Genomic DNA, 72,089 nt, shown 5'->3' with positions numbered 1-72,089 from the left:
CTTCTGTATGCGTTTCCAGTATGATTGAGGATGGAATCTCATGTTCATGTGCCATGTTTCTGCTGCAGTTTATATATGTATGTGTTAGGGCAATTACTGGCCCTGCCATAGGTTTAGGCACCTATATGTGCTCTTAATAGCAAGCAACTTCGAGAAGCTCGCCATTACAATGCTAATGATGATGATTCAGATAGATCTGCACTTCTGTGCATGGTAGAACTAAGTGTAGCCCTCAGCTGGAGGTGTGGCATGAACATATGAGCCCCAACACTGGAACATGTCAGAAATCAAATATCTAATATTAACTAGGCCACACCTGAGCACTGAGTATCAGTGCAAATGATATCTGGGGAAACCAAAATCTCACTCCCCTATTTTGCCTTTTATTGTTGTAGCTGTATTGCTGGATAGCTCAGTTGGTTAGTTCATGGCGCTGATAATGCCAAGGTTTGATCCCCCGTAAGGGGCAGCTGTATATTCCTACATTGCAGCGGGTTAGACTAGATCAGGGGTTTCCCAAACTTGGGTCTTTGGCTGCTTTTGGACTACAACTCCCATCATCCCTAGCCAGTGGGACCAGTGGTCTGGGATGATGGGAAGTGTAGTCCGAAAACAGCTGGAGACCCTGGTTTGGGAAACCCTGGACTTGATGATCATTATGGTCCCTTCCAACTCTCTTGATTCTGAATTGGCCACTTGGTCATTCATTTAGCAGTGTTTACACTGACTGGCTCAGGCTCTCCAGGGTTTTGGGCAGGCATTGTCCTAGCTGGGACCATCTGCATGAAAAAGATGGGCTCTGCACTGAGTTTTGGAGCATGTTCACTTTGTTCCTACATGATGAAGGTCCTTGGTTTCAAGTTTCCTGTATTTTGGAATGGGCCTGGGCCTTGGGAAACCTGAGGGCAGCTATATGGGAGTGCATTCCCGGCATGCATAACCTGTGCCTCATGGAGGCTGGAAGAGATCCCAGAGACCCAGAGTAGAAACTCATCTCAGCTGTACATTTGCTTCCGTGCGGGAGGTTTTCTCAAGGGGCCATCTTTCAGATATCGGAGCTCCTTTGAAGCGTCTGGCTGGCATTAAAGGAGCGTAGAGTAGTGGAAAATCTATTCCTTATTGGTGACTAAGCCAACAAGCACGTTCGTTTGTCTTGTTTATTAAGTAAGCAGTAAGCAGGTTGTGGAGATTTTAACCAAATCTAATGGAGTTTCCCTGTTGAGTTCGAAAGCACGTCAAAGTGCAAGTAGATAAATAGGTACCGCTCCGGCGGGAAGGTAAACAGCGTTTCCGTGCACTGCTTAGCGGCTTAGTCATGCTGGCCACATGACCCGGAAGCTGTACACTGGCTCCCTCGGCCGATAAAGCGAGATGAGCGCCGCAACCCCAGAGTCGGTCACGACTGGACCTAATGGTCAGGGGTCCCTTTACCCCTTTACCTTAAGCAGGTTGTGGAAATTTTAACCAAATCTAATGGAATTTCCCTGTTGAGTTCGGTAGAAGTTCAGCAAACTCACCATGTATGGGTCCTTATGCAAACATCCCTGTAGAGAAGAAACTTGGGGGAAGCCTGAGGTTTACAGAAGTACTAAAATCTTTATGAAAAAAACCAACAGTGGGAGGGGAAACACAGACCACTGACAACTGAGCATCCTCTGTGAGCATAAAATGCTGACCACTAGTTGGTTTTTAAAACAAAAACAAATCAAAGTGTGGGGTGAAGCAGAATTGAATGGAATAGATCATATCATAGAAGAGGACCTGGCTGCCTGGTGTCCTGACCTGGAGCAATCCACAGTGGAACATATTTTGTTGCAGGTTTCACCAGGGGACACGGGTGGCGCTGTGGGTAAAAGCCTCAGCGCCTAGGGCTTGCCGATTGAAAGGTCGGCGGTTTGAATCCCCGTGGCGGGGTGTGCTCCTGTTGTTCAGTCCCAGCGCCTGCCAACCTAGCAGTTCGAAAGCACTCCCGGGTGCAAGTAGATAAATAGGGACCGCTTACTAGCGGGAAGGTAAACGGCGTTTCCGTGTGCGGCTCTGGCTCGCCAGAGCAGCGATGTCACTCTGGCCACGTGACCCGGAAGTGTCTCCGGACAGCGCTGGCCCCCGGCCTCTTGAGTGAGATGGGCGCACAACCCTAGAGTCTGTCAAGACTGGCCCGTACGGGCAGGGGTACCTTTACCTTTACCTCACCAGTACACCCCAAGTATGCAAAAAATATAATAAGATGTCCATATGGTGATGTGATTACAAAAGGTTTTCTGCTTTAAGTGTTGGCTGTTGGGTATTTTTAAAAGCACGCTTGCCTATCCAAACTCTTGAAAGAGGGTTGTCACGTTAGCAGGGAAGTTGTACTGTTGTAAGATCCAAACACACCTGCACACTGTGCTGTGACTGTTGGCTGGATGATTGCTTACTGTGGGTCTGCATGACCACAACACCAATCCTTGTGCCATTCCGTGCAACGCTATGCTGTGTTTGGGGAAGTTCGGTGTCCTTGCAGCCTTTTTTGTTTTACTCCCCTTGTTATCAGAGCCTCAGAACATAGAAGGGCTGCCAGGACCAAAGGAGTAAACCAGGGCTGGTGCTGTAAATAAGAACATGCGGGTTACATTCCTGTATCATGTAGTCCAGAATTTTGTTCCCTTCAGCCTAATGCCTCTGGAAGCTAAAACTCATAAGCATGGCATGAAGGTCATAGTTATCATCCCCTGTTGTTGTCTCCAGCACTTGGTACTCAAAAAGGAGTATATTGCTTCTGGGTGCAGTCCTTTCAATTAATAGCTCTCAACAAAATTGCACTTCTGTACTTTAAAAATAAAGATTGGTGCCATGACAGAGACCCTGGGGAAAATTAAGAAGGCGGGGGACCACAGTTTGGTTTCCCATGCCAACTAAGCTCACATGGTCTTGTAGACCTTTACAAAGATGTCTTTGGAAACTCCTAAATGCCAGGGTTCATCGCGAAATGGTGTGTTTGCATGCCATGCAAAAGGGAGGGAAAGTCACCTCAGGGTGATTTTTACTATGCAAAATATAAATTTTGCATTGTAAAATGTATATTTCTTAAGTAGGAGTCTCTAGAAGTTTGTGCATGATTTCTGTGTGGTTTCTTTCTTAGGGAATAATTTCTTCTACCTGGTTAAGAGGAAAGAGTTAACTGAGTAGCACAATTTCTAGGGCTTACAGAATATGGGGGAGGCATTGCGTCCCCCCCCCCCCACTGTGATGTGTAAATGGGGAAAGCAAGAGCAAAAACTTTACTGAACAACTTGATTATAAAGTTGCAATCCTAGGCACACTTACCCGAGAGTAAGTCCCATTACTCAACGGGACATGCTTCTGAGTTGACATGTATAGGATCGTGCTGTAAAAGGCTCAAAAATGTACTTGCATATGTTACATCAGTTGCAACCCAGCATCTATTGGAACAGTCATCACGATTTATTTACACAAATTTAACAGGGAGGTTGTATAACATTGGCTGTTTCCGGAGCATTCTGTTTTGGGGTTTTTTTGGTGGGGCGCTCGTTTATATGACATTGTGACAAGCAATTGTTATCCCATACTTCTCAGGGCATTGCTTTCCTTACTGCAAAAGATCTGATTTGGGGAAGGGATTGGGTTTGTTGTGCAAAAGTGCCAAATCACTTTTTATTGTGCCACCTGAATTTGCTAGTATACCACTGAATTGCACCAACAAAATAGTGACAGCCTGGAAAGAAAAAGAACAAGGTGATTTGTGCAAATGTCTTCTGTTTGGGTGGCCACTGCTGTTTTTACAAATTAATTTTCCTGATACATGCTGAGCTGTATTTTATTTTATATAGGGCAGCAAAGGTGCATCAAGGAAAAGCACGGAAGACAAATATTTTCTGAGAAACAGGCATCTAAAGCAGTGCTAAAAAAATCCCATTGCAGTGTACGCGCTGCTAAATGCCTCTATTAGGGGCCGAACCTCTGCCAAGTGGTGGCATATGTCACCCTAGTGTTAGTGGAGGCTTCAGACTGCATTAACACTGCCAGAATATGCTAAGCCAAGATTCTGTTTAAAGGTTAGGTCAGGTATTTTGCACTGGCTAAGGGGAGAGTGACACAAGAAATGTGGCTTAAGTCTGCAGGGAGAAGAATTTGCTCATGCAAAGTCCCATAATTAAGGCCTCTAATATGCAAGTCATACTATCAGTTCCTATACTGCCAGTGCCTCTGGAGAAGTACATATCAGTAAATCGTTCTCATTAAGCCTTCCGTGTAACATTACAGACCATGTGGATAGGGATTGGCGAGTGATCATTTTCATTAGATGCGCAAAATAGATTTTGTTGAAGTGTTACTGTGATATCCAAACATTAGTCACCGTTTCCATCTTTTGTGGGTGCCAGAGCATCACACTCCCCCTTTCCCTTCTGCTAAAATGCTTCTCCTCCCCAATTTCCAAATCAGCTGCATTCGCCCCATCTGAAAAGTTGAGACATCAAATCTGAATTCTGCATGAATTGGCCTTGCAGCTTTTACTTCCATCGTGCAAAGCAAAGGCAGTTTTGTCATCTTTTGCATACAGTTCTCAGGGCAGTCAATATACAGTATTGGACTTGCATTGTCTTCTCTACCCATGTTAAGATTCGGGTTTCATTGGTGATTTGTCATGTTTAAAAGCACTTTTAAAAAAAGATGCTGTATTTACAATATCTGTTCAGCAACTGAATGTCTTTTAGCACACAATATGTTTGAGATTCGGTTTTGGGAATTATATATACAGAAATTATTGTTGGATCGGATCCAGCATACTAGATCATACTTAAAATAGACCCTTTCAGTGGATCTACTCTTAACTATGACTAAATCTGGATCCAAGTAACTTGAGAAGAAAGAATTGTTAATACCTATAATACTGTACAAGAATAAACTTAATTGCAGGTTTAAACTTAAATGCACTATCTTTTTAAAAGAAAATCTTGTAGTATTCTTTCATGGCTATTACATATCATGTGTTACGTTTGACCACTTTTGCAAAACATGCTTGTATTCGATTAAATGCATTTTTCAGAGTGGCATGTAATTCTTTGTGTTGCTTTCACTTAGCATACATGCTCATTATTGCTTTCATAGAGCGGAAATGCAGAATGCCTTAACGCAGGACAGTCGCAGGTGAATTTTGAGGTATAAAATTTGAAAATCTACAACCAGGGGCTGTTGCTGCTGCTGGTTTTGCGTGACAGCCCTGCCAAACCCTGCCCCCCTCCCTTGACCCCTCACCAACCCCTTCTCTTCACCAGTCCCCACCCTTTCCCCTTGTCCCTTTCCTTTCAGGTCAACCAACTGCAACCCCGGCCCCACCTTAAAGCTCATTCAGTCGTTGCCCAGGTGAGCCACAGAGCAACAGGCAGCTCACCAGCAAACACCTGAGGTACCTGAGGGTACCTGGGGAGCTGCCTGTTCCTCTGTGCCTCACCTGGGTCGCTCATCTACCTGGGCTGCCCACCCTCTGTTCTGTTGTCACCTTACAGCAGTGGTGTCCAAACTTTTTTCAAAGAGGGCCAAATTTTATGAAATGAGGGGTTGTGAGGGCCAACCAAAGTTGTTAACCTTTTTTTAGGATTTATGAGCTTTTTTAAGGATTTTACCCTGAAGAAGCTGTTGAGCTTTTCTTAGCATTGAAGTTGTTGAGCTTTCTTTAGGGTTGAAGTTGTTGAGCTTTTTTTAGGATTGAAGTTATTGAGGGTTTTTTTTAGGATTTTACCCCAAGAAATAAACTGCTTCAGGGACCGGATTAAAATGACTGGTGGGCCACCTTTTCCTTCAAGCTGCAGCATGGCAACATTATTGCATGAAGTTCATCTTTTCAAGCAGCCACTTGGAGCACGGCTATATTTTAATCGAAGCAGCCCAACTGTAGAATGGGAAAAGAATAATGAGTTATGTAGCACATCAATGTGCCGGGTGCCTATCTTGTCTATGCCACATGCTGAAATCATAAAGAGTCCCTGAAGTGGTCGAAGACATCATGTGAATCCTAAACTGACACGAGGGGTGTGTGTGTGTCCAAAATCTGCAAACGTTTTTGCACCCAATGAGAAAAGCTCTGGATTTCTAGCCATTTTTGGGCACACAAAAGTGTTTACAGGACGCTGTTGCCGAGGTAACCAGACCAATGCTAACTGTCTTCCTTTGTGGAACTGGCTAGCAGTGAAACCACCAGTGCAGCATGGGAAAAAGAAGAAGTGTTGCTGTGGCGATTCTTTCCCTTCCCCCACAAGGGAAATAGAATCTTTTTTTGTTTGCTTTGGGTGACATTACCATACTAGATAACTAGTCAGATTTGGCTAGCCACTGTGGGAACAAAATGCTGGGCTACATAGGCTTTTGGTCTGCTCCAGCAGAGCTCTTGTGTTTTTGGACTTAGAATCAGACAGTTGGAAGGGACTATTAAGGATCATCTAGTCCAACCCAGTGCAATGCAGGGATATGCAACCTCACAGGGGTGTTGTGCGAACAAAATGAGAGAACCATGTATGCCACCTTGAGGTGTGTTTTTTTTAAAAAAATAATCTTGAATTAAAGCTTTTTAAATCGGCCTGGTAAACTGGGTGCACCATTTTAGTCAATTACAGGGGGTCAGAAAACTTTTTCAGCAGGGGGCCAGTTCACTGTCCCTCAGACCTTGTGGGGGGCCAGACTATATTTTGGAGAAAAAAATGAACGAATTCCTATGCCCCACAAATAACCCGGAGATGCATTTGAGATAAAAGGACACAGTCTACTCATGTAAAAACACGCCGATTCCTGGACCATCGGTGGGCCAGATTTAGAAGGCGATTGGGCCGAATCCAGCCCCCGGGCCTTAGTTTGCCTCCCCATGGTCAAGTACATATTTAAATCAAGTTAACTGAAGGGCAGAGCAACAAACAAAATAAAATACCCTTATGCTGGGCTGAGGAGGTTTTGGGTTCAGTGGAAGCATCCCTCCACTTAGCTCCCCCAGGTGAGCTAGCCTCCCACCTGCCCCTTCCTCCTGCTGGACATGTGGCCAAGTGAAAGGCTCTCTGGTGCTTTTCTTGACAAGGGGAAACCCCAAAGTAGTGGGGCCCAAAGTGGAAACAACTCGAGAGGTCCGGAGGGTGACAACATGAAAACAGGGTCTTCTCTGCAGTGGCTCCCCGTGTGTGGAATGTTCTCCCCAGCGAAGTTCGGCTGGTACCTTTAGGCGCCAGGCAAAAATGTTCCTTTTAAACCAGGCCTTTGGCTGATCTGTTTGACATCCTATACCCCTTTTAGAATGTGGCTCTTTTTATGGGTGTGCATGTGTTATTGGGTTGTTGTTTATATTCTGATTATATATATTGTGATCTTTTCTGTGAACCGCCCTGAGACCTCCAGGTATAGGGCGGTATATAAAGTCAATGAAGAAGAAGAAGAAGACGACGAAGAAGAAGAAGCTGGTCTCACAGCCACCAGCAATGGGCATTGAGCTCAGTTCAGATCAGTCTGCTACCCTGGAGCTGATGCAGGGATGTGGCCTGATCATTGTGTCCCTTATTTGTTTATTTGTACGTACAGTGGTACCTCGGGTTACATACGCTTCAGGTTACAGACTCCACTAACCCAAAAATAGTGCTTCAGGTTAAGAACTTTGCTTCAGGATCAGAACAGAAATTGTGCTCCAGCGGCACGGCGGCAGCAGGAGGCCCCATTAGCTAAAGTGGTGCTTCAGGTTAAGAACAGTTTCAAGTTAAGAACGGACCTCCGGAACGAATTAAGTACTTAACCCGAGGTACCACTCTACGTACGTACGTACATACATACATACATACATACCCAGCCCTTTTCCCTGAGAGGGCTCAAGTCAGCTCACAGAACAGCTAAAAACACACGCAGGGGGGGGGGGGGACCTTTAAAAACAATTAAACATTGAGTGTCCATGCTGCAGATGTGGCAATGGCTCTGCCACTCCACAAAGCTCCTTATGTAAGGGGGAAGCTGAGGATGCGGGGTTAGAACTGCAGATTTAATTCATACAATGAATTTTCCTGAAAGCGTTTTTGCCCCTTGCATGTTCATGCCCTGCACAGTTGCCGATGCAAAGTGCTTTTTTTCTTTCCCTACACAATCTGGCAAGGGACTTAACCTGCCTTGTAAAGGTAAAGGTACCCCTGACTGTTAGGTCCAGTTGCAGATGACTTGGGGGTTGCACGCTCATCTCGCTCTATAGGCTGAGGGAGCCGGTGTTTGTCCGCAGACAGCTTCCGGGTCATGTGGCCAGCATGACTAAGCCGCTTCTGGCAAACCAGAGCAGCGCATGGAAACACCATTTACCTTCCCGACAGAGTGGTACCTATTTATCTACTTGCACTTGATGTGCTTTCTAACTGCTAGGTGGGCAGGAGCTGGGACCGAGCAACTGGAGCTCACCCTGTTGCAGGGATTCAAACTGCCGACCTTCTGATCGGCAAGCCCTAGGCTCTGTGGTTTAGACCACAGCGCCACCTGCGTTCCTTAACCTGCCTTAAGAGTACACTATATCTTTAAAGCACATTCAAATCCCATTCTTGCCCTCAAAGAATTCTGGGCACTGTAGTTTACCCCTCACAGAGTTATTCCCAGCAACCCTTAACAAACTACAGCGCCCAGGATTCTTTGATGGGCGAAATATTCTCCGAATGTGCTTAAAGGCTGTGCTGTACTGTATAGGCAGCCAAATGTGTATAGTTAATTACCTTCCTTTTCTTATTATTTATTATTTATTCCTTTTCTTATGTTACAGTGACATCTGGTGGTGCTTGTAAAATTTCCTCACAATGCTAATACTTCCTATTTCTTTTTTAAAAGCATGTTAGTACAAGCGGAACAGTGATTGAAATGGCATATTTAGAAAGTCATCATACTGATTTGAATAAAGTGACACCAGGGTTCTCACTACTGGAGAATTTCCTTTTTCAGTCTGTAGGGACAATTTTTACCTCAACACTTAAAATTCTGCATCCCTTTATATATGTGCAAGCTGTATCTCAGTAAACCGCACATCCTTACCCCCTAATGAGTTCCTGTTTCTCACCTGCACTCGTCTTTTTAAAAAGAATGTTATAATTTGGGAAGCATTTCATAGAATCATAGAACAGTTGGGGCCATATATATTCTATTTCATAGAATCATAGACCCATGGGGCCATATATTCCAACCCCCTACAATGCAAGAAGCTCCACTAGATAATCCATGACAAATGGCCATCCAACCTCTGCTTAAAAACATCTGAGGAAGGAGAATCCACCACCTCTCACACTCCCTGTTGAACAGCTCTTCCTGTCAGAAAGGTCTTCTTGAGTTTTAGTCTGAATCTCCTTTCTTGGAACTTGAAGCCATTAGTTTGAGTCCTACTCTCTGGAGCAGGGGAAAACAAGCGTACTCCATCCACCGTGTGACAGCCCTTGAGATATTTGAAGATGGCTTTGATGAAGCCTGCAAAAATTAGTCGATCAAGATATCAGCTTTAGAAGACCAGTTACAAAGGCATTCACTGGGCAGAACGGCTAAAAAAAGGAAAGGGTTTTTTATGGAGGAGACTGTTGGTCTATCCTGTTAAGAACTTGAAGGCTGCTGGGGATCCAGGAAATTCCCGATAAGCGATTATATGCTATCCAATGGTGGGAACTAAGTGGGAAGAATATTCTGAGGCCCAGCATGCAACAACGTATGCTGCCATCACTAATTTAGATGCTGAGAAATGTAGCTTGGTGAGTGACAGACAGCTGTTAATTCCACCGCTTGCTGGATTAAGGGCTGGCTCTACTCTTAGGCAAATGAGCCAACTGGGTCAAGAAACAGATGCCTCCTCATTGGCACTGAAGGACAGAGCTATGTTTGCCATGGGGCCTGCCCTGCACCATCTAAAGTGTATTAAAGTGGAACAGAGAATGCCGTCCCAACACCAATGTTCTACTCAAACCGTGTCCATACCTTACATTTAAAGTGTTGGAATACCACTTTAAACAATCAGGACTCCCCCCCCCCCCGCAAAGAATCTTGGGAGATGTAGTTTTTTTTAAGGATGCTGTGAGTTGTAAGGAGGCCCCTATTCCCATCATAGAGCTACCACTGCCAGAGTTCTCTGTGAAGAAATCTTTTTTTAAATATATATATTTTCCTCAGGTTTTCAACATTATTTCCATCCATTTCACATATTTCCATTTATACAATACTGAGTTATTCCCACCCCACAGACTTCCCCCTGCCCCATTCTGGCTTCCAAAATTAATTTTAATTCCATGCACCTAATTATATTTTCCTAACTCTTTACTTCCTCAGTTATTATATCTTAATATTTTCTCTGCATCACAAATGTTATAATAGTCCTGCTAATGTTTCTATATTAATTACAATGGGTTTTAAGGTATTCTATAAATTTTATTTAAAAAAATTATCATCTTGATTTTGGCATAGTCCATCATTTAAAAAACCCAATCTTCCTTTGTTGGTGTTTTCTGCTCTTTCCACAGCTGGGCCAGTAGCATTCTTGCAGCTGTTGTCGCATACATAAAAAGTATTTTGATGTCTCTTGGTATTTCACCTCCTGTTGCACCTAATAAGAAAGCTTCTTCTTTTTTTTGATAAAAGTTATCCTAAACATTTTTTTCAATTCATTACATATCATTTCCCAGAAGTCATTTACCACTTTGCATGACCACCACATATGTAAAAATATTCCCTCTTTTTCCTTGTATTTCCAACATACATTCGATACACTTTTATACATTTTTCCCAACTTCAGGGGGGTCAACTACCATCGATACATCATTTTCATATGATTTCCCTTTAGCGTGCAACATGCCCCCTGTGAAGAAATCGTGATGGTTAAACTACTCTGGGAATTGACCTCACCCCTCCATCCCTATGCTGTTGTTTGCAAAGGTCACTATCCCCACTTTTAGCTAGGAGAGTGTTTACTTGTTGCAGAGCTTGAACAAAACCTTTCTCCTGACGTCTGCTACACATGAACATGCACCCTATGCTACCACCTGCTATGTACATGCAAATAAATGTATGGGTGGTGCTGTGGTCTAAACCATTGAGCCTCTTGGGCTTGCCGACTGGAAGGTCAATGGTTCGAATCCCTGTGATGGGGTGAGCTCCCATTGTTCTGTCCCAGCTCCTGCCAACCTAGTAGTTCGAAAGCATGCCAGTGCAAGTAGATAAATAGGTACCGCTGCGACGGAAAGGTAAATGACATTTCCATGTGCTCTGGTTAGGGTCACGGTGTCCCATCGCACCAGAAGCAGTTTAGTCATGCTGGCCACATGACCCAGAAAGCTGTCTGTGGACAAGCGCCGGCTCCCTTGGCCTGAAAATGAGATGAGCAACACAACCCCATAGTCTCCTTTGACTGGACTTAACAGTCTGAAGCTCAACATCAAAGATACTAAGATCACAGCCACTGGTCCCATCACCTCCTGGCAAATAGAAGGGGAAGAAAAGGAGGCAGTGAGAGATTTTACTTTCTTGGGTTCCATGATCACTGCAGATGGTGACAGCAGTCAGGAAATTAAAAGACGCCTGCTTCTTGGGAGAAAAGCAGTGACAAACCTAGACAGCATCTTAAAAAGCAGCGACATCACCTTGCCAACAAAGGTCCGTATAGTTAAAGCTATGGTTTTCCCAGTAGTGATGTGTGGAAGTGAGAGCTGGACCATAAAGAAGGCTGATCGCCGAAGAATTGATGCTTTTGAATTATGGTGCTGCAGGAGACTCTTGAGAGTCCCATGGACTGCAAGAAGATCAAACCAATCCATTCTTAAGGAAATCACTGGAAGGACAGATCCTGAATCTGAGACTCCAAAACTTTGGCCACCTCATGAGAAGAGAAGACTCCCTGGAAAAGACCCTGATGTTGGGAAAGATGGAGGGCACAAGGAGAAGGGGACGACAGAGGACGAGATGGTTGGACAGTGTTCTCGAAGCTACCAGCATGAGTTTGACTAAACTGCGGGAGGCAGTGGAAGACAGGAGTGCCTGGCGTGCTCTGGTCCATGGGGTCACGAAGAATTGGACACAACTAAACAACAACCATCCAGGGGTCCTTTACCTTTTTTTACACACAAATGATGATGCATTGGGAAAGAAAGATCACTTTTAGCACGAACAAAGGTACTGGGAAAAGAAATGCTCTGATGATGCAGCAGCCCCTCCCCCCCCCCCCAATTCACGGAAGTACAAATTCAGAACAACAGGTAACATCACCCAAATATATTTGGTTTTTCCAGGGAACTTGTGGAGTATGTAATCAGAAGGTGTGGGGATCAGATTCTCGGGTGTGAGAACACAGAACGCCTCTGTCTTTAGTTCTCAAGAAGCAAATGCATGCAGTCTCAAAGCTGAACTATGTATGATGTTTGAATAACCTATAGTTTGTTTTACATTTAGTGTACATAATGTTCAAGCCTTCCCATAAGACAGCTTGTATGCGGCAGAAGCTGAACCAGTTAAGCAAGACACACAAGACAAAGGATTTGCTTACTGCACACCACAAAGAATAACACTCCTTAAATAATTGTGTGATTTCACCTTGCAAAGGCACAACATTTAGCCCTTCTTGGAAGCGGTTATACATGGTTGGGGAATGTGCGGCCCTTCAGATATTGTTAGACTACAACACCCATCATCAGTGTCCAACAACATCTGGGTTTGGGCTAGCTGACAATTTAATAGGTCCCATATTCAGATTGTTAGGACCTTGGAAAATTGCTTCAAGCCCATCATCATCAACAGTGCAGTAATTCTCTAGGAAGGCACTCAGAACAGGGAGAGAACTTTATGAAAGGCGATGCTTCTAAGGTCTGCCTGGGCGCAAATATATATAAGAAAAAGTAAAGTTAACGCGCGGTTGTGGATTCTAAAGATACACTACTGGTTAAAACTTATGCTTTTCCCGCCGGTTTGGCTCCTTTAACACTCTTAGACACCTTTCATTCTACCTGGAAAGCTTCCCTGTTTGAAAAGATAAGAAGCTTGGGATTCTCCCCGCAGATCTTGATAGCGGCAGGATATGAGAGAGCCAGAAGTCAAGTGCTCCAACGCATTAGGGACATAGAGCTGCAATGTCATATGGGCAGAATGGATAAACATGCCACAATTAGAGACTTTGGGAGAGGGTTCTCACCCGCAAATTATTTGGCTGATTTACAAATACCTAAGTACAGACACTCCTTTACCCTGGCCAGATTTAACGTTCTGCCCTCTGCCCTGCTGCTAGGCAGATATGAGGGCAAACCATATGAGTCACGTGTTTGCCCATGTGGCTCATCGGAAGTGGAAACAAGTCTGCATGTATTGCTGCACTGTAGTTACTACGAGGATCTACGTCTGACCTTTATCGCCCCAGTTCTACAAAAGCTTAAAAATGAATCAGAACTCCAACGTATGAGAGCCTTGGTAGAAGATAAGGTTCCTGAAATTACGACCAATGTTGCTAAATTCTGCGTAGCCGCTATTAGGCACAGGAAACAAAAGCTTTCCAATGTTAATATGCAGGCAAATACTTAATTCTACTCATGCTGCCTAATTTTAAATTGCTGCTTTGGCCTAATTTGTATTGAAATTGTCCTTTGTTTTCCCTGGTGTTATGTTTCGCTGACTAGCTGTACGAGTTAATCTGGTCTGTGACCATTTAATAAAATTTGATTTGAAAGTAAAGTGAAACTAAGCTGGTGTAACTGCTTTCCCCCTACCTCAAATTTATATTGAGAGCTTTCTGGATCTATTTTATTTTATTTTAAAGTTAAGAGCATCAGATTCAGTACAAGCCAGGATACTTCTTTAGTTATTTGTGCAGAAGGGAGAACTGTAAGATGTACAGATTCTCTTTTTGCTATCCCAGTAGGATAAGGAAATTGCACCCGATGACTTTACTGCAACTATTAATGACACAAGTAAGGTAAAGGTAAAGAGACCCCTGACCATTAGGTCCAGTTGTGGCCGACTCTGGGGTTGCGGCGCTCATCTCGCTTTATTGGCCGAGGGAGCCGGCGTACAGCTTCCGGGTCATGTGGCCAGCATGACTAAGCCGCTTCTGGTGAACCAGAGCAGCGCACGGAAACGCCGTTTACCTTTCCGCCGGAGCGGTACCTATTTATCTACTTGCATTTTGATGTGCTTTCGAACTGCTAGGTGGGCAGGAGCAGGGACCGAGCAACGGGAGCTCACCCTGTCGCGGGGATTCAAACCTCCGACCTTCTGATCGGCAAGTCCTAGGCTCTGTGGTTTAACCCACAGTGCCACCTGCGTCCCAATGACACAAGTACTTTGCCCCATATTTAATCTAGTGATTTAAAAGACATATTTGGATACAGTTTCAGTGAAAGAGTTGCATCTCTCAGCAGGAATTATACACTGATGTTCCTTAGTGCACTGAAAATCTAGAGGTCTGTTTCAAGGCACGTTTTCCTACTCTCTTGATAAGGAATTTGTTTGAGGCACACACAGCATTCTGATCTTGGGTAATCTACGGGTCACTGTGTTTCTCCCAGTCTGTGGACTCTACTTGCCAGATGACCATTTATAACAGGATGGCAGATTAGGGAGTCAAGAGAGCCCTTGGGCTTTTAAGTGGGTCGTTGTCCAGCTCCCTCCAACCTCTGATTAACATCTTGAACACGTGAACAAATCAAAGGTTAAAGTTAATTCATTCCTGAAGCAGTTGACAGTCTATATAAACAGAAACAAATCCCACAATCCAAGCAATTGTAACTCTGGGATAGAAGCATCTGAAATAGCAAACAGTGATATAGTGGAGGTGCTTTCCCCCTTTCCTGACACAGGTCAAGGAAACTTTTTAAACAAAAACACCTCACAGTTCTCCATTCAACACAACACTTCCAACAGCCTGTTAATCGTCAGCTGCAAAAAGAAATTGGCTCACTGGAGAAAGCTGTGACTGGCTAGCCCACACACTGAACAGTAATTGTTTTATTAAGTAGCAAGGATACATGGCAAAATTTTGCTGCATGTTCCACTTGCCCCCCCCTTTTTTTACTGTAAGTTTAGCACATCCCGTCTTCTATCTTTCACTTTTTGCTATGTTGCACAAGTTCATCTCCTGGCTTCTTTGTTCCTTGAGCTGCGTTATGTCTGTAACATTATGTTCCAGTACAACTGAGGAGCAGCAAAACACTGGGCACTGGGCAGTTAAAGCAATTCTCAATCAAAACAGGTTGTTATTGTTAAGTTGTGGGCGACCGAACCACCAACCTTCTGATCGGCAAGCCCTAGGCTCTGTGGTTTAACCCACAGTGCCACCCGTGTCCCACACACTTCCAGAGGTAACACTAAATAAGTTACTTCTGGTAAATGAGCCACCATAGCCGTTTAGTGGACCATAAAAATTTGTGTCCCAGGCTTTTTAGACTCATCTACCCATCTGAAACCAAAGGGGCACGTTGGTGGCCAGATGTGAAATATATTGGCATTGTTTTCAACTCTCCTTCTCCACTAAATAGTAGAGTCGACCTTGTTCCTGGTTCACAATTCCAGTTTGCACATGTGAGGGCTCACAATCCACTCCATAAAGAAAACTCAGGGCCTAAAACCATTCTCCCTGGTATTACGCCAAATGTCTGTGAAATAGCTGCCCTATCTCTTCTCAAAGACAGATTCATTGCTCATGTTTGTACATTATCTCACTAATGCCAGGGCAGCAGTTTACTGAATCTGGCAGCAACATGCTGTACCGTCCTGCCAGGGTGTCCTTAAGACTCTGTCTCAAGCTCATTGCTCACCTTCCCATAAGACAACCACAGCTGTACAAGCACAACTTACCAGGCGATTGATTTTGAAAAGGAAGGAAGGAGGAAACATTAGCTAACTCCAATTTCTAGATAATTTGCTGTTGCAAGTTAGGACAAGCACTTGAAGTTTCTTTGGGGGAAAAACGCTAGGGGGTGAAAGGCATATTTGGAGAGAGGCTAAACAAATGTGGTTTGCTGCCAGAAAGCCCTTCCCTGAGGCCTGGGGCACAACTTGAGGTGTTTTGGCTCACTAGCAATACATGCGAGTAAAAAGGTCTTGACTTTCAGGGTGTGTGTCACTGCTCTGTCCAGCTGCTGAGTAGATTGTTCCTCAGGCACCGGGAGCAGATCCTGCAAGAGATTTATCTCAGGGTTCTTCCTAAAGGGATATACTGTCCAAACTTCCAGCCTGACGCCTTCTAGGAAATCTGCACATGCCCAGGTACATTAATCCCTGGTATTTGTCAAAGCAACTGCAGAACAACTTTGAACAGTTCTGCTCACAGACTTGTCATCATGATGGCAAAAGACTTCGAGAATTCCGCCCTTCCTAGGCACAGAAAGCCTGAACTACGTGCTGATTTTTAATGTTTTCCTCACCAACTTGAATCTCCTAAGGATTTCTACAGGACATCATGAAATCATTGATAATGTCAACAGCAGTTTACGATACCACTTTCTCCTCAGATGTGTGGCAACACAGGAGCAAAATGGAAAAGTTTGCCACAGGAGTGGATGATAGTGTAGCCATTATAAAAAAGTAATTAATTAATTAATTAATTAGGTCTTTATTAAGGGCCCCTGAGGGACGCGGGTGGCGCTGTGGGTTAAAGCCTCAGCACCTAGGGCTTGCCGATCGAAAGGTCGGCGGTTCGAATCCCCGCGGCGGGGTGCGCTCCCGTTGTTCGGTCCCAGCGTCTGCCAACCTAGCAGTTCGAAAGCACACCTGGGTGCAAGTAGATAAATAGGGACCGCTTACTAGCAGGAAGGTAAACGGCGTTTCCGTGTGCGGCTCTGGCTCGCCAGAGCAGTGTTGTCACGCTGGCCACATAACCCGGAAGTGTCTTCGGACAGCACTGGCCCCCGGCCTCTTTGAGTGAGATGGGCGCACAACCCTAGAGTCTGTCAAGACTGGCCCGTACGGGCAGGGGTACCTTTACCTTTACCTTTAAGGGCCTCTGAAGGGACTTATAGCGAAGGACTTCTATATAGATAAAAGAACATACAACTGTCAAACTTCAAACATAAATCAGGATGGAAGATAAGAGATATAATTTACCCTAAGTGCTATAAAACTACTAAAACAAAGCACTATCCTCTCAAAGTTATTCCTTTCAGATTAAGAGAAATGCAAATTTAGGAGGACAGCCATGCTGCAGTTCTTTTACATTGTTTCAGAAAGTGTGCATTGGGTAGATTTGCCTTTAAATGGAAACTGAATCAAATTTCACCCTAATCACGATGCACATGATGAGTACAGTTCAAGACAATAATAAACAAATCCACATGGCCACCTAAAGGCCTTTCTTCTCAGTGTCTGCCTACAACCCAGATGAGCAGCATGTTTCCTATTTGTGGCTTGGATCCTCCCTGTCCACTTTCATTCAAGGTCAAATCTTCTGTAGGGACCGCAATTAATGCTTCTTCCAACCAGAAACATGTGTCTTTCTAATCCTGATAGAGCCAAAATCTCAACCAAGCAATTTTGAGTGGTTTGACAGTACCATAAAGATTAGGGAACGTAAGTATTAATAGCGGTGATCCCCAAGAACCAGGACAGTTTCAAAACAGTCCCATCTTTCCAAATTATGTTTGATCTTTTCAATTGCTCTGCTCCAGCTTAAGTTAAACAATGCTGATAGGTCTCATTTCTGCTTCATGCCTCTGCATCTATTGGAGTTGTCTGAGCAGTCAAAGCCCAGTTTGCTACAGACTCCAGAATGAGCTTCAGCTGAAAGATTTATTACTGACCATGCTGACTTTTCCTGACCCAGCTATTGGGCTGTAGCAATCCATTACATGGTAAAGATTAAGTTAAGGGGAGTAAGGGCTGCTCTAATGACAGCCTTGCACCATCTGCAAACAAAGATAGGCTAGCTTGGCTTTGACCTACCCTAATTCCCCTAAAGTTTATTGTTTCTGAAAGAAATGGTTAAGACAAAAGAATGATTTAGGCCTGTTTGGTGTAGGAGTTTGTGCGGTGGTCTTGCACCTGGGAGACAAAGGTTCAAATCCCCACTTGGCCACACAGCTTGGACCACTCACTGTCTCTCGACCTAACCTACCTCAGAGGGTTGTTAGGAGGAGGAAAGGGGGATCTATAAAAGTAATGGTAAATAAATTAAAAGAACAGAGACGACAGTGGACAATCACGCATTGCCCACCTGGTCAGTGAAATTGTTCAGCTTACTTATGAGCTGAACGATGCCCTTTCTGTAGGAGTCCAATGTCCTTAAATTAGTCCAGTTTCTAAACTGTGTGCCAACACTGAATGCTTCTGAACATTGAACCAGACAGCACACAGGAGATTCTGATTGTCTTAGTCCCCTCCTCTTGTTATAGTTTAATGTAGCTGGACTGGAGAGGGGGTCCAGCTTTGGGGGAAAGCTCCCCCTTCTGCCTGCGTCATTTCCTCAATAAAGATACCTGTCTGTTTTCCATCACGAGACAGATACCAGCTTGGGAGGGCGACTTGGATCTGAGAAACAGAGTTGTGCTGGAGGGGAAAGGGTTAAACCTTCTCCCTGTGCCATGGCCCCAAGCTGACTCAGCCTCCTTTTAAACTCCACCTGCTTTTAACTTGAAGAGGGGGAAACAAACAGGAAATTAGGAGCAAAGTGTGATTTGAAACACTGTGTATGTTGGGGAGCTGCTCTGGCTGCATTTTAAGCCTCTAATGTGTACCCCAAGTTCTCTTCCTCTAAATGTCAAAGCAACTTTTAAGAGCTCAGAGAAACCGCTGTGAAGGTAGGCGATCTTTGCCTACTCTTTGATTAATTCCTCTAAAAATAATTCACCTTCCTTAGGTACTATAAGATTTAGTAAGTGGTGTTTAGAACGGGCATTGAAGCATCATGAAACCTTCCCTGCTTCTCTTGCTTGGAAGATGGATGAGCCAGTCTCTTCATCTCTCTTAAGCTTCTAATTTTGTACTGCAAAGGAACATTTGGATCTTGAAATGCAGGTGGCCAGTGGAGCTCATTTTTGGTACGCACATGGCTGGCGATGAGAACTGGGTGCAGTCCCAGGAGAAGTACAGCGCTCATTGTTCAGGCTTAAAAGCTATGGTTTTCCCAGTAGTGATGTATGGAAGTGAGAGCTGGACCATAAAGAAGGCTGATCGCCAAAGAATTGATGCTTTTGAATTATAGTGCTGGAGGAGACTCCTGAGAGTCCCATGGACTGCAAGAAAATCAAACCTATCCATTCTTAAGGAAATCAGCCCTGAGGTCTCACTGGAAGGACAGGTCCTGAAGCTGAGGCTCCAATACTTTGGCCACCTCATGAGAAGAGAAGACTCCCTGGAAAAGACCCTGATGTTGGGAAAGATGGAGGGCACAAGGAGAAGGGGATGACAGAGGACAAGATGGTTGCACAGTGTTATCGAAGCTACCAGCATGAGTTTGACCAAACTGCGAGAGGCAGTAGAAGACAGGAGTGCCTGGCGTGCTCTGGTCCATGGGGTCACGAAGAGTCGGACACGACTAAACGACTAAACAACAACAACAAATGTGAGAGTGGCTCAGTGGTGAAGGAAAAAAAGGCAATCTGAGCGTCCTCAGAGATTCTCTGGCTTGGTAAAGATTCCCCTCGCAGCCCTTTTGTTTACTAGATTTTAATCTCCTAGGGGTTTATCAAGTTACTGTGATAGTTAAGTATTGATAATTAGCTGACTATTGGTTATTAGCTGATAATTTGAGGAAGATGGCATTTTTATTACTGTACCAGTCGTCTCTTGCTGTTTGTTTGTGTCAGTGAATTGAATAAGGTGCCCGGAAGATAAATATTCAAGTGTCTCTCTCTCCCCCCCCCCTTTAAGTGGGTGTAGCTGGTGTTCAAATGAGCCTGGAGGAGGTGGGGCCAGGCAAGATCAACAATACCTGTGAAAGGCATATATTCTCTCCCTCGGCCGGTTTGTGGAATTCCTGGTCGAAGACCTTGAGAGTCTTCTCTCGGGCTGCTATAGGAGCACTTCGGGGCTCGGGAGGCGCATCTTCCTGCGGCCAACAGGCGGGTGCAGAGAAGCCCAGAGGATCGCCCCCTTTGCGAGGAGCATCAGCGGCGCCTCCCCAGCCACGAGCGCCGCGACAATGCCGCTGAGACGCGCCTTTTTCTCCGGCGCTGCGCTTTTCCTCCTGACGGTAGGGCTGGAGAGGGGTCATGGGTGGTGGGGGTTTGTCTGGCGAAGGGGAGATCGGAGGCTCCACGCTTTGCCTTGTCCAGCCCAAGGAGGAGATCATGCAGCAGCGTCCTGGTATTCAAATATCCCCGTCTCCTTGGAAACCGCCAGGTAGCATCACCTGCTTCTTAAAAATAGTCCCTAGTGCGTTGGGGCGCGCACGGTACTGAACTCCAGGACGCGCTCTGCCCCTGTGCCTTTTTCTCCTCCGGGTCAAGTGAAAGCCACAATCATACAAACGTATAAACAATTTTATTTCCCCAGGTTTTTTCGGGTGCTTTTAAGCTCTTTTGGACTGCTGTTGGTCCCCATGGCATATTCAAATTAACTTAATTTGCTCATTTATTCGTCTGTTTTAAAAAATACACCCATAAGGTTATTACAATAATCCTGCCAATGTCAATGTTCTTCTCTGTTTAGTTTGTAAATATTCAACAAATCATTTCCATTCTTTTATAATAAGTTTCTTATCTTGATTTCTTATTTTTCCGATAAGTTTCACCATTTCTGCATATTCCATAAGTTTTTGTATCCATTCTTCTTTCCATTTAACGTTCTTGCCACTGTAGTTGCATACATGAATACATTTCTATACAGTTTGGGTAGTTCCATCCCTATAATTCCCCAAAGGAAAGTTTTTGGGTTTGTTTGTTTTTTACAAACATTATTTCAAAAATATTTTCAATTCATTATATATCATTTCCCAGTAAGCTTTTTAAAACCTTACTACTGGTTAATATCATCAGTTGTTTTTCCTTTAGATAAGTGCAATTCAAGTTCTCTCCAGGTCTGATAGTTTCCTAAACAGTCAGTATTCCTCTCATGTAAAGACAAAATTGTTCCAATATCCTTCTAGTGTTTTGAACCTGTTCTACCCCCTTGTTAAATGAATGGGGGGGGGAATAGATCCCTTTTTAAAAGACATCTAATTTTTTCCAAAATACAAGTTGAATTGGAAAGATACCAAATGAGTCTAGAACATAGCAGCTGCTTCCTAAAGCTACAAATCTAGATAAGTCAAATGTTTTTGCCTTGTGCACATTCTCCCATCCCACTGCCCCAAGTACTAAAGCTTAGCACATTGTCTCAGTGTTACAAGAAGAATAATGCTGATGGGGGGGGGGGCGGCTATTGTTTTTATTTTTATTATGTATTTTGTGGTTTTATATCTTGATCTTATTCTGTGACCCGCCCTGAGACTCCCGGATATAGAGCAGTATATAAGTTCAATCAATCAATCAATCTAGGCACACATTCTGGGGAATGTGTCCTCCTGAACTCAATGAGACTAGCTACTGTCAACAGGATTGCACAGTAACAGACCCTTCTTTGGGACCAAGAACTTTTAAGCTATTGGAAAGCGAAGTAGCCAGCAAGCTAAAAGCGATTCTGCATTCTTTTGTGGGGTAGGACAGATCCTCGCGGGACTTTGGTGTTCCGTCATGCTGTTGTTTGCTCTGTTTCCAGCTTGGCACCAGGCATTAATTATGAAAACTTAAATTCCTGAGGTTTCAGTGACGTAACAGCATCAACATTCTGTAAAACAAACTATTCCTTTAAAAATGTCTTGAGAGAAGGCGATTGTAGAACTTTGCAGTGCAACATGTTCCACTGTCTTATCAGAATGGAAATTCCCCCACTGTGGTACAGTTCAGTCATAAGCTGCTAGAGCCTAATGAATTGCCTTTATTTTTATGTAGCTGACTGCCCATTTTTCTTCTTCTTCTTCTGATATTAGTTTATCCCACACTCCTTGCAAAGAGATCAGGACTGCATGCATAGTTCCCCTCAAATTTACAACAAGATAGGTTGGGCTAAGTTGGAGATAGCAAGCATTCCAAGGAGAAATCAACCAGTTCGTTTCATAGCTGAGCAGAAATGCGAATATAGGACTTCCTGACCCACGTCTGACATTTTGTCTACAGTTATTCGCAGCTGAAAGGGAACTGGCTAGAATAGAGTCAAGCAGGTGGATTTCAATCTCTCTTCCAACCTTTTATGTTTTATTTACAAATAATTCTACCTGAAGGAAACGTCATTTTGTCCCAAATCCCGCTTTAAGAAGAATTCTCCAACACCCCGCCTCAGAACACATGTAAAGCTCTCATTAACTTCTAGAGCCATTTTCTTAAGTATTATTAGTTTTGGTTTCTTTTGAAACCCTGCTGATAATTTATCGATGCCATCTCATGTTTCCAGCACTGAGCAGCCCCTCCAAGCTTTTGTGGCAAAAGGATTGCTACTGAGCAGAGGGCTTTGTTTTTGTTACAAGAGATTAAGTGCATGCCTGCTGCAAAAAGGAAAACTGAAGAACTGTTCCAGAACATGCCCCAATAGTCAACAGAAAGTTATTATAACTGAAGTGTGACATGCCCCAGTTAATGTGAATAGCACATGTCTTATTTCACAATTCCTAGGCTAATCTTTCTTGGTTGAGGGAAGAAAAGGATACAGGCATCACTGAGAATAGAACTTGGTTTAAACACTTCTTATCCTTGCATATAAATTCTTCCCCCCGTTGTTCTTTCATGTTTACTCTTTCTTCGTTTTCATCACTCTGACATTATTTCAGTTTGAATGAACTCTGTATTCTAGCTGCTATGTAGGTATGTGAAGGCAGATGACTTCAAGGATTTGTTTTTTCATAAATGTTTGGATTGATAAATTGAAAATATCCTTTGGCTACAGTTCCCAAAGATGGTTGGGTTTATATTTCTCCTTAACAACAAACTTGGTAGCTGACCTTAAGCAAGTCACTGACTGCATTCAGACATTGTGCTAAACGATGGCTTGGTGTGTCCTGTATGGAACATTAGATGAAAGAAGCATGTGTATATTTACCAAGCTAGGCATTACTTTTAATTTCTGATGTCTTATCACTGAAAATGTTAAGGAGTTTTTGCATATTTCAGTCATTACCAGGAACACCTGTATCAAAACCTCCCTGGCTACCTTTTCTCTAAGCTGAAAATATCCTGTGTTTTGCTTATCTTATCAGTTTGTTTGGGAAGTAATCATCTCAGTCGTCCAAGAACCGCTGCACTAGTATATCATAGTATTTGCATATGTTTGTTCAAGTATTGGCTCATCTGCCTTGAGTTAGCATTGCCTTCTCCAAGGACTACAACGTGCAGCATAAGTAACCAGCACAAACATCTGGGAGGGTTACCGGGTTGGGCAAGGCTGGGTTGGAACATCCTTGGATTGTAGAATCTGAACAAGAGAAATGTTGGGGGCGGGGTTAGCCTGAAGGTACATTGTGTTTGGAACTGCTACATTTGCTGGTACATTGGGATAAAATTACAGATGTTGGTTAATGAAACCAAAATTTGATTGAGTCTAGACTTCACGAGTCAGTTGAGTATTTCCATTACTTATAAGTGCTGGTTGTGATCCAGCTAAAGTTGGATTTCCTGCTGAAATCATAGGCGTACTTACCATTGTCTGAACTGTATCCATTCTTACAGATGGTGGAAAAACCTTGTTGATACTGAATTTTCTTATGCATCAATATCTAGGAATAATACTTTTTATATTGCTGTTCAATATAGAGTTATCAGGGTAGTTTACGGCTGTTAAAAATAAAATAAGAATGCACCAGAACACTAGCAAAATCGTAAAAGTGTAGGGTAAAAGCAGTAGTAAACATTGATGATTCAAATTCCTGCACATGGCAAAAGTCTGGGGAAATAAAAAGGTTTTCATATGGCGCTGAAAAGTGATTAAGGGTGGCAATCCTATACCCACTTACATGGAAGTAAGTCCCATCAAATTCAGTAGGGTTTACTTCTGGATACCATGTATAGGATTATTCTGTGACGTAGGGGGCAGGCGAGCCTATCTGGGGTGAGACTTCTGTAAGTGGGGTTTCACAAAAGAGCAGGTCTTCTCCCTGTTGTCCATTTGACTCATCTGAAATAGCAGGGAAAGACAAGCAGCTGCAGCTCTGAATACTGCCTCAGTGCCCAGGAAAGTTGGTGTGGAATTAGACATTTCTTCAGGTCCCAAGCTGTGTAGGGCTTTAAAAGTAAATCCTGGCACTCAGAAGCATTCCAGCTCCTTAAGCACAGGTAAGATATAATCCGATGCATGGCCCCAGTTAGTTGCTTTGTGCTTGCTTTCCTTACTAACCTTTTGCAATCTGATGCCCTTCAGATATTCTTGGACTACGATTCCCATCAGTCACAGCCAACATGGCCTTGCTAGCTGGGGATGATGGGAGCTGTAGTCCAAAACTAAAAAAGCTAATGCAATTCTGGGCTGCATCAATAGGAGTATAGCATCTAGATCAAGGGAAGTAATAGTGCCACTGTATTCTGCTCTGGTCAGACCTCACCTGGAGTACTGTGTCCAGTTCTGGGCACCACAGTTCAAGAAGCACACTGACAAACTGGAACGTGTCCAGAGGAGGGCAACCCAAATGGTCAAAGACCTGGAAACGATGCTTTATGAGGAACGGCTAAGGGAGCTGGGCATGTTTAGCCTGGAGAAGAGGAGGTTAAGGGGTGATATGATAGCCATGTTCAAATATATAAAAGGATGTCACATAGAGGAGGGAGAAAGGTTGTTTTCTGCTGCTCCAGAGAAGCGGACACGGAGCAATGGATCCAAACTACAAGAAAGAAGATTCCACCTAAACATTAGGAAGAACTTCCTGACAGTAAGAGCTGTTTGACAGTGGAATTTGCTGCCAAGGAGTGTGGTGGAGTCTCCTTCTTTGGAGGTCTTTAAGCAGAGGCTTGACAACCATATGTCAGGAGTGCTCTGATGGTGTTTCCCGCTTGGCAGGGGGTTGGACTCGATGGCCCTTGTGGTCTCTTCCAACTCTATGATTCTAAAACATCTGGAGGGCACCAGGTCAGGAAAGGCTGTTCTATATTAAATGCATTTTCTGGACAGTCCTTAAACAGGGAAGTCATAGAGGAAGCCTTATTGAGTAATTAACTGTTGAGTAGAGCAGCCCAGAGAAATTTGACGCAGACACCTTGGAGATCAACCATGATATAACAGGTTCAGCAACGTTTCTGTGCTTGGCCAGATACAGTTGATTGCAAATGACAGTTACGTTATAGTTGGGTATAATCCTTAGGAAAACAGCTACAGTTCTGAGTAAGTTTGTTGCATCAAGGCAGATGACACAGAACAGGGAAAGCTGGTGACCTCTACAGAGTTGACTCATTTTTTGTTCAGTTTTTCAGGTGAATGGAAGGGCAACATTTGGCATAAATGTTCAGGGCTGGGGTGAATAAAATAGGTTGGTGCTTGTTGGCATTTATTGCATGGTTGAGGAACATGGGAAGTCACTGCCAGGGTGTGGAAAGAGATTATGGGACATTATAATATTATAAGCACCCTTGAATTTTGAAGCCTCTGTGGCCACAACAGCCTCAATCACCCAGTGAAAACATCACATTCCTAACAAAGCCAGATTTTTAATTGAAAAATGCATTCATTACAGACGTCAAAGTTGCCTGGCTTTTCAGGGTGTGATACTGTGGGTAGCATGACTTGGCCAATGCAACATCCTTCTTACTCTTGCCCTTTTCTCCATCTATTAAGGTTCTTACCATCAACAGCTTCTGCCATGCCCTGGGAGATGACAGCAGTCTAAGGAAGACCATCTACAAGAGAAGCAACCAGGTGGGGACTCAGGTTAAGTTCTCCAGTAGATAACATTACTTTAAAAACCAGATAGACATTATCTGCAAATCTTTTTTTGTTTTTACAATGGCTTGTGTGTCTGTTGATGGGGGGAGGATAATTGAATCTGGGTCTATATTTTGATGAGGCTGGACAGATTTTAGATTCTGAGTCCTTAAGAAGTTATGTACGTACATATTCATCTACTTATGGCATGTGTGAGGGACGCGGGTGGCGCTGTGGGTTAAACCACAGAGCCTAGGACTTGCCGATCAGAAGGTCGGCGGTTCAAATCCCCGCGACGGGGTGAGCTCCCGTTGCACGGTCCCTGCTCCTGCCAACCTAGCAGTTTAAAAGCACGTCAAAGTGCAAGTAGATAAATAGGAACCACTTCGGCGGGAAGGTAAACGGTGTTTCCGTGCACTGCTCTGGTTCGCTAGAAGCGGCTTAGTCATGCTGGCTATACGCCGGCTCCCTCCGCCAATAAAGCGAGATGAGCGCCGCAACCCCAGAGTCGGCCACGACTGGACCTAATGGTCAGGGGCCCTTTGCCTTTACTTACGGCATGTGTATGAAAGTCCCACTACAGGTCAATGAACAAAGGAGGAAACTTATCTTCTGTTACTGAACTTACCAGTGTGGGGCCAAAGGATATATTTGGAACATATATTTTAAACTCCCTATATTTTAATGTTTGTTTTGAAAAAGAGGCACCTGCTACAGTGATACACATAGGTGGTTGTAACATAAGTGCGCTCTTTTCACTCCCAGGATCTGAAGCTGCTCGACAGTCTTCGTCCTTTGCGTCGCACCAAAAGGAGATGGGTAATTACCACCCTAGAACTTGAGGAGGAAGACAAAGGGCCGTTCCCAAAACGTGTCGGAGAGGTAAAAGCCAATGTGTAACGTGTTGGAAAGCCTTGTATATTTATAGTCTAGTTTTTTGTGTTTCTGGCTGTGTTCCCCAAGGGCAATTTGCATCTGAATCAAGCCTTCAACAGCTTGTGCCATGATACAGACAAGAACAGCCAATAACATTGTGTGTGCACCTTAAAGTAGAAGAAGAGGAGTTTGGATTTGATATCCCGCTTTATCACTAACCTAAGGAGTCTTAAAGTGGCTAACATTCTCCTTTCCCTTCCTCCCCCACAACAAATACTCTGTGAGGTGAGTGGGGCTGAGAGACTTCAGAGAAGTGTGACTGGCCCAAGGTTACCCAGCAGCTGCAGGTGGAGGAGCGGAGACGCAAACCCGGTTCCCCAGATTATGAATCTACCGCTCTTAACCACGACACCACACTGGCTCTTGTGCATGTTGGAAGTTTCTTCTGCCTGAGGGCCATATTTGCCTTTTGTCAACCCTTCAGGGGCCTCATGCAGGTGGGGGCATGGTCTAAAGTGGATATAGACACCTTCTCTGACCACATCTGCACCCTACATTTGAAGCATTCTGATCACATAGGATCACAGGAACCTATGGAAACCTATGGTTTAAGGGTGCCGAAAGCTGTTAGGAGACCCCTGTGCTCTGAGTTACAATTTCCAGAGTACCCTGGGAAGAGGAATTGACTGTTAAACCACTCAGGAAATTGCAGCCCAGTGAGGGGGAAGCCATGACTGCTACATGCAAGGTGCAGATGTGGCCATTCTCAGATGCACACCACATGCCCAGAGGTTCACAGCTTCCCCACATCTGATCCTTGTAGATAAGCTGAGAAGACGGCTAGTACCCCCTCCCAAATCATTAGATCAATCATCTGAACTGTGGGGAGGGAGTGACCCTCATCTCCTAGGCCGGGCAGAGAGGTTTAAGTTTTTCTGCCAAGGGCACAGTGTGGAAGAAAAGCATAGTGGCTCTCCTGGACTCTTCATGCCCCCCCATGCTTCCCCCCCCCTGCCAGCCCCCGATATTTAAAATATCAAGTGCCTTAGAATTGCTTTTAAATAAATGGAAATTGGGTCAGGGACTGGCGAATCACCACCTTAAAGATGACCAAGAGTATCTGCACCCCCCCCCCCGGAAGAATGTCAGTTGGAGTTACTAGGAAGTCTCCAAACCAAGGAAGACTCGGTTTGGCAAGTCTCTAAGTCCTCACTTTCATGCTTGTCACATGGATGACAGGCCCTATTGACGCTCAATGCAGGAGGAAGCTACAATTGGAAATTTCAAGCTCGTGCATGTTTATAATCTTCATCTTTAAATAAAAGTGCCACTGGCAATGTTTACTTATCTTCTGGCACAATTTTTTTGTCTCCTCCCCACAAAACACACACACACAGTCTCTGGCACTTTCTTTAAAATATATTTTAGGAGGCAATTTTTAAAAGCACTTTAGAAAATTCAGAGTTGTAACGGAGCAATGAAGTAGCATATATAATTGCATCTCTTAGTCTGTGCCACTTAAAAATTGCACGTACTCTCATTTTTTAAAAAATAGTTTCTATTAAGTTTTCAAGTTATACATCTCAAAATATGCATTTTACACAATATTATATATCCTTCGACTGCCCTCCTTCTCCTTCCCATGGTTCATTTCACTTGTCTATCATTCCTGCATATTTTACTGTAACTATTTTAGTTAGTTCCCCAATTTAAATCATTCAAATATTAATCACACTGTTGAATTCATCTTAATGCTGCCAGAGTCTTCAGCTGTGCAGTTGTTTGACAAATACTCAGCAAATATTTTCCACTCCTCTTTAAATAGATACTCTTTTTGCTCTCTTTTTCATGTGTTAAACCTGCTGGTTCTGCAAATTCTATCATCTTAAGTTGCTAGTGCTCCTTACTTGGGACCTCCCTTGCTTTCCATCTTTGGGCTAACAAAACTCTAGCTGCCGTTGTTGCATACATAAATATTTTTTTTAATTTGTAAGTTCTATGCCTGACTTCTATACTTTTAAAGGCAAAATAAATAACAGCAGAGATAAAGGGCAGCCTTGTCTATTCCCTTTTATTATTTGGCATTTGTCTGAGAGATTATTATTTACTAAAATACTTGCAGATTGGTCATTATAATTGCTTGTACTCTCTTACAATAAAAGGACTGACTGTTCTGTGTCACCAAACTGTACCTCTTGGGATATTTTTTTTTTGTTAAAAAAGCCTTGAGGATTTCATTGCAATGGCATTGGCATCACTAAAACATCTGTGAGATGGCACAAGAATTAAGGCTGGGAAACTTTTCCTTAAGAATCATGCTGCTGAAGGTGATAAATACTACTACTACTACTATTATTATTATTATTATTATTTATTAAATCTTTTTTTAAAAAAACCAAAAAATCTACATTAGGGGTGGATCTACACACAGGATCCCCCTCCCTCGCTATAAACAAGTCAGAAATTAAATTGTTATAACAAAAGAAGAAGAAAAATGCTCTGGAAAAGTGCTTCAAAATTTCTTCTTTCTCTCTGGGGCCATCTGGTGTTGCATGTTCATAATACATTCGAAAAGGTGTTTCTTGACTAATGTAGCTGAGTCCCTAGGATTATCAGAATAGTAAAATGTAGAAGAATCTTGCCATTAAAATATTACTCTGCTGATAAGATTAACCTTTAAACAACAGCCTGTTTTGCTTTGTAGCTCTTTAATGATGTATCACGCAAGCGTGATATAAATGTGAAATATTTAATCAGTGGACCTGGTGTGGATGAATATCCAGAGCCTGGACTGTTTTCTATCGAGGATGATGTGAATGGACATGTATCTGTGCACCGTTCCATTGATCGAGAGAGAAACCCTTCTTTCACGGTAATTACTTTCCTTTTAACTTTTTTTTTTTTTTTAGAAGTCCATAGAACACATGAGCCAGTCGCTAATTTAATTTTCTTGCTGATTGTCCATCGTTCAGATACGTTTTGATGTTGCGGATAGGACGACGAATGAAATAGTGGATAGATCTTTACTCTTCAATGTTAAAATTAAGGATATTAATGATAATGCGCCTGAGTTTTCTAAAAAGGAATTTAACATCACCATGAAAGAAAACCACGACAGAAGTGAGTATCTTGGACACTGTTGATAGCTTCACTGTATATGGTCCTTGTCAAGGACAGGGTTGCTCAAACTTTCTACTCCCAGAGCCCACTAGAGATAGCTGCAGATTACTGAAGCCAACCTGTCACAAAATGACAGAGCAGTGGCAGAGCCAGTCACAAAATGGTAGCCAGTGCAGACGGACTTTGGCATAATCAGCTGGCAATTACTGAGATCATTTTCTATTGCTATTTAGTCCATCTTTGGAAACTGCCAAGTTCTTTGGCACAGACAGCATTTTCTTTATGGCTCAGCTTTCCTTAAGCTAAGTACAGAAATCTGATCTGGAGTGATTTTGACTCGGTCTTCCCATTTTAGGAAGAATTTCGTGATCCAGAGGAACTAAGTGAAGAAGGCTTTTTATTTTATATTGTTCGTTTTCCCACCCCATGTGCCTCAAGCAATTTTACTCATCTATAATTTCTTCTCCCATTTGCCTTTCATCCCTTCTCTGGTCTTTTTACATTCACGTCTTCCTCCTATAGCAGCTTTCATCTTTCTTATCCTCTATCTATCTATCTCATTTACCACCGTCATCACATCCTTTGTCCTACCGTCTAATTTTGTTCAAGACCTCCTCTGCCTCTTTCTTCTCAGAAGTGGAAGACTTTCCTTTCTTCTCCACTCCACTTTTGCACCTCTCTGCTTCCCAGCCACCTTTACTCAGGATGGAGTTGCTGGCATTGGTGGAGCCTAAAGTCTATGGCATGGCTAGGGGTTGCAGCAGGCAAACGAGGCACTGAGCAGGCTGTAGCAAAAGCTGTTGGCTTTGCTCTGATTCTGGTAACAAATTTGCCCACGTGGGGAGATTGCCAAGAGGTGGGCTCTTCTATACAAGTGTCAAGAATGGAAATGCAGTCGTACCTTGGAAGTTGAACAAAATCCGTCCCAGAAGTCTGTTTGACTTACAAAACATTCAGAATTCAAGACGCGGCTTCTGATTGGCTGCAGGAAGCTCCTACAGCCAATTGGAACCAGCAGAACCCGCATCGGATGTTCGGGTTACAAAGAACGTTCGCAAACTGGAACACTCACTTCTGGGTTTGCGGCTTTTGGGAGTCAAAACGTTCGAGTTGCAAAGCGTTCGACTTCCGAGGTACGACTGTATAGTAAAGACACACTATAAAGGTAAGGGGACCCCTGACCATTAGGTCCAGTCATGGCCAACTTTGGGGTTACGGTGCTCATCTCAGTTTATTGGCCGAGGGAGCTGGCGTACAGCTTCTAGGTCATGTGGCCAGCATGACTAAGCCGCTTCTGGCAAACCAGAGTAGTGCACAGAAATGCCGTTTACCTTCCCGCCCGAGCGGTACCTATTTATCTACTTGCACTTTGATGTGCTTTTGAACTGCTAGGTTGGCAGCAGCAGGGACCGAGCAATGGGGGCTCACCCCATTGCAGGGATTCGAACCACCGACCTTCTGATCGCCAAGTCCTAGGCTCTGTATTATTCCCTTGCTATAAACACTGCACCTTCCCCAATCATAGATGAACCAGTGTTCAATGCCACGGCCTATGACAAGGATGAAGAAGGCACTCCGAATTCTCTAGTGGAGCATTCTCTGGTTTTGCAGACCCCTCGTACAAAAGAACCTATCTTCACCATTGATCCTTCAAGTGGCCTGATTCGTGTCACGGGATGCTCAGATTATCAGGTATAGAACTTGTAAATAAAGCCTGTCTTCTTAAGCTCTGCCCCACCCTTTTTGGGCATGTATACACTCGTGAAAATTATTTTGCCTTCAGTATGTCACTCTTTAAATCCACTGCCCTAGTATTTCCTCTACAAATTGCCTTTCAGCAGCCTAATCTTTGTAAAAAAATATCCCATGCAAGGCAAACAAATGCAGTGTAAACAAATGGGCCATCAATGTTGGCAGTGGGTCAGGGAGAACTGGCTCAGCCTGATCCACTTAGCAATGAGTCACTGAGTGACCTTTTGCCTTCACTTTGCTCCAGTAGCAGATGGGTGGTGGTGGTGCAGTGGAGCTTACCTGACCACCTGATACTGAGCTGCTGCTTATTGGGAGAAAAATGGAGGTGATGGGGAGGTCAGCATGGTGCATATGCATCAGCAGGTTCTTGTTGCTGCATTTGCAATGTTGGGGCTTCCCCAGAGCTCTGCTCTTCCCAGTAAGCAGCAGTGACTCAACAGTTGGGAGGTCAGGGAAGTGCCACCTCCTCAACATACCATCCGTTACTGCTCTGTCCTACATCACTGGTGCTGAGAGAATGAAGAAGAGTTTGGATTTGATATCCCACTTTATCACTATCCGAAGGAGTCTCAAAGCGGCTAACATTCTCCTTTCCCTTCCTCCCCCACAACAAACACTCTGTGAGGTGAGTGGGGCTGAGAGACTTCAGAGAAGTGTGACTGGCCCAAGGTCACCCAGCAGCTGCATGTGGAGGAGCGGGGAAGTGAACCCGGTTCACCAGATTACGAGACTACCGCTCTTAACCACTACACCACGAATGAGATGAGGGATGGGGAACACCACCACCACCATAGGGTCTAAATGCCATATTTATACAGAATTACGGTCCTGTGCAAATTACAACATGGAGCAAAAACATTTGAATTTACCCAAGGCCATGGACCTCAAAACTCATCTTTGAAGGCGGTCTCAGTTGTGGCCACACAACATGCATGGGGGAAAAAATTGAATAAAGCTAATAGGTATCTTAGCAGCAGAATCAATCCAAAGTTTCTGGTGGCTAATTGTGGCCATTTCAGGAAAGCTGGATTCTAAGCTGGTCAGTCAGACCACGAGCCTTACGTTTTGCAAATGCATCTTTCTTTGGAAAGTTTGCGTGTCTTTGGAGTTATTGAATTCACACCAATATCATCTCGGACATATAGAGAGTGACGATGTTTTCATATTTTAACGTTTTCAAGGCGACCTCGGCTTTCAGACTTCTGGTCAAAGCTACAGACCATGGGAATCCACGGCTGTCATCAACAGCAACCATTAATATTGCTGTGGAAGATTCAAACAACAACGCACCATTGCTTGCTAAAGGAACTGTAAGGACATATTGCTTGAGGGCTATTGTCAGGGTGGGAGAGAGTTTTCCAGGTCCCAGTTATGAAGTCAAAAGGTTTGCCTTTTTAAGCGTCCACTTTAAGGCATTATTTGCTATCAGTGCTGACAGCTCTGCAGGTATACAGCCTTATCAGAATGCTATTGCAAATTCCTCAAAAATGTAATTATTTGGACTCTCTTTTATTGTTTGAATCAGATTCACTCTGGTTCTTGGATATGCTTAAGTCATGCCCAGCTTTTCCCTGACCTCTAGGATAGGGCTCTCTCGTTACTGAGTCTATTTTGGTTTGCCGCTTGGAGAATCAAAAATATGAAGATTAGAAATGCTCCAAGATAAGTAATAAACATGCAAATGCCAAACTGTTTACAGGGGTCAGCGGCATGTATACAAGCCCTGCTTCTGAAGTCATTCTGCATGTCATTGCCCATGCGCTGACTTTCCCTAGTGTTGTGCCAGGAATTCAAGAGTAGAACACTCTGCATAATTGAGGACCACACTTCATCAATGCAACTTCAGCCTGCACAGTCCAATCCTGGGAGCAGATTCAATTAAAGAGTTGCACTAGCAGGAACAGCAACAAGAAATTTATTTATACCCCGCCCTTCTGGCTAGGTTTCACCAGCCACTCTGGGCAGCTCCCAAAAGAATATTACAACCACGATAAAACATCAAACATTAAAAACTTCCCTAAACTGGGCTGCCTTCAGATATCTTCTAAAAGTCAGATAGTTGTTTCCTTGACATCTGATGGGAGGGAGCCACTGCCAAGAAGGCCCTCTGCCTGGTTCCCTGTAACCTCACTTCTCACAGTGAGGGAACCACCAGAAGGCCCTCGGAGCTGGACCTCAGTGTCCAGGCTGAACGATGGGGGTGGAGATGCAGCATAACATGTCCCACTTTCGCAATGGGGTTTTCCCCCTGTCTCCACTTCCTATGCCTCAAAACAACACACAGTGGGAAGATAGGGGAAATCATTTCACCAGGCAAGCAGGATTTCCTTGTGCATACAGAGGAACCTCCTTAGCAGTCCACTCCACCCTGGGTTATATATCTTGGTCACATTGCAGTATGACAGAAAATGGGAGGAAATGTTTGGAGCTGTCTTTTGTTCACTGAGATGCCCTATCTGTGTCTTCCAAGCATTATCTGAACATCCCAGAAGGCAAAACAGAACATGGCATCCTTCGCCTCCAGGTGGAAGATAAAGATTCTCCCAACACACCTGCTTGGAGAGCCAAGTATAAAATACTGGGAGGAGATGATACAGAGAATTTCAGCATTGAGACGGATCCTGATACCAATGAAGGGGTTTTAAGCATCACAAAGGTAATGTAGATGGACAAAGCTATTGGCAGGATTTGAAGAATTGTTCCAAGCATAGAACTTTTATCAAGATTTGGGTAGCAGAACATCATCATTTACAACCCTCCACCCCATCCTACAAGTTTTTGTGTATAGTTAGTCAGAATTTACTATGGGAGATTGTGATTTTGTGGTTGCTCTGCGTCTTTTCTTTTCAGCCTTTGGTTTATGACAAACATAACAAGAGGAGACTCATGATTTCTGTAGAAAACGAAGAGCCCTTCTTTATCTGTGAAGGCGGTCAGATGCGGAGTTCTCCAGGCAACCAAGAAGCATATGTGAACATAAATATCATGGATGAGAACGACGCTCCTCAGTTTCATCCTCCTGCTCTTGTTCTTTGGAAAGAGGAAGGGATGATCCCTGGGAACACGATTGCACATTACACAGCCAAGGACCCAGACACAACACCACACATCATAAGGTGGGGAAGAACTGCTGGTCCTTCTTGTACGCATGTCCCATATGAATGGGTCTTCCAAAGGAGCTTGGTTAGGGTTCCACTTCAGAGAGAGTGAAGAGGAATAGATTCAGGAACCCATTGAACATTACACTTTGCCCAATTAAGTTTTTCATGACCGCCATTTTGCCAAGTGTGGTGTAGTGGTTAAGAGCAGTAGACTCGTAATCTGGTGAACCGGGTTCGATTTCCCGCTCCTCCACCTGCAGCTGCTGGGTGACCTTGGGCCAGTCACACTTCTCTGAAGTCTCTCAGCCTCACTTGCCTCACAGAGTGTTTGTTGTGGGGGAGGAAGGGAAAGGAGAATTTTAGCTGCTTTGAGACTCCCTAGGTTAGTGATAAAGTGGGATATCAAATCCAAACTCTTCTTCTTCCTTTAAGCATGAGTAGTCTACCTGTTTGAGTGCTGTGTCAAAACGTTTCTACCGATTTTTCACATGTTTCATTCCCCTGTGAAATTCGCTTCTGTTTTCCTGCTTCATTCATGGAGCACTTTAAAAATGTCCTTAACATTAAAAATAAATAAATTTGGACCTTATGTTATTGTTGCGAGGTGACCATGGGTAGTGTGTATGTGGCCACCATGCTCCCAAATTAAAAATATCTTTGCAGAACAGTATACTTCCCTGTCTGCCTATGCTTCCTGATCTGAAAAGAAGTCTCATGGGTGCAGTTACAACATGGGAGCATCAGCATCAGGATGTCTTCCCCTAGGGCAGGCATAGGCAATCTCTGGCCCTCCAGATGTTTGGGACTACAATTCCCAGCATCCCTGACCACTGGTCCTGTCAGCTAGGGAGGATGGGAATTTTAGTCCCAAACATCTAGAAGTGGGAGATACTGTGGGAGAATGGTTGCCACATGACTGAGATTGTTGCACACCCTGATTTTTGTTTCTGTAGCAATTGCAGTGTTTTTACTTTCAAAGAAGTTTTCTTTTCAAGAAAATGATAAACTGCTGTCTGGTGCATGCCACACAGCCTCCCTGCCTTCCATCTCTTATATAGGAAAGCCCAGCTGTGGAAACCATGGCGATTTTAGGAGGCAGAGCACCCAGGAAGGCTGCAGAATGTAGACTACCGGAGAATGGATACATTTTCTCTGCACGGCTGTTTGTTTTTCACCTAATACTATGCTATTCATCTTGCTGTCTGCTATTTAACATAGTTTACACAATTATTTCTGCCCTATTAATTATTTAATTTGTATACCGCCCGTCACCCAAAGATCATAGGGCAGTTCACAACATAGAAATACAAAATGGGGACTTGCGTACTTCACAAACTTAACATAATTAGTAACATTTTCACGCCATACATTTCAATGTAAAGGAGATGTCAAAACCATGCAAGTAAACCCCACCAAAAATTATATATTGGTTGTAAGATTAAATAATGACTCCAAGAATTATGTGAGCGAATAGCCACTGTATTTGCTAGATCGAGTTCTGCGCTGGACCTGGGACTAAAACGTGAGCGGGGCAATTTTTGCTACTGCTTCAGGCTGAATTTCCTGACACCCCTACTCGCAAAACCCTGGCACCATTTTGGAAGTAATGTCAATGCAACAAAAGCCTTCCACTCCCCCATGAGAATTTTACGGACACTCTTCTTTCCACCTGACTTTTTTTTTATATGAGTGCAGTTTCTTTTTCTTTTCACTGTTGGAGAATGGTTGGAAAAGGAAGTGGAAGGAAATGTTCAACACAGCGCTAAGTAAACCCTTGATTTCCAGTCCTTTGGAGGGTTGGAAAGCAAACCCTGCCTGATAGCTACTCTGGAGCCTTCATCGCTCATTTAAAAATAAAACCTTTGATTTCCTCTTTAAGGTACAAAGTAGTTTCTGACCCAGGTGGCTGGGTGACTGTTGACGAACACTCGGGGACCGTGACAAATGTGAAAACACTAGATAGAGAATCTCCCCACGTGAACAACAGTGTATACACCATTGTGATTCACGCCATTGACGACGGTAAGTAGCTTCTCAGACAATAACGGTGCAAGATGCAAAGTGTCCCAAGGCAGCTCTGGTTTAGCACCTAACACTCAGCTTTGAATATTTCCGGGCAGAAAATGAAAGCAACAGAATTATCCTGTGATGTCTAAAAATCATAGCTGTCAACTTACAGAAAATAAGGGATCAGCAGCCAAAATAAGGGATCAACAATTACTTTGATAAAATACATATTTTGTTGCATGCAAATGGCTTTAGATACCTATTAGGTCCATAAATTACCATATAGCATATATTCAACACAAAAAGACAGCAGCAATTTGTTGTTGACAAAGGACAGCTGGACATAGAAAGGGCCCCATTATCTTCAGTAGCTTATTTAAGGGACATCATCAATAAGGGACAGCAGCGGGACATGGCGCTGGGAAAAGGGACTGTCCCGCCAAATAAGGGACGCTTGACAGCTATGCTAAAAATGTTGAGAAGCTGTCTTAAGAATGCTTCCCAGTCATAGAGCCGTTTCTTGGGCCCCTGTGTGAACTCTGACCTAGATGATCCTTTCTTCCATTGAGAGTTTGCAAAACAGGTCCAGCTTGAATGACGTGGATGACCTGACATTTGCAACAGAGAAATACAGTGTGGGAAGTGTTTGCTGAGGAGGTCAGATGCCAAAAGCCAGTGGGTGAAATCCATTTCTCATTCTGTGCATTCCTTCCTGCTTTGTAATATTTGCCCTCTCTCTCTTTTTTAGCATTGTGCTCATTTGTTCCCCCTATTAGGTGTTCCACCACAAACTGGCACAGGCACTATCCAACTTCACCTCTCTGACCTCAATGATAACGCTCCCATGTTAGTTACATCTTTGCTGGTGGTCTGCAGTGGAAAAGAAAAAGGCCCATTCCTTGTAAAAGCAGAAGACAAAGACTCTGATCTCTATGCAGAGCCCTTTACATTCCAGCTAGTAGAGACCAATGGGAATGTGCAAGACTCTTGGAAACTGGGACAGAACTTTGGTAAGCTACCCTCCTACTGTGACGTAGGGATTTTCCATGTTCTGCCCTGTACAGTGGTACCTTGATTCTCGAACGGCTTAGTTGTCGAACAAATTGGCTCCTGAACGCCACAAACCAGAAGTAAGTGTTTTGGTTTGTGAATGTTTTTCGGAAGCCAAACATCTGACACGGCTTCCACTTGAGTGCAGGAAGCTCCTGCAGCCAATCAGAATCCGTGCCTTGCTTTTCGAATGGTTTAGGGAGTCAAATGGACTCCCGGAACGAATTAAGTTTGAGAACCAAGGTACCACTGTACTCTTCGCACGCAGAACTCTATAGTATCTCATATGCTAAATTATGCAAAGTGCATTGTCATTACATTATTCCACCCCATTCATTTCAGTGCAAGGAAAACTCAGTGCAAATGGGGTTTTGTCTTGTCTTGTATATGATTTTGATATTCTGTACATCGCTTTGACAGTCTTCAGACTAATAAAGCTATAGGAGACATTTTTTAAACAGAGTTCAGGTAGGAGAGGAGACAAAAGTTTCTGGCCTTTCAGCAGGGCTAATGGGGCTGCAGGACATCTCCATCTCCTCTTCAACTATAAGCCTGATAGAATGGCAGGTGCTGTTAGATGTGGATTTCCATCTCCATGCTCTGGCCTGTTGTGTGCATCTTTTCCTGACACCACAGGTTAATAAACTACCTGTAAATGATAAGAGAAAGCATTTCTTCTGAAGTTTTCAAAGAAGGCTGGACAGCTAACCAAAGAATTGCCTAGAGGATTTGCAAGCAACCATTCAATTCTTAAAAATCTAAAAATGATTTAAATCTGGTTAATAATATTTGGAAGGGTTCAGCCTGCTCATCCTTGTCTGCATCATCAGTATTGTCTCATTATCAGCGTGGTATTATTATAATTATCAAAAAAGAAATAATGTAAGTATTCTCCCTCTTCTCCCACTTTAGATGACTCAGTCGAGCTGTTTATGTTGAAAAGCCTCCCTTCCGGCATTTACGAAGTGCCGCTCCACATTTTCGACAGGCAGGGGTTTTTTATGGAACAGACCCTCCATGTTGGTGTGTGTTCCTGCCGGGATGGGATCACATGTGAGCAGGAGCTGAAACTGGCTTCCATGTCGGTGGGTCTTGGAGCAGGAGCAGTCGCTGCAATCGTGGCTGGGTTCCTGTTACTGATTTGTGAGTGATGTTGTAAAATTTGCCTTTTGCTTACTGGCAGAAATAACGTGCTCAGATCTTGTGCAGAGAGAATGTAAACATGTTATCCTTGTTCGTCAGTGACTGATTTTTTTAGTGGGTGCTCTATTTCAATTCAAAGTGCATGCACACATAGATTAGTAGGGTGAGCTGCTTCTTCATGGGATTAAGCCACTGAGCCTCTTGGGCTTGCTCATCGGAAGGTTGGCACTTTGAATCCACGCGACAGGGTGAGCTCCCATTGCTCCGTCCCAACTTCTGCCAACCTAGCAGTTCAGTAGCACACCAGTGCAAGTAGATAAATAGGTACCACTGCGGCAGGAAGGTAAATGGCATTTCTGTGTGCTCTGGTTTCCATCACGGTGTCCTGTTGCACCAGAAGCGGTTTAGTCATGCTGGCCACATGACCCAGAAAGTTTTCTGGGCACAAATGCTGCCTCCCTCGGCCTGAAAAGTGAGATGAGTGCCGCACCCCATAGTTGCCTTTGACTGGACTTTACCGTCCATGGGTCCTTTACCTTTTACCTTGACCTATTGAATTAATTAAGGGATGCAGGTGGTGCTGTGGGTTAAACCACAGAGCCTAGGACTTGCCGATCAGAAGGTCGGCGGTTCAAATCCCTGCGACGGGGTGAGCTCCCGTTGCTCGGTCCCTGCTCCTGCCAACCTAGCAGTTCAAAAGCACGTCAAAGTGCAAGTAGATAAATAGGTACCGCTCCGGCGGGAAGGTAAACGGCGTTTCCATGTGCTGCTCTGGTTCGCCAGAAGCGGCTTAGTCATGCTGGCCATATGACCCGGAAGCTGTACACCGGCTCCCTTGGCCAATAAAGCGAGATGAGGGCCGCAACCCCAGAATCGGCCACGACTGGACCTAATGGCCAGGGGTCACTTTACCTTTATTGAGTTAATTAATTCAGGCAATTTCTATATGCTTAAGATATGAATATATCTCTAAGTGGTATACAACAAACTAACAGGGAGGTGGAGGAGATCCTAGGATGGATTTTCCTTCCTACTCATCCCAAAAAGTGTTAAAGCTCATCCTTTGTTTTTCTTTTCCTTGTTACGCAGTGGGCCTAGCTCTCCTACTTTGGTGTTCCTCAGCACCAGAATCGAAGAAAGGCCCTCCCTTCATTCCGTACGAAGAAGGCAGCCAGACTCTGATCCACTACAATGAGGAGAGCCAACAAGCTTTGTCTCAGGTGGTAAATAATACTGCTATCCATTGTGTGGTTAGATGGAAAACAGCACAGGGCTCCTGCAGTTGTATAGAAGAGGGAGCTTCTGTAACAGTAGCTTTCAATTCAGATATTAAATATGTAGGGGCTCTGCTGTCTTTTGCACCTGCCCACCTCAAAAAAACGAAGATCGTGGCCACTGGTCCCATCACCTCCTGGCAAATAGAAGGGGAGGAAATGGAGGCAGTGAGAGATTTTACTTTCTTGGGCTCCATGATCACTGCAGATGGTGACAGCAGCCACGAAATTAAGAGACGCCTGCTTCTTGGGAGGAAAGCAATGACAAACCTAGACAGCATTTTAAAAAGTAGAGACATCACCTTGCCAACAAAGGTCCGTATAGTAAAAGCTATGGTTTACCCAGTAGTGATGTATGGAAGTGAGAGCTGGACCATAAAGAAGGCTGATCGCCGAAGAATTGACGCTTTTGAATTATGGTGCTGGAGGAAACTCTTGAGAGTCCCATGGACTGCAAGAAGATCAAATGCATCCATTCTTAAGGAAATCAGCCCTGAGTGCTCACTGGAAGGACAGATCGTGAAGCTGAGGCTCCAATACTTTGGCCACCTCATGAGAAGAGAAGATTCACTGGAAAAGACCCTGATGTTGGGAAAGATGGAGGGCACAAGGAGAAGGGGACGACAGAGGACGAGATGGTTAGACAGTGTTCTCGAAGCTACAAACATGAATCTGACCAAACTGCGGGAGGCAGTGGAAGACAGGAGTGCCTGGCGTGCTCTGGTCCATGGGGTCACGAAGAGTCGGACACGACTGAACGACTAAACAACAACAACAACAACAACCTTGTACTCTCCTCCTATGATGTTCCAGGGGCAATGCTATTGGAATTACTGTACAATCATCATGTGAGATTCATTAAGCCGAATGGAATTTATTCCTATTGAGTTGTGTAAGATGGTAGTCTTTGATTCTTTGGGACCAGAGAGCAATGGAGACTTGGAGTGCCTGTGTAACATCTGCTTTCTTTGCATATATACAAGCAGGACATATAGGCAAGCAGGCACTCCTTCAACAGGCAGCAGATCCCAGAGAATATTTGTGTCGACCTTTTCCAGGCAGGGACCCACAATTTTATTAGTTCCAGCTAGATTCTTGTATTGCTTTCTGTCCATTCAGAACAGCTGCTTCACATGCAACCAACGTGTAATAATGCATTTGATTTTGACTTAATGTCCCATTTAGGACACACCCGATATGGGAGATCCTGCTACATCATCCACAGTCTATGCTCAAATTTCCAAAGAGAAAGCACAAACAATTAAGGTAACCACAGAACTCATTGAGCTTTATTGAATGTATATTTAAAGGGCCTGTAATGGAACAGTACAGTTTCCTTGCCTGGTGTTGCTCTTGTTTGTCCTCCCCCTCCCTTTCTGTTGGGCACTGCCAGCGCCCAGCTTTGCTGGAGGGCAGCTCCTCTGGTGGGGAGGAGGTGGAGGCTGGATGCAGTGGCTCCTGGTTCAGCTGGTCGCTTCGTGCCATGGTGGCCATGGCAGGCAGAGGCTCCAGGTGCGGTGCTGCTATGGCGCAGCATGGCGGAGGTGGGCAAGGGCAGCGAGCTGACGAGGGCGACGAGAGGCTCTTCCCTGGCGCCCTCCGGAACTTGGCTCACTGCGCCACTAGCCTCTATGGGCAAGGCGCCCCTGCTGGCACAAATGGAGTTTTGTTTCTGTTAAGTTGTGGGCGAACATAGCAGACGACACAGCGATTTCTCCAAAGCAGCTCTTTATTTGTAAGCTGGACAGAACTGAACAGCAAACAGCTCAGCCGGCCTGCTTTTATAGGCAGCCGGCTGTCGACAATGTAGCAACGACAACCCAGGGTTTCCCGCCTAAAATAACTGATGTGGACCTGAGTGAAAACTACATACACAATACTCCTGGTGGCCAGGGTGAGAACTTCAGTACATAACAGTTTCCTTTCTTTCCCCCATGTGCCTCAAAAATCTACTCTGGAAGGTTTCCAATCACCTGGAGCTGATTTTGAGGGTAGAGTGGAGGAGACAGGAAAAGGAGGGAAATTGACTCCATTGCACATGTGGAAGTCTTGTTATGTCAGCAGAGCTACAGCGCTGGATAGGGGGCAGTCATTTTGTTTTGGCATTTTATTTCTTAGAGGCCAACTGGAGCGAGCACCTCACATTCACGGACATCCAGTCAAGTACACTATGAACAAAACCTACTTGTGAGTAAAATGTGTACGAAACCACGGTTGCTTCAGGTATAAAAAAAATGTATGATGGTATGCAGTAGTTCACAGGTGCTAGATTTTGTTGTTGCTGTCAATTTGCAATCATTTATCATCATGTATGTTGCCTTTCCATAGTTAAAACCATGGGTAGGCAAACTAAGGCCCGGGGGCCAGATCCGGCCCAATCGCCTTCTAAATCTGGCCCACGGACGGTCTGGGAATCAGTGTGTTTTTACATAAGTAGAATGTGCCCTTTTATTTAAAATGCCTCTCTGGGTTATTTGTGGGGCCTGCCTGGTGTTTTTACATGCGTACAATATGTGCTTTTATTTAAAATGCATCTCTGGGTTATTTGTGGGGCATAGGAATTTGTTCAGTTGTTTTTTTTTCAAAATAAAGTCTGGCGCCTCACAGGGTCTGAGGGATAGTGGACCGGCCCCCTGCTGAAAAAGTTTGCTGACCCCTGGTTAAAACAATGCTCAAGCCTACTTACAGCATGACAAGATTTACATAATTACCAACATAACAAAAGTCACAAATGATAAATAAAACACATCAGAAAGTACACAACCAAATAGAAAACAATTTCCACATAATTCATAAAATCTAAAATTAAGAATACAGCATTAATATCAATCACAATTTAAAATGGCATAGATAAAAAATAAAAGCAATTAAAAAAACCAAAACAGAGCCCTCTCTGCCCAGCAGCAGCAGCAGAACTTCTTTGTGGAGCCTGTCATGCCCTGCCCCAAGCCAGGGGGAGAGAACCAGGACAGGGCTCTGTTAAGTTGTGGGTGAACATATCAGACGACACAGCGATTCTTCAAACAGCTCTTGTTTATTCACAGGCCAGAACAGAACTGAACTGAAGGGTTCAGCCAGCCTGCTTATATAGACCTCCACTACAACACAACAGTAACAATTTTCTGTAACTATACAATCACTGAACGTCACTTTCAATTCCTTATTTGCATATGTGGACCTGAGAGAAAACTATCTACAGTATCCCCCTGCTGGCCCAGGGTGAGAACTTCAGTACATAACAGGCTGCGCCCTTCAGACTCCCAGCAGGTCAGTCCTGGGCAGCAGCAACAGCAGCAGCAGCCCAACAACAGCGGCAGCAGTTCTTTATTATGCCCCCAACTTTACATTGCATTTCCTTTGCATTGAAATAAATGGGGTGGAATAATTAATGACAAAGTAATTTAGGGGTTTTATGTATTTAATTATGTAAATTACATAAGTTACATAATTTCACCATATTTTTGCAGAAAATAGTTATTCATTTTATCCTTATACTGCTTTATATTTTTTATGAAGGAACCTACATTAAAACATCAAAGCATTCCAAAATGAAGCATTACAGGAAATCAGATTTAAAATATGAATCTAAATATAGTTAACAGGAAACAAAAATATTGCCTTAAATGTTTCACATTAAGACATTACAAAGGAAGGCCAATTATAGAACACCTTAGAAAATGAATTGCAGAAGGACATAACCAGCACTGCATGCAATGAATATAAAAGAATACGTTGTTTGTTAATTTATCGTTCAGAATATTGCTCAAGGTGGCTGACAATAAAATGGAAATTTATCAAACTAGAGTAAAACACATTAAGCATATTAAAATACATGATAAAAATCACGCAGCACAGAGATGAAAAGCCCTTACAGCAAAGAGGAGCAGCAGAAAGGTTTGTAGCAATTGTGGCTTTCATCTGCTCCCAGAAAATTATCAATATTCTATGACCACCACTGCAAAGTTGGAGGCAGGGATTTTGAATTGAAATGGGCGTCTGAAAGTCCCTGGCAGGCAAGGTCACCTGACAACATTGAGGCATTGGATAATTGACAGCTGGGTGGCTCCACACACTGGCCATACTTGGATCACAAGGGTTGGAGGAGATGATGATGATAATCATAATCATAATTTATTTATATGCCACCCTCTGGCTGGGTTTCCCCAGACACTCTGGGCGGCTTCCAACAAAATATTAAAATACAATAGTCTGTTAAACATTAAAAGCTTCCCTAAACAGGACTGCCTTCAGATGTCTTCCAAAAGTCTGGTGGTAGTTTTTCTCTTTGACATCTGGTGGGAGGGCGTTCCACGGGGCGGGCGCCACTACCAAGAAGGCCCTCTGCCTGGTTCCCTGTAACTTGGCTTCTCGCAGCAAGGGAACTGCCAGAATGCCCTCGGAGCTGGACCTCAGAGTCCAGGCAGAATGATGGGGTTGGAGACGTTCCTTCAGGTATACTGGACCGAGGCCGTTTAGGGCTTTAAATTAAAGGTCAGCACCAACACTTTGAATTGTGCTTGGAAATGGAGAATCTGACCCACTGGGCGAAAATGGTTCTTCACCCCTGTTCTGTTCCATCTGTCCACACACCAGAGGACAATGTGTTTTATGTGGAAGTCATGTTTGCATGCTAGTGTTCTGAAGGACTTGAGAGAGCGAGAGCGGTTTTATAGTGAACTGTCCTGAGGCTTTCTGCAATTTGATGCCCTAATGTGTTTCAAATATTCTAATTTTAAGGAGAGTGGTTTTAGCAAGATGCATGGAAAGACATGGACTGCAACTGTATTTTTTATAAGCTAAGCTTCATTTTCTTTTAAAGGATGACCATAGAATGACCCAAGCAAAGCTGACAGCACCTGGTGGAAGTATCGCTTCACCCATAACCATCCCAGAATATTTCCAAATGATCCCTGGCTGGCATCAGGTTAGATAAATCACAACAGGGTCCTGCCCCACCCCCTGCACTTTTTATCTCTAATAACTCAAGATGTGTCACGTTACAAAAAATTGCTATCTGTAGATTTCATAGTTTCCTCTTATACTTGAAGTAATTCTAGATGGAATGTAAGCAAGTGATGGCTCTAAAATTCATTTTCTCTGCTTCAGCAGACAACCTTGCTCCCCCAAAACAGTAAGAAGCGCTGGAAGAACCCACAGGACTGGATGCTGGAAACATTGGATGAAATCTTAAATCAGGTGAGAAACAGGAAGAGGTTGATCAGTTCCCCTTCTCCAAGAACTATCAAATGCATCCAGTGGAATGAGTTTCAATAATGGCTCAAATTTGCTTTTGTTAATGCAGAAGCCCAAAGATCTTCTCCTGCCACCAAATTATTTTAAATTGGGGAGGGTAGAAAATCAATCTAGGGAGCTCCTGAATGCACAAAAGATGCTCTGTTACTGAGCTGTTGTCCTTCTTCCTGAATGTGCTGCAGATAACAAAGATTTATTTCATTAACCAGGGCTGGGAACCTTTGGTTCTCCAGGCCTGTCCTGAACTCCAGTTCCTATCAGCCCCAGCTATAGCATGGCCAATGGTCAGGAATGATGGGAGTTGTAATCCAGCAATGTCGAGAGGGCAACAAATTTCTCATCCATATAGTAGAGGCAGGAAGGTGCTCTTGTTTAGCTATCTAAATGCTCTTTTGCTCACTTTCTCTTCGCAGAAACTTAACCACATCGCCGATCTAGAGGACAACGGGATCTCTTACGCTCCTCATGTTTATGCAGAGGAAGGAATTTTGGAGAAAAGTGAATCCGTTCTCTCCCTACCAGTTGTGGATGATCACAGCCTACCTCCCGATTTCTTGGCTACTTTGGGGCCGAAGTTCACCACTCTTGACAAAATCTGCAGCAAGTGATGCCTTTAAAGCTGCCCTATGAGCAGCTGGGAATCCTCCCAGTTTAATTTGAAATGGAACTATAGCTATGCCGTTCATAAAGGGATTTTTGCCAGCATTCATTCTGCTGAATTTTTATACTTGAATAAATGGATTCTTTCTTTTATTTTGCAATAAATACCATGTTTTTAAATTTTGATGTTCCCATTGTCTTAACCAGAAAAATAACACGAAAGCTTAAGCTACCCTAAGCCAATTGTCCTCAACTTGGTGCTCTCCTGATGTTTTGGACTACAATTTCCACCATGTGTGTTGGCTGGGACTGTTGGCTGATGGAGGCTGTGGTCTACAATGTCTAGAGGGCACCATGTTGGATGCTGCCCCACCAACTTGTCTGCTCTCTGCCAGCCCTGCCTGTCACTGAAGGTCCATGCTAATGTTGGAAAAACGCCTGGGAAGGCCACCACCTTCCCAAGACACCGGGCGTCTCTCCGGTGGTCACCCTCTGGCTGAAAATCTTCCCCAGTCCAGAGAGACCGGTGATAAGCGACCCCTCCCTCCTGAGAGGAGCACGCTCGTCTTCTGGCATCTCATTGCAGAAGAAAAAGACAACCGCAGTTTTAAAACTACTTTATTTACAGTCTTATATACAGAGAATCCATCAGCATGTCTGTGCTCTCTCAGCAACGGTACAGAACAGCAGCTCACACAGAAATGAAAGTAACTTTTCCAGCAGTACTCCAACAGTACTGAGACTTCCTGTCTCATGCTCTCAGACACTCACATGATATAAACAACCATAGTGCTACTTGCTGAGTAGCACGGTAGATAAAAATCCTAACATCACTACAAAGACTACAAATCTATGATTCTGAGACCTTCAATGGGTTACAGCCACAAAAAGGATTTTTTTGTGGTTGCTAAAGGCTAGCACCCAAACCTATGGTTAAAGCTATGGTTTTCCCAGTAGTGATGTATGGAAGTGAGAGCTGGACCATAAAGAAGGCTGATCGCCGAAGAATTGACGCTTTTGAATTATGGTGCTGGAGGAGACTCTTGAGAGTCCCATGGACTGCAAGAAGATCAAACCTATCCATTCTTAAGGAAATCAGCCCTGAGTGCTCACTGGAAGGACAGATCCTGAAGCTGAGGCTCCAATACTTTGGCCACCTCATGAGAAGAAAAGACTCCCTGGAAAAGACCCTGATGTTGGGAAAGATGGAGGGCACAAGGAGAAGGGGACAACAAAGGATGAGATGGTTGGACAGCGTTCTTCAAGCTACCAACATGAGTTTGACCAAACTGCGGGAGGCAGTGGAAGACAGGAGTGCCTGGCGTGCTCTGGTCCATGGGGTCATGAAGAGTCGGACACAGCTAAACGACTAAACAACAACAAAGCACCCAAAGGCTTGGCTGTTAAGAGTATGGAAAGACTGAGCAGAGAATATCTGTCTACAGTCAGTAGCTGCAGAGCTGTGGAAGATTGAAGTCCTCTGCTAGTAGGGTTGCCAGACCCCCCAGGGCTGACCTGAAGTTGGTGGTTGGGAGAGAGCTTGAATCTTCAAGTGGACAGGCCTGCCTTTATTTTTTTATTTTAAATTAAAGACTGTGTGCAGCTTGCAAGCTTTAGCCCAGCAGATTGTTGCATAGACTCTCTGGGGACCCTTAAATATCTGCGGCCTTGAATGGGTGGAATGTTTTAATCCTGTATTTTATTAGAGTTTTGTATTTTTCTGTTTTGCCTGCCTCAACGAATTCACTCGTTTATATTTGGCAAGTTGCTCTGTGTTACCCTGGTAAAAAAAGGCAACCAATAAGTTTAAATAATAAAAACAATATTCCATGACCTTGTGGATCCCTTTGGATATTCCAAGCACTGTTAAGCTACCATCTCTCACAACATCCCACAAATTCTTAAAGACAGGGAATGAATGAATTCAAAGGCGGTTGAATTAATGAGACACTTTAAGAGAATGTTACATACTTTCAGTCTTGCCTGAGTTCATTTTTTTGTCAAAAACTATCCCTCGGCTATCTTTCCTTCACTTCCTGTGTTTTGCTTATCTTGACAACTTGTGTGGTGAGGTTTCTGGATCACCTCATCCCAAACATCTAAAAACAGCTGTGCTAAGGCGGCATGGGATGGGATTTGTGTGCATGTAATACGTAGTCTTGTCAGCTTTCTGTTGGTACATCCCCAGAGTACGGAATGTGCTTGCAAGATACTTTGGCTCTCAGTGGAGTCAAGCACATCGTGTACACAGTCATTTCCTTCCACAAAATAAATTACAATAAAATCATATTCAAATAAAGGTGATTTCCTCCCAGTTAAAGGATCCACGGATTTGCCTTGGGTTCAGTTTATTTTTTATTTTTATTTTTATTTTTTGGGTTCAAGTTTAGAAGGGTTGGAAGAACCAAGGAGCAGAAACGATTATTTATGTATGCAACGACAGCAGTGTGGAGACTACTGGCCCAGAGATGGAAAGAAGATGTAAGTCCGGACCAGAGACGAACGGTTGATGAAGATGATGGACTACGCCAAAATGGCAAAATTGACCGGGAAAATTAGAAACCAGGAAGAGAAGAACTTTAAGAAGGAATGGGGAAAATTGACAATGTATTTAAGAGAACACTGTAAGCAACTAAAAACTTTGGCAGGATTTGAGTAATACTTGTAATGTACGAATGACAGAGGACGAGATGGTTAGACAGTGTTCTCGAAGCTACAAACATGAATCTGACCAAACTGTGGGAGGCAGTGGAAGACAGGAGTGCCTGGCATGCTCTGGTCCAGGGGGTCACGAAGAGTCGGACACGACTGAACGACTAAACAACAACAACACGAAAAACTATGGTAAAAATGGCTTATTTTTTAAATAGAGAAAATAAGAAGCAGCTGAAAAAATATTGATAATGGTAACCATGGAAGGGCAGAGGAGTCGAAGGAATCAGGGAATCGAATGGTGATGTTGATGTTTAATGTTTGAATTTAAATTTGCAATGTAAAACTCAAAAAAAAAAATTGTCAAAAAATAGAAGGGTTGAAGAACATAAGAACAGTCCTAACACCCTCTTCTTTTTCTGAGTTAATTTTTTTATTAAAGTTTTTTACATTATACGATAAGAAATAGTACATTCTTTTCTCACTGTAGCCTGTGGGAAGTCTTGGTACTGAGAAATGATTTTCTTCTGTCATTAGGGTTTTCACTAAGATTTTATACATGCTTGAATTGAGCTTTCTAAAGAAAAATAAACATTACCTTAGCAATGCTTTTGCTACACTATGGAAGATTTTGAACTCCTTTGACTTTCGTTCAGGTCACTGGAAAAGCGCTGCTGTAATTTTTAGTAGCAGCTGAAAACAGTTGTGACCTAGCAGTGTGTTCTGCTGTCTCCTTGTGTCTGTTTCAGGTAGTACAATTTTGCAAACGGATGCCGTGCCTTACATTAGAGGAATTATTTTCAAAGCCCCCCCTCTTTTTCCACACCATTCATAACCTCATAAATATTGTCTGCCACTCATTTAGGGGAAAACAACAACCTCTGACTCCTAAACTATTAAAATCTTGAATATGTGAAAAAAAGAAACCATTGAATGCCTTCCTCCCAAAGGAGGAAGGATGGGAGATAAAAATATAGCAAGCAAACCAGCAAAATAAACAACTAAACAACAACAAATTCTCTCTAAAAGAGACTTTGGGTGGTTGCATGATGACAAGAGGGAAATATCAGTATGTATCCCAAGCTATGCATGCAAAAGTACAGTGGTACCTCAGGTTAAGAACTTAATTCGTTCTTAACCTGAAACTGTTCTTAACCTGAGGTACCACTTTAGCTAATGGGGTCTCCCGCTGCCGTCGCGCGATTTCTGTTCTCGTCCTGAAGCAAAGTTCTTAACCCGAGGTACTATTTCTGGGTTAGTGGAGTCTGTAACCTGAAGCGTCTGTAACCTGAAGCATCTGTAACCCAAGGTACCAGAAATGGTCCACCTCCAAAGTCCTGCAAAGATGCAATATGCTTAGGAGTCCCTGAATGTTAGCAACATACACAGCTGCCTTATACTATGTGTGATTGGGAACCTGGCGCCCAGTGGTTCTTGCTTAGGCTTGTCCTTGAAGTAGGTTTTAATCTACACCAACAAGCAGGCAAAGGCACACCCTCCAACATTCCTCAGATGAAAATAGGGACATTTCTTTTTTAAAAAATACTTGGTTTTGCAACTTAAAATTTTGCAGAAATATATCAAAGATAAATACTTAAAACAAGATTCCAAGGAATCTCCTGGAATCCTCCCCTATTTGGGTCCTATTATTAATCATTTCCTCCTGTATCTTTTATGATAATCCAAACCCTTCACCTCTCCATTGTGTCCAAAATTCACCATTAAACTACAAGTGATATTCCTACTAACAATTTTAACTGTTTACAACGGTCTTTAAGTTATAAATCTTTCCCATTCCTTATTACAATGTTGGTCTTCCTGATTTCTAAACTCTTCCGGTTATTTTAGCCATTTCAGTGTAGTCCATTAACTTCATCTGCCATTCTTCTCCAGTAGGGACTTTATCTTCTTTCCGTCTCTGGGCCAGTAACATCCGTGCAGCTGTGCTCGCATACATAAATATTCTTTTCGGCACCTAGATTTCCTAAAAGGAAGGTTTAGGTTTTTTTTAACAAAGGTTATTTTAAACATTTTTTTCAACTCTGGAGCATCTAAAATGGTTCAGGGTATATGCGAGGAACAAGCTGGAATAGCTAGGCTTCTAAGAGAAGGGGTTCTACACAGAAATGGAAGGTTAAGCCTCATTGGTTAAGCTAAGGAAGGAATGCTTGCATCCTAGGTTTTACACCAGAGACCTTCCTTGACAAGGAAGCATAGAAGTCCTAAGTTTAAGCCTGCCAAGGCCAACAGAATGGAAGCCAAGCGCCCAGGAAGAGAAGGGCTACCAAAGGATACATTGGTGAGAGCAACCTGGGATACAGGTGGAAGCAGGGATATTATGATACTGGGCTTGATTAAGGATCCCCTTACACAGGCAGGTGGTCTGATGTGTCTTTGAAGTGCTTCCAACTGTGGAAAGCTGCAGTAGGGAGTCTGGCTCCATTCCAAAGTTTAATGTGTGCTTCAGTTCCATGATAGCTTGAAGCGACACATCTAGGCTCATGCGGCGAATATTATTATTTCTGGGCTATGGCTGCCAGTCTTTTGTGCCGGTGCAATCCAGCTGTGCTTCTCCCATCTGTTGCCAATCAGTATGTGCATCTTGACTAACTTGCTATCTGCCCTCAAGAGGGACCGAAAAACAGAGTCCATTAATCTCAAGTGGGCTGAGAAACAAGGAACATCTGTTCCTACTTTTCCAGTGGCGCCTGCCTCTGGGGAGCTAGGAGTGATGAGTTTAGTGCTCACTGCTAGATACCCACTCTGAAAACAAGCTATTTTAGAGGTTTTTGAGGGACACGGTAATAAATAATTGGAATATCAGAAGGCAGAATGAAGGCTATGGCTACCTAAACATGCACATTCTTGGAGCTAACCCAGGCGTGGGTTTCGTGAAGAGACATAGTTCTGTGGTGGAAGATCTGCTTTGCATTCAGGTTCAGTCCCCAACATCACTAGCTAGGACTGGGAAAGATTCCTGCCTGAAACCCCAGACAGAAGATGCCGGTCAGTGTTGACAATATTGAGGTAGACGGAACTACAGCCTGACTCTGTTTAAGGCAACTTCCTATGTCTCCAGAAAACAAACTCAGTCAGGTAGAGCATGAGACTCTTAATCTCAAAGTCATGGGTTTGACCCCCACGTTGGGCAAAAGATTCCTGCATTGTACAGGGTTTTATTAATGATAATAAAATGACATTACCACACACCTCTTCAGATTTTCAGTAGAACATACCTAGATGCTTCTGGTGTTGTGCACTATTGACAATGTGCTTTGTTTTCACGATTCTCCTCACTGGGGCTGACAATGGAATCTTCTTAGATGCATTTGACAATGGCATTTATTTGAATACTGCATCTGAGGGTGGGAAGAGATAGCGAGACAGGTGCCAACTTATAGCTCCATCCCAGAAATTAAAAATAAATGCCCTGGAGTAGGACTTACTGTTCCAACCCAAAATATGTAAAAGCTTTTTTTTTTTTTACCAAGACTGTCGCTACATTCTTTCGATTAATGTCCAGATATAATGGAGGTTGTGGGTACATCTGTGGGGAGAATAACACAGACATGTTCAGACATGTCCCAACACTCAAATATTCTGTGGGCGGGGTTTATAGTTCTACCCCCAAAATATTAAAAGCATGCTTTACCAAGACTGCCACTAGGGTCTTCCGACTGATGAAGAAGGGGCTTTTTTACCAGAGCTTTTATGGACTCTTGTGAAGTTGTGGCTCAAAATCCTACATCTGTGGGGAGAATAACACGAGCATGTTCAGACATGCCCCGACACTCAAATATTAATACAAAATATCGAAGCCTATTATTGGTTCAAAACATGACTAAAATCTTCAAAGAGAGGCATCATCTGCAAAGACTTATATCATTGCCTAACACAGGCATAGGCAAACTTGGCCCTCCAGATGTTTTGGGACTACAATTCCCACCATCCCTGACCAACTGGTCCTGTTAGCTAGGGATCATGGGAGTTGTAGTCCCAAAACATCTGGAGGGCCGAGTTTGCCTATGCCTGCCCTAAGAGGTCAGAAGTGATCCTGTTTAGGGTTCCAGCAGCAGCCTGGTAGGGCCATGACACTCACCTGGTTAATAATATAATATAATATAATATAATATAATATAATATAATATAATATAATATAATATAATATAATATAATAAAATAAAATAAAATAAAATAAAATAAAATAAAATAAAATAAAATAAAATAAAATAAAAATAATTTATACCCTACCCATCTGGCTAGGCTTCCCCAGCCACTCTGGGCGGCTTCCAACAAAATACAGTGGTACCTCGGGTTAAGTACTTAATTTGTTCCGGAGGTCTGTTCTTAACCTGAAACTGTTCTTAACCTGAAGCACCACTTTAGCTAATGGGGCCTCCTGCTGCTGCCATGCCACTGGAGCACGATTTCTGTTCTCATCCTAAAGCAAAGTTCTTAACCCGAGGTACTGTTTCTGGGTTAGCGGAGTCTGTAACCTGAAGTGTATGTAACCTGAAGCGTATATAACCTGAGGTACCACTGTATTAAAATACAGTAATGCATCAAACATTAAAAGCTTCCCTAAACAGGGCTGCCTTCAGATGTCTTCTAAAAGTCTGGTAGATGTTGTTCTCTTTGACATCTGGTGGGAGGGTGTTCCACAGGGCAAGTGCCACTACCAAGAAGGCCCTCTGCCTGGTTCCCTGTAACTTGGCTTCTCGCAGTGAGGGAACCGCCAGAAGGCCCTCTGCGCTGTCCGGGTAGAACAATGGGGGTGGAGACGCTCCTTCAGGTATACTGGACTGAGGCCGTTTAGGGCTTTAAACATCAGCACCAATCCCATCTCTGTTGCTTATCAGGAGGTGAGGCAGCCGTGAGCTTCCTGCAGGGCCAACATGGTGCACCTGACAGTACATTTGCCCTGAGCCAGCCCCCCCCACCTCTGCCCCTCTCCTTCCCTGTAAGCAGCAGCAATGTGACCAACAGGCTGTCAGCTGAGCAGAGCCTGTTGGGGCATGTGCAGAGTGCCCATTCAGCACGCCTGCAGACTGTGCAAATGGAAAATCCAGAATGGGGGTGTCAAATAAAGATGCCAGACTGTTTGGGTAAGGTCAGTTCCTTTACGGACAGGTAGTCTGAAGGATCATGCAGTTTCTCAGCTTAGCACTTACATATGTACCTAAAGTAATCCTACCTCAGTCTGTCCCAAGAGACACTTTGCAGCAAAAGTCAGAAAAGGTCCTTCCAGCAACACACTCCTTGAAGTGTGCCAACAAAGATTAGGTTCTAGCCAAGAAGTGGGACCCACGGCAGACTTGTTCCAAACACAAGGGTATATTTCTATTTTAAATTGCGCTGACTCACTCTCACAGGTTTGCTGACTCACACTTAACCAGCTGCAGGCACAGGTGCAAGGCAAACAGACCCGAATTAAACTTTCCTTGTCCTTTTTCTCTGCATGCATAAACCCACACACAGTAACAGTGTTGTTCTAGCCAGTCATGCTCACCGCTATAGGAAGAAAGGTTCTGAAGGTGGGAATTTAGTTAGAGGGAAGATTTCCCCTGCCCTTTCTCTAGGACAGGCTTCCTCAACCTCGGCCCTCCAGATGTTTTGGGACTACAACTCCCATGACCCCTAGCTAGCTGGACCAGTGGTCAGGGATGATGGGAACTGTAGTCTCAAAACATCTGGAGGGCCGAGGTTGAGGAAGCCTCCTCTAGGGAGTTCACGGAAGCCCACCTTTATTTTTAATCAATTAATGGCATGTATGCTTAATCATGATCACTGCAGATGGTGACAGCAGTCACAAAATTAAAACACACCTGCTTCTTGGGAGAAAAGCAATGACAAACCTAGACAGCATCTTAAAAAGCAGATGTGCCTGCAGCTGGTTAAGTGTGAGTCAGCAAACCATCTTTCCCAACATCAGGGTCTTTTCCAGGGAGTCTTCTCTTCTCATGAGGTGGCCAAAGTATTGGAGCCTCAGCTTCACGATCTGCCCTTCCAGTGAGCACTCAGGGCTGATTTCCTTAAGAATGGAGAGGTTTGATCTTCTTGCAATCCATGGGACTCTCAAGAGTCTCCTCGCAATTACCTTCTAGCTGTGATCTTGGCGGGGGTGGGTGGGGAGGAACTGGCCTTTACATGCACCTAGCCATGGGGAATACATTTTATTCAGTTTGCATTTAAAGGCCAACCCAACTCATGCACACTTTTTGATACAATTTGCCAACGGAAAATGCAGCCATGCTTTGAAATTTGCTCTCCTCCAAATTTTACTATGCGGACCCCCAGCCAAGTAACGTCTACAGAAATGCATACTTTAATCTTTTTAAAGTTTATTAAGTTATTGGTCCACATCGAGCTCAGCTTTATCAATAATGATTGGCACTGGCTGGCACTGACTTTCCAGAGTTTCAGGCAAGAGTGTTCCCTACCAGAAGCTGCCAGGGATGGAAACTGCGACCAACATGTTTTCCAGGGGTCGGCAAAGTTTTTGTGGCTTGGGCCGGTTCACGGTCCCACAGACTCCGCGGTGGGCCGGAGTGTGTGTGTGTGCGCGTGCATGTGCAAACACTATTTCCGGCACTCCTTTCAGCGCAGAGGAGGCGTGCGCAGCTTCCCATTGGCTGCAGGAGCTTCCTGCAGCCAATGGAAAGCCGCCCAGCGTCGCTGAAGGCGGTCCCCGCTCTGCTCTGCACTGGTTTAGTGCGGTGCACGGGAGCCAACCGAGCAGGTGGCGGGGGTCCCCAAGCCGGTGGTGGAGGTCTCTGAGCCGATTAAATGACCCCCATGGGCCTCTTGGGGCTCATGGGCCTTAGGTTGCTGACCCCATATGTATTCTATCTGATAGAATATATGTGTTCCATTCAGAAGTCTTCGCTTTGATTCCTGACACCAGCAGTCTGGCCCTGAGCATTTCCCCATAGGACATAGTAACCAAGAGGCACTTCATAATGCTAGTTCACATCCTGCCACTGGAATCTAAAGGACAGAACCCATTTGCTTGCCTTCTTATCTATCTGGACACATCTTTCTGAGGCAGCCGTAATCATTTTTGTGTGCATTTTAGTGTTTGTTTTGCTGCCACCTCCTGGTGGGTCTCAGAGCCGATCCAAGAAGCATTTGGAGAATACACTCACCTAAGCCGGTTTTCAAGTAAATATCATGTTTCAGGTGTCTTGCAAAGGCTGCTCTGCTTAATGAGGTGCAGTACAGGCACCAATATGCCTCTCAATACCAGTTGCTGGGGATCACAGATGGGCAGAGTGCTGCTGATCTCAGTTCCTGCTTGCAGGATTTTTATAAGTACCGTATTTTTTGCTCTATAAGATGCACCAGACCACAAGACTCACCTAGTTTTTGGAGGAGGAAAACAAGAAAAAAAATATTCTGAATCTCAGAAGCCAGAACAGCAAGAGGGATTGCTGCGCAGCGAAAGCAGCAATCCCTCTTGCTGTTCTGGCTTCTGGGATAGCTGCGCAGCCTGCATTCGCTCCATAAGACGCACGCACATTTCCCCTTATTTTTTAGGAGGCAAAAAGTGAGTCTTATAGAGCAAAAAATACGGTAATTGGCTTGCAATTCTATAGGTAACTGTGCAAACAGGATGCTTGACTAGATGGGCTTTTGCCCTGATCCAGCTGCTTGTTTCCTTATAAAATTATGGAACACCCCTACACTCTAATTGATTCAGTGAATTCAAACGGTAAGAATTCCTTACCATAGTAATTCCTGGTAGCCTATACTGTTCAACAGTGGAACGGACTGCCTCAGGAGAGTTTTTCAGGAGACATTTTGAAGCAAAGGCTAGATGGCCCCCTGTCAGGGATGCGGCAGGGGCACATTTCCCTGCATCAGCAAAGTGCTTGAACTAGATGACCTTTGAGGTATCTTCCTAATCTATCATTCTACCATTCTGGCTGCCCTGGGGTTTGCAGAATTTGTTGCCTCCTTGGGCCTGGTGGAACTCCATTAACAAGCCTCCACAATTGCTTTGAAAAGCAATAGAGAGCCACTGCGAGAGAAGGACAACTGTGACTTTAAAGAAGAATGGGAACTTTTCAGAAATCACTTAAAAAGACAACAAAATGAATTGGACTCCTTGGCAGGTTTTGAATAAACATACGCAAATTTATTGATTGATAACATGGTAGACAGATAATGTAAGGATTTGCATAATTTTATAACATGCAGAGAATAATACGTGTTGAGAAATCAGAGAGAGCAGCTGAGGGAAGTCTCTGGGGGAGGGGAGGGAGGGTTTGAGGGTGGGTGGGTAACAAGGGGGGAATAATGAATATGATATGTTTTGATAAGCTGTTATGTTGAAATTGCTAATAATAATCTTTTTTTAAAAAAAGCAATAGAGAGCCAACACAATAGGTCAGGATCAAACATCTGTGAAGCTGATAGGAAGCTGCAGTTAGTAACTTCCAGATGATTTGCATGAAGCATATATAAGGAGCCCATCATCACGAACTTCCGCATAAACTGGGTCTGGGGCTCTAGCGCCAGGGCAACCATGCAACCAACCAACAGAAATGCACGCATCACAACCAAGGATTTTCCTAGTGTTATCCATCAGAAAGGTCTGTCAGAATGCCGGTTTGTGACTGCCAGCCTGATCACACTCAATCCTATACTTTGGGCTTGGATTTAGAGTTGCCTATCTAGCTCACAACACAGACCGCAATTGACCAGCTGTCCTAGGTGTGGGGCTGAACCACCCTGCCTGTCAGCTATCTGATCAGCTTGCAATTATTGGCCAAGAAAGAAACCCGTGTTTGAAATAACTCTCTCATTAGTCTCAATCTTCAGCACCAGAACACATGCAAAACAAACAAATAAATAAGAAATCACCCCCCCCCCTTCAGCTGTCATTAGTATTTGGACGTGCAACGGCTGAGGAATGAGAAGCCGCCTTGGAAGAGTAGCAAAAGTTTCTCGCCAGAGTGGAGCTGAAAATTGAACATTGATGCAGACGACCTATTAAAAGTCTTCCCTCTCCTGCAGGCTGTGAAATGGCCTGAGGAAGACTGAAAGTGGTGGAAACCATGGAATTAATGGGTCCTAACTTAACCTTTAAATTCAATGGGTCTGCTGTGAGTAAAACTTAGCTGAATGCCACCCTGAGTGGGGCTGCTGTGGTGGTGGTACTGAGGAATGACAAGACTCGAGTTACTGCCAGACACAGGAGCCAAGGCAGCAAACTCGAGTTGGGAAGTTGGCATGGAAAGCTCTTGTGCCCGACTTGATGGAAACAGAACATCTTGGCATCTTTTGCGGCGGGGTCATCACCAAGTGGTGCATGGTTTAAAATATTCACTCCTTGGCCCAGCTCAGAACAAACTAAGATCTTAAACTGGAGAAAAATGGTGCTTCCAGACTAGGGATGTTGGAGGAATCCATGGAAAATGGACTATCAAACAAATTTCATTCTGTCTGAAGCCTGCCATCACGCCAAGCCACTTTTTCACCTTTCAGTGTTCCTCCTTTCTTGCTGTACTGAAACTTCTCCCTCTTGCATTCCTCCAGTGTGGTGTAGTGGTTAAGAGCGGTAGTCTCGTAATCTGGGGAACCGGGTTCGCATCTCCGCTCCTCCACATACAGCTGCTGGGTGACCTTGGGCTAGTCACACTTCTCTGAAGTCTCTCAGCGCCACTCACCTCACAGAGTGTTTGTTGTGGGGGAGGAAGGGAAAGGAGAATGTTAGCCGCTTAGAGACTCCTTAGGGCAGTGATAAAGCGGGATATCAAATCCACACTCTTCTTCTTCTTTCACCACATCGTATGAGTAAGATGAAGTATGTTGAGTCCACAAACTTCTGCCATTGTTTCAAGCTACCACTGTTCCTCTCTTATTGCCCCTCTCTTCTCATTCCCAAGCCATGGCTGCTGCTCTTATGCAACCTGCCTTCATTTCCCCCCATACCCCGTCCTGACTTCATGCAAATCCAGAATTGTGAATCAGCAGTAGAAATCCTCAGATGGGGGTTGCCCAATCACATTCTTGCCTTTCTTTTATATACAGAGAAATGAGGTGAGACAAAGACAGGGGACTCAACTGCCTGGTGATAAAAAAAACACACACTAGCACTACTGGGACTCCCTCTGGCTTCTGCACAGCAGGAAAGGGTCAGGAGATTCACAGTCTTCTCTCTGGCTGGGAGCACTTAATTGAAATACCGTAGCCCATCAAAGACACTTAGCAAACCTGCCAGCCAGGAAAGTGTTTCGTTAATGCAGAGTTTGAGCAAAACCATACTTTCTCCATCCGTCTGCCACACGCATGCCACTTATGCTGCCAACCTGCTATGCCTGTGCAAATACACACAAATAGTGCTGCTGTATTGGTAAAGCAAGATCACTTCTAGCACACACAAAGTTGCTAGGAAGAATTTTGTTTTGATGATGCATCCAAACCAGAGATGGACAACCTGTGTGCTATCTCACTGCAGTGGGGGCAGTGCGGAAAGACAGTGGTGCCAGTACTTGGCCTGGCATGAGTTTGCCTGGGCTCACCAGGGTGGTGTTGACTGCCACAACACCATTTCTTTCTTTCTTTTATTGTTAGTTATAGCCATGAGACATCCGGTCAGGCATATTAAATTGCTATTGATGCTCATTTTATTATACATACAGGTCCCGCTTACCAAACACAATGCGTTCCCTGGAAATCATTCCTTAGGTGAGCGGAGGAGGGAGAAAGGTTGTTTTCTGCTGCTCCAGAGAAGAGGACATGGAGCAATGGATCCAAACTACAAGAAAGAAGATTCCACCTAAACATTAGGAAGAACTTCCTGACAGTAAGAGCTGTTCGACAGTGGAATTTGCTGCCAAGGAGTGTGGTAGAGTCTCCTTCTTTGGAGGTCTTTAAGCAGAGGCTTGACAACCATATGTCATGAGTGCTCTGATGGTGTTTCCTGCTTGGCAGGGGGTTGGACTCGATGGCCCTTGTGGTCTATTCCAACTCTATGATTCTATGATTCTATGGTTGCATAACATGCCGACAGTTTCCATCGATTCCTGTGTGAAAATTTCGAATGCATTCCAGACCATGGATTGGATTAGGGAAAATTGCTTTGCAAAAACGTGTATGTGTGTGCATTAGGCAAAAGAACCTAAAATGTGTATATTTCATGACGACTTACAAAAGGGCACAAACTGATATGAAATGCTGAGAACTGAACTGAAGACTGGACATGGGTCTTTATAAGTTTTTTTTTTTGGTGGGGTCGTCAATCTGGATCGCACCCTGGGTCCCTTTCAGTTCTTGGGATCCTATATCTGAGAAGGTAGGATGCAAACGGTGAAGAGCCAATGCTGCTGCAGGACTTTTGGTCATTTGCGTGGCAAATATTTATAGTTTGTGCATATGCTCCTGTATTGGTTATAAATGAAATATACACAACAGCAACTCGTGCGTGTAATAAGAAAATAGATCCTGGACTTCTTCAATAGTTGCAGCCAAGTGTGCGAAAACATTAACAGCTGAATGCTATAAATTCAGACCATTCTACAAATGAGCCAGAAGATGGCAGACATTAGCTTGGAACAGAATAAATGCGGTGTTGGTAGTAGAAGAGTGATTATTTTGCTCAAGTTCAAGGTATCTCTGTTTGTATACTTCTAAACAATATTCATTTCCAAAGCACTTTACCTGTGTTGTTTTCATCCAGTGCCCATTGTGCTCCTGCCTCCAGACATAACTTTGCAGGGTGTGTGTGTGTGTGTGTGTGTGTGGTGGTCCTGAGATTGCTTGCATGTTTGTACACCTTGCTGAGAAATGTGTTTGTATCAGAGATGTAGAATGAATGGATGATGGATGGATGGGTGGATGAATGAATGAAAGGGGAGAAAAAGAAAGAGAGAATGGATTCATGACCACTGCCAACATGATGTGACCCCAGCCACTTTCTCCCAGGGGAATGCTGGCCTCAGCCCCAAAATGGTTGCTCACAACTTCTGCAGCTAATAGTTGACTGGTCCACTGGGCTTGTCCAGGAAAGGCTGGGAATACCCCTTGCCCCAAACCCCAGAGAACCACTACTGGTTACTGTAGACAGTGCTGAACTATATGGACCAATGGTGTGACCCTGTATAAGGCAGCTTCCTATATTTCCCAGATGGAGAATAAATGATGGTCATTCTAGGATGATCTAGGAGTTGGTTCTGCAGTTCCACATTCCTGCCCTTCCAGTTGGGTACAGGAATTGTCTTTCTAAACACCAGCAACTTCACTTTATGCACCCTACTTTCTGGAGCCGTAGGGCGAAAGAGAAGGAGGAGAGGGATCATGTTATCTTCACAGCGTGGGATCTAAGCTAAGCTGGGCAGTCAGCTGTTTGCTTTAATATCCTCCCCTCTTGCCATCTAAATTTTTGCTATCCTTACAATCTCTTGTGTCTTATTTTGGCCTTCCTTTTTGGAACGAAATCAGTGCTTGGAAACACGACGGCTGCGGCTCAGACGGGCGACAAACCTCTCTGCTCAGCTTTGCCGAGGCGACTCAATCCTGACTCGCAGCAAATGCGCTAATCCACTCCCGTAGTCCTCTGGTTAGGCACAGCCAGCCAGTGTTGATGAACCACAGCAAATTGCAAAAGAAGCTAGGAGAAGGCCCACTGAGCTCATTTTCACTGGTGGCTTAAACAGGATTGGAACCCTCATCCCTGAGGAGGTGTTTGTTTAATTGGCTCTCCCAGCTCCAGGCTTCTCATTTCCCGAGCAGCAAACGCAGGCAGCTGAACTCTTGACTCGGCAGAGCTTAATCCAGGCCACATGCTGTAGACCACGCAAGTGGGTGGATTGCCACGCTACTGTTACCTATGGCTTAGAAGCATATGGAATGCTGCAAACAGAAGGTTGTTATTCCAATGTTGCTTTTCCAATAATATCGAAACAGCTAGACTGAATCAGAACTGGTGGGGGTGGGGGAAGAGAGATTTTAATATAAAGCAGAACACCACTGGGTTTGCTTATGGAGCCCATCTGTGGTTCTAGTAGGGCTCAGCCTCCTTGCACCATGTGAAATGAGATATTATGAATGCATTTGCACTGATGTCTTTTGCTGGAAAAGAGTCTCGCTGCTGCTTTTCTTTTTCCCATAACCAGGAAAGCCACAACTGTGTGATTTTCCATTCATGATGTGTGGCTCGAATATGGGTTGTTGCAGATAAGTGTCCTAAGCAGGCGTCAGGTTTGAGAATGTTGTCCTTGTTAGATCTATACAAAGAAAAACAAAGTGAAACAAATCATCTTCCTGGCAATGAGATGTGTAAGCCGATATGCTTGCGAGCCATCTGTGGAGAATAGCATGCGTGGAATGCCAACAAATGGGAAGCTGGAAGTATCCATGGAAATAAAGGGTATCTCTATCACACACACCCTCGGTGCTAGCTGCTTTAAAAACCACGGCCACTTGCCTTCCCCACAAACATGTTGTTGTTGTTTAGTCATTTAGCCGTGTCCGACTCTTCGTGACCCCCTGAACCAGAGCACGCCAGGCACTCCTGTCTTCCACTGCCTCCCTCAGTTTGGTCAAACTCATGCTGGTAGCTTCGAGAACACTGTCCAACCATCTCGTCCTCTGTCGTCCCCTTCTCCTTGTGCCCTCCATCTTTCCCAACATCAGGGTCTTTTCCAGGGAGTCTTCTCTTCTCATGAGGTGGCCAAAGTATTGGAGCCTCTCCCACAAAGATAAAGAGGAGCAAAGGCCACGTGAAAGCCTGTATGGGCCTACTCCCAGGTAAGCCCCGCTGAATTCAGTGGGGCTTACTTCCAAATAAGTGAGGACAAGATGGCGGACTTGGCAGGCCAGGCTACCAATCCATCTATCAAACAATGGAAAGGCCATGATAAGAGAGCAACAGGTAGGCTCATGGAGGAGAACTCTGTCAATGGCTGTTAGACCGTCTTGATGCATCAGTCCACCTCTGGATCAGGCCACTGACCTTATGACGTCCAGCAGTCTGTTCTAACAGTGGCCAAACAGATATGTATTGGAAGAAGAGGAGCACAAGAGCGCTCTCCCTTTCCAGGGTTCTCAGCAACTTGTATTTGGAATCAATTGCCTCCAACATCGGGTTAGTAGACACGGTCAGCTTTATCATCCATGGATTTGCCCAATCCTCTGTTAAAGCCATTCAAGCTAGTAACCACCAGCGCTTTTTTTTCCCTGGGGGGACACAGGGGTATGCATACCCCTTAACATTTTGTGAATCTAACACGAGAAGAAAGTAAAAATCTTAATTCTTTTAGTTTCTTCTCTAGCACGGTGAATCGTCAGTTCCATTGCTACCCCCGATGGTGGCCTCATTTCCTGTCACGGTGTTTCCTGAGTCTCAGATGGAAGTGAGCGTTTAATGTGTGAAGTAGGAGTTGGAATCTAGCATGGTGGTTGGTCAGCTTCGTTTTTACTACCTCCGATGGTGGCTTCATTTCCTTTCCTGGTGATTTTCTTGAGTCAAAACGAGAGTACTCCTAAACATTATTTTTTTTTAGAAAAAAAGCACTGGTAGCCATCATGAGTAAACCCCATAGTTTCACCATGAGGTGTGTGGAATAGTGATGATGATGATATGAAGTAGTGCTTTCTTTTGTTTGTCTTGAGTCTTCCAACACTCACCCTCATTGGATGCCCACATATTCTAGTGGACAAATTTTATGATATTTGGAATTTGTTTTCATAAATACCATATTAGATTAAGGTCTGGTTAACTACAATTGGGAAAGGAGTACGACAAGGCTGTATATTGTCTCCCTGCTTATTTAACTTATATGCAGAATTCATCATGCAAAAGGCTGGGCTGGATCAATCCCTAGCCGGAATTAAGATTGTTGGAAGAAATATCAACAACCTCAGATATGCAGATGACACAACCTTAATGGCAGAACGTGAGGAGGAATTAAAGAACCTTTTAATGAGGGTGAAAGAGGAGAGCGCAAAATATGATTTGAAGCTCAACATCAAAAAAAATGAAGCTCATGGCTACTGGTCCCATCACCTCCTGGCAAATAGAAGGGGAAGAAATGGAGGCAGTGAGAGATTTTACTTTCTTGGGCTCCATGATCACTGCAGATGGTGACAGCAGCCACGAAATTAAAAGACGCCTGCTCCTTGGGAGAAAAGCAATGACAAAGCATCTTAGAAAGCAGAGACATCAGGTCCGTATAGTTAAAGCTATGGTTTTCCCAGTAGTGATGTATGTAAGTGAGAGCTGGACCATAAAGAAAGCTGATCACCAAAGAATTGATGTTTTTGAATTATGGTGCTGGAGGAGACTCTTGAGAATCCCATGGATTGCAAGAAAATCAAACCTATCCATTCTTAAGGAAATCAGCCCTGAGTGCTCACTGGAAGGACAGCTCCTGAAGCTGAGGCTCCAATACTTTGGCCACCTCATGAGAAGAGAAGACTCCCTGGAAAAGACCCTGATGCTGGGAAAGATTGAGGGCACAAGGAGAAGGGGACGAAAGAGGATGAGATGGTTGGACAGTCTTCTCGAAGCTACCAGCATGAGTTTGACTAAGCTGCGGGAGGCAGTGGAAGACAGAAGTGCTTGGCGTCCTCTGGTCCACAGGGTCACGAAGAGTCGGACACAACTAAACGACTAAACAACAACAACAACAAAACTACAATAACTAGCCCCCCCCCGCTCTTTTGTAATATACACAATATCTTTTGTTCTGTTTTGTTTTCTACATGGGTACTGTTTCTTGTTTCTTCTTTTGTGTGTGTCTTACTCTGTGCACCTGTGATTTTGTACTTTTTATTTTTCAATAAAGAATATAATATAAAATAAAAAGTTACAGTGTTAACTCTATCCAGTTTCTCCATGACATGTATACTTCCAGGCATTCCTATCATGTCACCTCTTAGTCACTTTTTCTCTAAACTAAAAAGTCCCAAACGCTGCAACTTTTCTCATTGGGGAGATGCCACACCACTTAGTTCATTTTGGTTGCTCTTTCCTGAACCAGTTCTAACTCTACAATAACCTTTTTGAGGCAAGGTGACCAGAACTTTACAGAGCATTCCACCACAGGTTTGTAGCATGGCATTAGGATATTGGCAGTATTATTTTCAGTTCCTTTCCTAAAGGTCCCTAGCATAGAATCTTGGAGTTGGAAGGGATCCCAAGAGTCATCTTCTCATAGTCCGAAAACGAATATAACTAGAACCCTTTCTAGCCCAGAATCCCGTCCAACCAGGCACCTCCAGGAAACTGCCCAGCGACTTTGTGGCCAGCATGAGGCTCCTTACCCATGATGCACTGCTCACTCCCTAGTCAAGGCAAGCAACCGATGCTGGGGTCAGAGAGAAGCCCGTCTGTCTCTTAGCAACCACACAGCCCTCTTCTGGGAGGCCTCCTGACGAACGGATGTGCGCTGTGCAAATGTGAGATGGAAGTATTGATTTTAGGTGTTCGTGGAATATTAATGTTTTTGAATCAAATAAAACCAAGCACAGAGATTTCATTCCCGCCCCCCCCTTTCCAAACGAGCTGAATAAATATTAAGAATGTGGGTTTTCTTTTAAAAAACACCTGATTTGATTTGCTTTCCTACAGAAGAACAGCAGTTGCTGTGGGGAAGGGGTGAGCGACCTGTTTGTTACCACTGGGTGGGGTTTAGAAAAATCTCTTAAAGATGAGATGCCTTCTAAGTGTCCCGCTTTCCATTTCCATTTTGTTTTTGAAGATAATCTTTATTGATTTTATGATTACATACTATACATATACACATTATACACATTACTTTTCATTTACATTTACATTTACTCCTAAGAGTTGACTTCCCTCCTTCCTTCTTCTGGCTTTTTTATGTCGTCTCTAAGTTTTTTGCATTGTCTTTATCAATTTTGTATATTGTTGTTCTTCTTTCAACTTTATCCGTACCGTGTCTATATAGAAATAAATCTCTCTGTATATACACGTCTTGTTGTTTGTCTATATTCATTTACGGATACAATTAGTTACCTTGATTGTATTTTACATTTTAATTCATATTGCCATTTAACATCCAATAAAGTTTCTTTTAATTTCCCATTATGAGGTTTATTTCCATTCTACTGATTTCACTATTTCACCTTATCCTATGTATAACATAAATTTCCCCCATTCTTTTTGAAATGTTTCATCGCCCTGTTATCAAATTTTCCCCGCTAATTTGGCTATTCCCACATATTCCATGACCTTGTACTGCCACTCTTCTACTGTTGGCAATTGTTGTGGTTTCCACACCCGAGCCAGCAGTAACCTCACTGCTGTTGTTGCACATAGGAACCAAGTGTCCTGATTTTCCAGTGACAATCCCAGAAATATGAATGCCATCCTGGCTTCTGATTTGATCCCGGAATGTCACTGAGCCATGGGGAGAAGAATGAGCCGGCGCTTGTCCTGGTCGACTGTGGTTGTTAAGTTGTGGGTGAACATACGAGACGACACAGTGATTCTTCAAACAGCTCTTGTTTATTCACAGGCCAGGACAGAACTGAAGGGTTCAGCCAGCCTGCTTATATAGAGCTCCAGTACAATGTAACTGTAACAATTTTCTACAACTATCCAATCACTGAACGTCACTTTCGACCCCTTATTTGCATAACTATCTACAGTATCCCCCTGCTGGCCCAGGCTGAGAACTTCCGTACATAACAGTGGTGGAAGTGGCGGCTCCAAGGGGGCAGCCCACTGCCTCTCCATGACTTGTTGCTTCCGGGCTCCTCCCTTGGGCAGCTCATAGTGGTTGCTGGAAAACAGGAGAGGAGGAGAGGCTGAGGCCCAGCTCTGGTGATGTGCCAGCTCTGAGGAACAGTAATATCCAAGGCAACATGATGACCAAGTACAACAATGCGATATCATTGTGAACTCTTTATATAATCTATACGGCACATTGAACAATATGAACTATATGAAATATGCACTCTCTGCAAAACCAAATACAGTGGCACCTCAGGTTAAGTACTCAATTCGTTCTGGAGGTCCGTACTTAACCTGAAACTGTTCTTAACCTGAAGCACCACTTTAGCTAATGGGGCCTCCTGCTGCTGCCGCGCCGCCGGAGCACGATTTCTGTTCTTATCCTGAAGCACTATTTCTGGGTTAGCGGAGTCTGTAACCTGAAGTGTATGTAACCTGAAGCGTATGTAACCCGAGGTACCACTGTAAACAAAAATCTATAAATCTCTTAAAGCCACAAAATATGCACTCTTGATGGATTCTCTTGAAACCACAGAACCAAATAAACATAAGTCTTTTAAGTCTCTGAAAGTCTTTGTAGACTATGCAAGTCTCTGAATAAAGCAATGGGTCAGATTCTTATCTGGTGAAAACAAGCCATAAAGCTCTGAGGGTGTTGCAGAGGGAAGAGCCACCCTGGGCAGGAAGAAAGAGAGAGTGGAGCGCAAGGAGTTTTCCTATTTTTTATTGGGAAAAATACTTTGTGCTTCTGTGCCTAATCTTGACCCTTTCTAAAATCTGTTTTTTGGTGTGTATTTTTCTTTTGGCAAATCTGCCAAACAATAAGACAAAATAAAATCGGGATTAAGGGGTTTTCCTGGACAAGATAAACAAATTTAATAAACAACAACAATAATGAGGAGGCTCAAATCAGTGTTGTCCTATAGTTCTAGTGACTTCAGTGCCCTTTGGCTTCCCTATGGATGGAATTCAATCCTTTCTGAATACCGTCCGAAGGCCCCTGCAGAGTTCAAGGGCAGTTCATCTGCCTCACATACTGAGAAAGAGTTGCAGCGCTATTAACAGCCCTTTAGCTTCAAGCAGACTATTTCTGTATCATCTGAGAACAAGATGACCTGAGGGAAAGGAAAAAAGTGTGTTGTCTGTTGCTACGGAGATACTCTATTTGAAAAGATGAGGACATGGAATCGTGCACAGAGCTGGAGAGTTAACACTGTTTTGACCCCAAATGATTTTTATTCTAATTGCCCAAGACCAAACATGCTAAGATTTGAGTCACACAGGCTTTTGCTTTTAGTCATTAGGCACATCCCAGCACTAAAGCTATGGCAATACACACACACACACACACACACACACACACACACACCTGCCCACGGGATGTTCCCAAATTCTGTGATGCCATTTTCCGACCCAGAGTTGTGTCCAAAAATGTGTGCATAAGGGGAATTCATATTCAGTGGAATCTCACCCACTCCAGTGCATTATATTGCTTATGTATTATTATGTTTATATGCTGGTTTTTCTCCAAAGTGGCATTCCCGGTTCTCTTCTCATTTTATCCTCACAACAATCTTGTGAAGTAGGTTAGGCTGAAAGACAGTGTCTGGCCCAAGGTCACCCAGTGAGTTTCATGGCTAAGTGGAGATTTCAACTCTGGTTTCCCAAGTCCTGTTCCAGCACTTTAACCATTACACCACATTTTCACAAAAATTGTTTGCTAAGACTGCATGCCCAAAACGTATTAGGAGATTAATTAGGAGATAAATCCTGATAGTATTTTTTGGGGTGAGGTCTTTTTAATAAAAAAAAAAAATTGCAAACAGATGCAGAAATGTTGAGAACAAAATTTAGGATTGGGGAAATGAGAAACGAAAACTGTTTTCCCCATCCCTAGGATTGAAGTTGGAATGTAAAATATACCTTCCAGAAATGCATTGTGTCACTAAAATGCAATTCCCTCCATTTGTGCCCCCCCTCCAATATTTTACCCCGCTGCTCCCACCACACTGCTGATTACCATATGCACGGCCATGAGAGTGAAGGGGAAGACAGCCGGGATTTCTGACTCCCTTGTTCCCAGGAAGGATAAAAACGCTGGATTGAACCGCAACTCATTCCTTAGTGGCCACAAACTTTTAACCTTTGTTCCCCTGGCATAATGGGAGGATTGCAACTGAGTGATCTTTGCATGTGGAAGGTCCCAGGTCCAGTTCTTGCAATCTCCAGGTGTGATGGGAAACCCCTGCCTGAAAACAATGGCATACTCTCCAAATGTCCCGATTTTCCAGAGACAGTCTCAGAATTATGAAAGCCAACCCGGCTTCTGATTTGATCCTGGGATGCCCCTATTTCCCCTGCCAGTGCCTAGCTCAGGGTGGAGGATGAGCCAACACTTGTCCTGAGGGCCGGCGGCGACAGTGCTGGCTGCAAGGAAGCACCCTGAAACCTTTCCATGGCCTCCCCATGGCTGCCACTCTTGGCCTCCTTCCTCGGGCAGCTCGTAACCAAAGCCCACAACCAAAGATTTGGCTATTTGCAGATTAGTTGCGCTGCAGAAGGCTTGCTGGGGAGACCACACATAACAAGGAACGCAAAATAACTTTTGCTAGGTGTGGCGTTCATACGGAGCCCCCGGTCGTCTCACGGACGATTGACCCGTACACCACTAATCCGCTGCCACCAACCAGGTCCTCCCTGGTAAAATCACTTCAGTCTCAGTCAGCTTTTCAATTCATAAAGAAGAGTGTATTTTATTTCAGACACAAACAAAACTTTTACCGCATTCCCAACGTTGCTGCTCTTAATTTTCTTAGTCTTATTTTCCTCTCTCTATCTCTTCTACTTCCCCTCACTCAAGAACCCACTGCCTTAACTGTGTCTCTATTACCAACTGCCTTTCCCAACCAGCCAACCCACGAAATCCAACCAACTACCCACCCACAACTCCCAACGAACTCCTTCCAGAACTAGTTTTATAGACCCACTGACTCCACCCCCCCGGGTCCTTTCTGTGCAACCTAGTTAACTATTTCCCCTCTAGCACTCTCTTATATATGTTAACGTCACACTAGGTTTTAATAATAAAAACAAAAATTCCTTTTACACTAAATATACCCCTCCCCCAGGGTACAGAGAGAGCTAGGTGCTGCTCTTTATATACTATACCCAACCGCTTAATTAACATAACTTCACAGCACCTGCTATACTGCTTCACAGCTGTAAAACTAGGTCACGTTATTTGCTCTGGCCCTTAAAGAAATACGCATCTTGTGGAACAATAATGAACCTTCCAATTTAAAGAGACCATTCAACTGGAGAGGCTGCTGCCACGGAGGACCAGTCCCGTGTGATGTGCCAGCTCTGAGAGGCAGGCAGAGGGCAGGGCTGCCCCAGCTGGGAAGAAAGTGGGAATGGAGCAGAGTTGGTCAGGGATGATGGGAGTTGTAGTTTGGGACATGTTCCTCACGGCTGTCTTATAATATAAGCCAAAAGCAATCTGACAGACTCCTGTTGGAAGTTGAAAATCAGTGCAGATGCCATTATTGCGTAGGAATTTGTGGGTTGCTGAGGAATTTGTGAGCAACTGCTAAAACACTCCATCTCCTGTGTTTTGCTAAATTCTCCTGTAAATGGTGTACAATTGTTTTGACATTTCAAACAGCAGAAAGTTGTGCTGGATAGTCCCTGGGTCTCTCTCTTTTTTTGTCCTATCTGTTTTTCCAAATCCATTTACATTTTTTAAAGGATAATTCCCTAGGATCTGAAATTATTTCCGAATGCAGGAGGTGAGGGGGATAAAAAAAGAGAGAGTTATCTTCTTCTAGCAGGAGAGGGTGCCAAGACCCCGCCATCGGAATGAGACTAGGTTCCAGCAGGTGGAGAAGCACAAAGGAGAGGAAAGGAGAGCAGCAACACAAGAGGTTGACTGGCTTCTTGACGTTTGAATTATAGCAATTATCCTCCCACGCTATTATCACTCTGCAGCTCAGCCCTGCCACCCTTATTCACATAACTCCAAAACGAAGGTGGCTCTGAGCGGTGGATTCCCCCACCCCTTGCCTGGCTGAGAAATCCAGGATTAGAATCTCCCTATGTTTTGGGGCCCCTACAGAGGATGAAAGTGGTTTTTCTGTGTGATATAATTGGATTTGTAGGAACAGCATGCAGCTGGGAGCACTTGAGGGCAGAGATTCTTTCACATACTCCATTGGCTGGGCGAATGCCGGATTTGAGGGGAGTCCAGGCAAAAGACCCTTTCTACCTAATGAGTTCTGCTGGACTTAAATCACAGGGGTGGGTGGGTAGACAGTTTTGCTTTTGGTCATGTTCTTATTTTTTCCAGTCTGTAGGACCTCACAAAAAAAAAGTCATTAGCATGTTGTCTGAATATGCACATTTTTTCCTAAGCAATTTTTCCTAACATACACATTTTTGGGGCAAGTATTATTCTTTAACATGATACATTTTTGTTTGTTATTTTCATGAATATATGCATTTTTTTTGTATACACTCCCCCCCCCCAATAAATGCATTTCTGCACACTTTTTCTTGGTCCACCGCAAAATTCAGAGAAGTGCAAATTTCAAAGGCTGACTGTGTTTCAGCTCATTGTCTTTTGGAACGTGTGAATTACATAGGTAGGTTCACACTGACATGCAAATCAAACTGCATTTCTCTGCCTGCCCTAGTGGTGGGCAGAAGTGACAATCCAAACAGCATCAGGTAGCTGCAGAGACTACCATTTCAATTCTTCTGAATTCTCTTGCATTGCATCGTGGGAAATTAAAATGGGAGCTAGACCTGATTGGTGGATAGGATTATCCAGAATGAAACCCCCACCTCCACATGCCACTATAGAGACTCCAGCCCAGAGTCATCCTTGAGAAGGACACCTAAAGTATTCTGAGTAGAAATTCAAATTCAAATGTTATTGCAAAAAATATATGCACCAGACTCACAGTTCAGCTAACAAAATACAAGTAAAGCCTATTTTTTGGCTATGTTAAGAAATCTCATAGATTCATATTAACACACATTGACTGCAGTGTCTGTGTGTTTTGGCTCAAGTCACAGAGGGGGGAAAAGACAAGGTAGAGACTAAAATAATGAATGTGAATGGTTAACATCATCACTTCAACAGTCAATCAATGAGACAGAAGCTAAAATGAATGCACGTTCCAGCAGTAAGACAGTTCAGATTAGACATCAATGATGATGGTAGCTAAATAAATTGTATCAAAAACAATGTTGTGAAAAGCGATGAAAGTTGAACCCAACAGATCAGGGTCCCGGCAAATCTTATGTCTGCAGTCTTTCATGTTTTAATGTCTGTCCTGTGAGCTTGAGATGAAGGGCAGTACAGTGGTACCTCGGTTTAAGAACAGCCCTGTTTACAAACTATTCGGCATAACAACTCTGCAAAACCATAAGCAGTGTTCCAGTTCGTGAACTTTACCTCAGTCTAAGAACAGAATCCGAATGGTGGAAGGGCACCGGCAGTGGGAGGCCTCATTAGGGAATGCACCTCAGTTTAAGAACGGCTTTGGTTTAAGAACGGACCTCCGGAACGAATTAAGTTCATAAACCAAGGTACCACTGTATACAAATTTAATTAATAAATATAAAATGATTTTCTAGATCCATTTCAATCGGGCTTTGGCCAGGTTTTGGCACAGAAACTGATTTTATTGATCTCTGTTGGGAGAGAGACAGGGAAAGGTCTGAATTCTCCTCAACCTC

At 43.9% G+C, this 72,089-nt stretch overlaps 1 protein-coding gene across 5 annotated transcripts; it reads left to right on the top strand.

The window, feature by feature from the left end:
- The first annotated feature begins 19,883 nt into the window (after positions 1–19,883).
- Positions 19,884–46,171, top strand: CDH26 (cadherin 26). 5 transcript variants are annotated; one of them, XM_083447339.1, is made up of 19 exons: positions 19,884–19,992; positions 20,064–20,131; positions 25,729–25,809; positions 26,581–26,697; positions 29,396–29,563; positions 29,664–29,811; positions 31,337–31,503; positions 32,745–32,873; positions 34,034–34,219; positions 34,414–34,679; positions 36,544–36,686; positions 37,448–37,681; positions 38,634–38,864; positions 39,954–40,084; positions 41,324–41,404; positions 42,257–42,325; positions 44,958–45,062; positions 45,245–45,334; positions 45,805–46,171. In XM_083447339.1, exons 2-19 carry the CDS (start codon positions 20,081–20,083, stop codon positions 45,997–45,999), a joined length of 2,592 nt encoding a protein of 863 aa, XP_083303465.1. In that variant the 5' UTR covers positions 19,884–19,992; positions 20,064–20,080; the 3' UTR covers positions 46,000–46,171. The 5 variants fall into 5 exon arrangements, with proteins under 5 accessions (XP_083303465.1, XP_083303463.1, XP_083303462.1 ...); XM_083447337.1 differs by having other exon boundaries at positions 42,257–42,361; XM_083447336.1 differs by having other exon boundaries at positions 19,950–20,131; positions 42,257–42,361.
- Positions 46,172–72,089: the final 25,918 nt, after the last annotated feature.

The sequence above is a fragment of the Podarcis tiliguerta genome (assembly GCF_965153285.1).
Source record: "Podarcis tiliguerta genome assembly, chromosome: 6".
Lineage (NCBI taxonomy): Eukaryota > Metazoa > Chordata > Lepidosauria > Squamata > Lacertidae > Podarcis > Podarcis tiliguerta.
The sequence above is the reverse complement of the archived record's forward strand: the minus strand, read 5'-3'. Positions and strand labels throughout refer to the sequence as shown.

What these genes read in the sequence shown, in the direction of transcription:
- CDH26 (XM_083447335.1), top strand. Translation starts at nt 20,081, where the DNA reads ATGCCGCTGAGACGCGCCTTTTTCTCCGGCGCTGCGCTTTTCCTCCTG. An exon ending in AGAGAAACCCTTCTTTCACG is followed by an intron (nt 29,564 to 29,663) that starts GTAATTACTTTC and finishes TCCATCGTTCAG; the next exon opens with ATACGTTTTGATGTTGCGGA. An exon ending in TGATCCCTGGCTGGCATCAG is followed by an intron (nt 45,063 to 45,244) that starts GTTAGATAAATC and finishes TCTCTGCTTCAG; the next exon opens with CAGACAACCTTGCTCCCCCA.